Raw genomic sequence first — 72,089 nt, forward strand, 5'->3', positions numbered from 1 at the left:
AATACTTGCAAATCTTGTATCTGACCTAAAGATCTAGTGTCCAGAATGTATGAAGAACTCTTACAATGCAGCAAAAAGACAAACTTAAAAATGGACAAGGTATTTTCTCCAAGTAAAATACATAAATTAACATGAAAGACATGAGCAGATGCTCAACATCATTAGTCATTAGGGAAATGAAAATCAAAATTACAATGAGATACCACTTCACATCCACTAGGGCTGTTAAAATAAAAAAGACAACTTGGGGCGCCCGGGTAGCTCAGTTGGTTAAGCGACTGCCTTCAGCTCAGGTCATGATCCTGGAGTCCTGGGATCGAGTCCCGCATTGGGCTCCCTGCTCGGTGGGGAGTCTGCTTCTCCCTCTGACCCTCCTCCCTCTCTTGCTCTCTGTCTCTCATTCTCTCTGTCTCAAATAAATAAATAAAAAATCTTTGAAAAAAAAAATAAATAAAAAATAAATAAATAAAAAAAAGACAACAATAACAAGTTTTGCCAAGACCTGGAACCTTCACACATTGCTGGTGTGAATATAAAATGGCACAGCCTGGGGCACCTGGGGGGCTCAGTCAGTTAAACGGCTGCCTTTGGCTCAGGTCACGGTCTCAGGGTCCTGGGATTGAGCCCTGCATTGGGCTCTCTGCTCAGCAGGGGAACCTGCTTCTCCCTCTCCCTCTGCTGCTCCCCCCTGCTTGTGTCAAATATAAATAAATTAAATAAATAAATAAATAAAACAAATAAATAAATAAAATGGCACAGCCCCTTTGGATATCAGTTGGGCACTTCTTCAAAAAGTTAAATGGAGAGTTCCCATATGACCCAGCTCTTATACACCTGGGGACATACTCGGAAGAATGGAAACCTATATCCACACAAAAACTTGAGCATGAATGTTCATAGCCATTTTATTCCTAATAGAAAGTGGAAGCAACCCATGTGTCCATCAGCTGATGAATGGACAAACAGAACGTGATCTATTCCTACGATGGGATATTATTCGACCGTAAGAGGGAATGTAGCCTCTGTACTATTACTATATGCTACAGGCTCCAACATGAATGAACCTTGAGAACATTATGCTAAGTGAAAGAAGCCGGGCACAAAAGGCCACACATTGTATAGTATCATTTTTATGGAATATGAAGGCTGTGGGGATTTGGTGCAAGTATAGAGGTAATTATGGAGGTTAACCCAAGGTTTATTCAGGCAATTATTTTTCCAATGACTAAGTTTTTCATTATAGCTCCAATTTCCCCAATGTGATTGATTCTATGGAGGGACAGTGACTGTACATTCTGTAAGGTGTTGAGAATTTGGTCCTTAACTTGTTGGGAATATTTAAGGTACCCAAGAAAGTTTATCTCTAAGTTTTATTTTTATTCGCAAGGTCTTTATTCGGAAAAATGACTCCAAACTTGGAACTACAGGGGGAAAAAAAAAAAGATTGCATGACCTTTTAATGTTACTAACAACTTAGTATTCACAATTGATTAGGGCCCAAATAGTGTATAATTTTGTAAAAACTGTAAGAAAACTGATAACCTGTGATGAATCTCTTTTGACTAGTAGACTAGATTATCTTAAAGGTTATAGTTTATCACCCTGTATTTACCAGTTTTGTGTCTAATTTAGGAATAATATTTTAGCATTCTTTTTTCTCCCAATGACTATCTAAATTTCAGTTTTTGATCTTTTAAACCAGCTTCGTCATCTTATTGAGCTTCTCATTAATGAATTAAATAGAATGTTAACACATGAATTTGAGTTTTTAAAAATAAAAATATGAAGATTACTGTGGCATAAAGATAACACAAATAGGGAATCGAAGTGAAGGTTATTGGCGGTTTTTCAGGTAGTTGTTTTTTGAATGGGTTTGAATGGGTTTTTCCAATAATGACAATTTCCCCAACATCATCCAGTAGAGGGATGAGAATGAGGGATGAGAATCTTTACTTCCTGTGAGGTATTGATGAAGAATAACTGGAAGAAAGGCAGGCGGGGACGAGGAGGCCTCCTGACCTAAGAGGAAACCACCCTTTAAAGGATTTTACACAAAGGAGCCCTCCACCCTTTTGCATGTGATAGATAGATGACAAGACCCTGATTGGATGACAGGTACAGGGAGGGTTAATCAGGTTAAAACAGCCCTCCAACAAAGCCCATAAAAACCCCTAGACTTAGAAACCCCGATGGCAACCCTCTCGGGTCCTCTCTCTCCTCCTTTGTGCTATCACTTTGATATTGTTCAATAAGCCTGCCCACCACTCTGTCTGGTCTACCTCTTTCATTCTTCGAAGTGGCGTGACGCGGGCACCAACAGAGAAAAAAATCCTGCCAACAGTATCAAGTGTTTAGTCTTGGCTTTGGGGGCATGGTAACTGAAAAGGCTTCCTCCCAAGTTTTTTCCCTAAAGAAGTTTTGCAATGTCTCCTATATATCCAGGAGGGAAGCAATAAAAGATTTTGTCTTTCTTTTGAATCTCATCTTCCCACAAATGCTATAGTTCTATCTTGCTTGGATGAGAGTTTTCTAGGTTTTCTTAGGTGATTTGGGACTTGACCAAGGAGTCACCAATTGAAAACTATAATTTGGGATCATCTCTGCTGTGCTAGTTCTATCTCTTAGGGACCCTAAGAACTGAAAATGAACTGAGCGATAATGAGATATTTCCTTCCTGATCATTGGACTGGAAGGTACCCATAGAAAATCTGTGTAGCCTAAGAATAGATAGGGCACACTTTAAAAAAGAATCTTTTTTAAGAGGTTGGGAGATAGGTAACTTAGAGATAGGTAAATTCAGTCTGTGATCCCTTCCCGGGATGATAAAAGATTGTGAACTGACAATAGCTTAGAGATAGAGCTTTATTTTGGAATGTCTTAACAACGGAGGAGTATGAGGAGGAGAATGAGAAACTATGACATCCAGGGTCTTATATCATGTGTGTACTTAGCCCTTGCCCTACACTTCACCTTCAGGGTCCTTGGAGTCTTTATTGCTCCAGATACTGTAAACCAGGTTGAGTATTTGTGAGAAAAGGTCTACAGCCTCAGAATTTTTTGAAATACGGTCCTAAGTCTGAGCAAAGCATAATTGGGTCCTCTCCTCAGGTGTCATTAAGCTGAAATCAAGATGTCAGCCAGACTGCAATTTCATATAAGCCCCAGGGGCATCCATCTCCACAATTTGAGTAAATATAATTATTTTATAGATTCTATTTTTAATTCTAAAAATTAAGTGATTTTTACCGTCCTCATTTTATAGAATAGGAACTGGAGGTTTCGAACTTTATTAACATGCCTACAATCCCACAGAAATTGACAGTGTAGGGACACTAATCCTGGAGAAATGTTTAAGAGGTTTTTTTTTTTTTAACCCCAAGAGCTGTAAAGGATTGGATTCTGCCAGCACCAAGGAGTGCTGACAAGGATGAAGTTAGCAGGCTATTAAAAATAGTTCCATCTAGAAATAATTGTGGCTGGAACAGCCCACAGCTGCGGGAGGGGCAGCAAGGACCGCCAATTTGAATGGCAGGTAATTTCACAGCGGCCCAGAGATCCAATTTCTAACTAACTGAAGTTTTTCCCTTAAGACTGATGAGATTAGGGCGCCTGGGTGGCTCAGTTGGTTAAGCGACTGCCTTCGGCTCAGGCCATGATCCTGGAGTCCCGGGATCGAGTCCCGCGTCGGGCTCCCTGCTCGGCAGGGAGTCTGCTTCTCCCTCTGACCCTCTCCCCCTCATGCTCTCTCTCTCTATCTCATTCTCTCTCAAATAAATAAATAAAATCTTTAAAAAAATAAAAAATAAATAAAAGGGCACCTGGGTGGCTCAGTTGGTTAAGTGACTGCCTTCGGCTCATGATCCTGGAGTCCCGGGATCGAGTCCCGCGTCGGGCTCCCTGCTCGGCGGGGGGTCTGCTTCTCCCTCTGACCCTCCCCCCTCTCGTGTGCTCTCTCTCAAATAAATACATAAAATCTTTAAAAAAAAAAAAAAAAGACCGATGAGATTAGATACATCTAGGGTGCTGCTAGCACCTATTATCTTTCAGGCTGTTAAAAAAATAGAAGAGCTTTTCTTCTTACCTAATTTCTTTTTGTTGCAATTGTCCATGTCTGACTAGATTTACAACAAATGGAAAAGTAGTAAGAGCTCCCAGGGTATTAATTATCACGTTATTAAAACAAATTCTCGAGCGTCAAGCCCCTTCCGGGCTGTGCTGTGAGTGTGCGGTCCCGAGCCAGTGGGCGCCATTCTAAGTTGACCCAAGTTCCCAGAGCGAGGGAGAACACAGAAAGCAACAAGGATTCCGCACGCCGAACACCGCACGTCCACAACGCTCCGCAAGCTCGCGCACAGGCGCCCGCGGCGCGCGGTGAGCATTTTTAAACAGCCAGGGATCACGTGCTCACCGGCAAGCTCCGCTACTGGCCCTCGGACTCTCACACTTGGCTTTGGCGCCGAACCTTTCCCCCCTTGTGGACGCAACCATTCGCTCCGCTCTCGGAGGGAATACGAGCCAACCTCACGATCAAGGCTTTTCCGAAAGAAGCTTCCAGCGAATTCTCAGGAAAAGTTCAGCTACAAATAAAGCAATCAAATGAAACCCCCTTAGGGACGCCGTAGAAGGCTCCTCTGGTCAAAAGGAAAGAACAGACCTGACCCTGACTCCCCCTACGCTCTGTAGGGGCCGCGAGGATGGTTCCGTCTAAGGCGCGGACTCCGCCTCCACGGGCGCCGCCATTTTGTTTGGCTGGACGGGAGCGAGCGACGCTTTGGGGGAGGGGTCTTGTAGGCGCCTCACTGGACCCCGCGGCCGCGCTGTCGCTTCTCGGGGGGAGTCCTCCCCGGCGAGGGGCGCGGAACCATGTACATAAAACAGGTGAGGCCTGTGCGTGCCGCCCACCCCCTCACGGGCCTCTGAGGAACACTCCTGGAGGCTAGGGTGTCGCGACGCGACCCGGGGCCTCCCGCCTCCCGGCAGGGTGGACCCAGAGCTGGACGCGGGCGGCGGGGGAGGGGAGAGGCCCCGCCCCGCGAGCGCGGGGGGCAGCGGAGAATTGGGGCGCCTGCCCGCAGCGCGGGCCTCCTCGCAGGGCGTGCGTCTGACGGAGCAGTCTCTCCGAGAGCTTTGGAGGGCGCGGGCCTTCCCGGGTGGGCCGGGTGCGGGCTGAGGGCCCCGAGCTGGCTGGGGGCCGCGCCGGGGGCGGCGGCGGCGGGGCGGGAAGCTGTGTTGCCCTGCGCGGATGGCCCCGCGCGGGCCTTTTGCGTGGGGTGTATGGAGCGGTGGTCTCCCGGCCCGGAGGCGCCTCTGCGGGGCTCAGCTTGGGGTGTCAGCTTAGCCCGGGGTCTTTGTCCCCGAATTGCGGGAGACGTGAAAGGGACCCTCCTCCTGGCAGAATATGTAGCGCCGCCTCGTTCGCTTGTTTACTCCTGTCAAAGGGGTCTTCCCGCGCAAGAGTCCACCGCAAAGATGAGCCCGTTCACGCTCTTGGAGAGAAGTTTCCCCGTTGGGTGTGTTGGACTTGAAGCACCTTCTTCTCGGAACGGCTGCTTATTTTGGCGGGCGGGCGTGTCCGAAAGAAGCGCCCACCGCTCCTGGAGCAAGGGAAGCGGAGGCCAGCCTGCCTGCTTGACACGTTTTTATCAAAGCAATGTAATGTTTAGCATCCCAGCGAATCTTACACACAGTGTACTTGATTCTGAGAGTTCCTTAACAGGTTACTAATTACAATTCCTTAAAAAAAAGCCAGTGGTTAATAATAAACGGACTTTTTTTTTTTATTCTTATGTTAATCCCCATACATTACATCATTAGTTCTAGGTGAAGTGTTCCATGATTCACTTAAACGGACTTTTCTAAGAAGATTTTTAATCACCACTTTTCAGAATGACTTTCTCTTACAAGGAATAGAAAGTTCTCCATCTTGCATTACATGAGAAACCGGAAAGAGAAGAGCAAGGAAAAACGTTAGTTTAGGAGTTACTTCTTTTAGTATGTATTCTCTGAAAAGTATCTTTTTTATTTATTAGGTTATTATCCAGGGTTTCCGGAGTTACAGAGATCAAACAATTGTAGATCCCTTCAGCTCAAAACATAATGTTATCGGTAAGTGTTGGTGGTTTACAAAATCAGATTGATATGTATAGACCATTTAAATTCTGTCTAGGCTTAAGGAAAGAGGAATTGGGTTTGAATATTACATGAATTTATACATATTTTTTCTATATGAAATAGCATGTCTTTTATCTACACTGATGAATTGCTTATTTTATACATTTAAAATATTTGCATAAGACGATCATTAGTTACTCATTTTTATTTAGGTAGCCTTGTATGTGTGAAAGTGTGTCTGTGATTATAGCGAATGACACTAAATTTAACATTTGAGCTATTCTGTTCTTGAGATGTCATTTCCTAATTAAAATGCCCACTGTTGCCTTATGTCAAAGATGACCATTATTTATTCACAAATTAGATTGTTCCCAGATTTTTTTTTCTGTCATACTGTTTAAAGTTACACCATACAGCTTGTTGGGAAGAGCATAAACTTTGGAGCATAACAGAATGAGTTTCAGATCCCAGTTCTGATACATACTCTTTCAAACTTGACTCCAGGAGGGGCTTTAGTTTTCTCATTTGTAAAGTGGACCTAATGATACCCATCTTATAGGGCTGTTGGGAAAATTAAATGAGAAAGTATATGTGTGAGGATAAAAGAGTTACAATGATTACTGTTGTTTAAGCCACCCAGTCTATACTTAATGGTAGTCCTAGCAGTCTAATACACCAATAAACCACATAAGGGGGATAACGTATAGAAGTCTGTTTATAAGAGTTTCATCTAGCCTTTAAAAATTCAGCAGGATGTCAAAAAACACTTTTGCTGGCTGTATCAGCAAAAAATGGACACTCTAATCCGAAGAGTCTTTAGACTAAATACTGTATTCATTTCTTTTTTTTTTTTTTAAAGATTTTATTTATTTGACAGAGAGACACAGCAAGAGCAGGAACACAAGCAGGGGGAGTGGGAGAGGGAGAAGCAGGCTTCCCGCCGAGTAGGGAGCCTGACGCGGGGCTCGATCCCAGGACCCTGGGATCACGACCTGAGCTGAAGGCAGATACCTAACGACTGAGCCACCCAGGTGCCCCTAAATACTGTATTTCAGAACAGTAATTTATTTTCTGTTTTGGAAATTCAAGTCCATGATGAGGGTGCCAGCATAGTCACATTCTAGAAGTCACCATCTTCATCATCATGCTCACATGACCTCTTTGGTTCTCTCTCCCTCTTCCTTACTAGAACACTAATTCCATCATGAAGGCCCCACCCTCACAACCTGACCTGATCCTGATTTATCTCCCAAAGGCCCCCATCTCCAAATACCATCACATTTGGGATTAGGACTTCCAACATATGAATGGGGGGGAGGGGAATGACACAATTCAGTGTGTCGCACTCACCGAGATTAGTAAAGGGCAAACATTATTTAGGGGCGCCTGGGTGGCTCAGTCAGTTAAGCGTCTGCCTTTGGCTCAGGTCATGATCCCAGGGTCCTGGGATCGAGCCCTGCATCGGGCTCCCTGCTCGGTGGGGAGCCTGCTTCTCCCTCTCTCTCTGCCTGCCACTCTGCCTACTTGTGTTCTTTCTCTCTGTCAAATAAATAAATAAAATCTTAAAAATAAATAAATAAATAAATTTTAAAAATTGAGGGCAAGAATGTCAATATACTTCAGTTAAAAAAAAAATTGAGGGCAAGAAAAAAACCTACCCTCAGTACATCACTTGTAGCTTGTAGTTGGAAATAAATTATGAAAACATTTTCCTCCCTGCTGTACCTATTGAATAGTTAATAATTTGTGTGCCATAAGGATAGCTTGATCCAATATTTTACTTACATTTTGATTACAAGTGCCTTCTGATTGTCATCAATCAGGAAATCTTTAGAAATGGAAAAAGAATAATTACTAGATTTATATTCTTACAGGTTAAAAGTAGGTGGATATCTTAATTATATCAATGGTATAATTTTATAAATGAGCTATAATGATGACCATTATTACCTATGATGATTAGATTTTGTCTGTAGGATCTATCAAATATTTTTGTTTTAGCTATTATCAGATAGTTGTTTACTACTTTGTTTGCAACATTAGTGTTGTTAATAGTTACAGTTACAAAGGAAATTGTCTAAGTGTTCTTTCTTTTCTTTGTTTTAACAAACCTAATATGATTTTACTGCTTAAACATGTTTTAAAAACAGGTACCTTAATAATATAAGAAAGATCCAAAGTAGTATAGACTGAGATGGACATTAAAAATATCCTGTAAAAGCATACTACTTTGGTTATTTAATGATTTTGACCTTGAAAAAAAAAAGATTGGGAAGCAGGTATCTCTTGTGGTGATGTTTGATGTTGGAAACTCTTGTTTTAATAGTTAAATGATGCTTGAATGTACCAAGCATATACCTTTTTTTTTTTTAAGATTTTATTTATTTATTTGACAGAGAGAGATAGGGAGAGCAGAAACACAAGCAGTGGTAGTGGGAGAGGGAGAAGCAGGCTCCCCGCTGAGCAGGGAGCCTGATGCGGGATTCGATCCCAGGATCCTGGGATCATGACCTGAGATGAAGGCAGACGCTTAACCATCTGAGCCACCCAGGCACCCCCAAGCATATACCTTTTTAAGGTTACCTTTTCTGTAGCTTTTTAACAAAAGAAATATATGTTAATTATAGAACATTATGGAAGAGTTTAAACGCTAAAAGAAAAAAAAAACTATAAACTGTAATCCTGCCCAGAAATAGCCATTCTTTTTTTTTTTTTTAAAGATTTTATTTATTTATTTGAGAGAGAGAGAATGAGAGAGAGCACATGAGAGAGGGGAGGGTCAGAGGGAGAAGCAGACTCCCTGCCGAGCAGGGAGCCCAATGCGGGACTCGATCCCGGGACTCCAGGATCATGACCTGAGCCGAAGGCGGTCGCTTAACCAACTGAGCCACCCAGGCGCCCTAGCCATTCTTAATAGTAACAATCTATCCCTGTGTTAAACCTGGTTTCCTAGAAAACAGTGCAAGGCGCACTCAGCTACTAATAAGCTTTAATGGGAAGGTGCAGTCTGAGGGCAAGAGTGAGTGGGAAAGCTGGTCATAGCTTTATAAAGAAGGCGCAGCTAGTTTGTGGTCAAATTAGATAACTTCCAGAGGGACTTTGGGAACCCACCATGTGTGGGAAAGATCAGATGGGAAAGGAATAGTCTCTGTCTCTGATTGTTCAAAGTTTACCACACAGGGCATTAATTTCCCCCATGCTCTTGGATGGTGTTACTCTGGGGACTAACCCTCCCTTAAGTAGTCAGGGAACTATAGCCTCCTTTGGTTTTTCACAGATCTGACCTCAGTGCATACTTAAGGTAGGCTGAAACAACCTACGGTGATGGATACTGAGCCTCTCCATTGACAGGCAGCCAAGACTTGGGTTGGGGCAGGTGAATCTGGGGCACATATAAACTGGATCTACCTCGTGTACGTCTATATAAATAAGCCTTTTTTTTTTTTTTTTAAAGAATTTATTTATTTATTTGACAGAGAGACAGCTAGAGAGGGAACACAAGCAGGGGCAGAGGGAGAGGGAGAAGCAGGCTTCCCGCCGAGCAGGAGCCCGATGTGGGGCTCGATCCCAGGACCCTGGGATCATGACCTGAGCCGAAGGCAGACGCTTAACGACTGAGCCACCCAGGCGCCCCTATAAATAAGCCTTTTTAAATAAAAATGGGCTTGTGTAATCTGTTGGTAATCTTTTTTTTTTCTGTTTAAGTCTTGGGGCGCTTGGGTGGCTCAGTCGTTAAGTGTCTGCCTTCGGCTCGGGTCATGATCCCAGTGTTCTGGGATCGAGCCCCACATCGGGCTCCCTGCTCCGCGGGAAGCCTGCTTCTCCTTCTCCCACTCCCCGATTGTGTTCCCTCTCTCGCTGTGTCTCTCTCTGTCAAATAAATAAAATCTTAAAAAAAAAAAATAAGTCTTGAATATCTTTTTATAATCATTAAATATTCAACATCCTTAAAATTATAGTATTTCACTGTGTGGGTAAGAGTAATTCTTAAAGGGAAATTTAAAAATTTTAAGTTATTTATTCATGAGTAGATTATGGTTTGAACTATAATTCTTTTATGATAAATTATCTTTTTAAACTTTTATTTAGATATAATTTAAGATTTATAGAAAAGTTGTATAAATAGGAACAATACAAAGAATACTCGTACCTCCATTACCCTAATCTACCTGTTAACATTTTCTTCACTTGCTTTATCATTTGCACTCACTCTCACACTTTTTTTTTCCATAGAGTAAGTTATGTAGGTCATGGTCCTTTACCTTTGAATTCAATGTATACTTTCTAAGAATAGGGATGTTTTCTTACATAAAACACAGTACAGTTATCAACTTCAGTAAATTTGACATTAATAAAATGAACTCTTCATTTTCCGGTTATACTGATTGACCCAAAAACGTTCTTTATAGTGTTTTTTCCTCCTTTACTACAGGATCTAATTTAATTTAGCATTAGGTACTGCCACTAGTTGTCATGTCTCTTTAGTCTCCTTTGATCTGGATCAGTTCCACAGCCTTTCTTTGTCTTTTATAACATTGTTTTTAAAAAATACTACATAAATTACATGGTCTTCTGAGGATATTACATCTGGAGGTAAAGAATCATTCTTTCTACTTCTTTTTAAATGATGTTACTTTTGATCACCTAGTCTAGGTAGTTATCTGGTTTTTCTACTGTATAGTGTTTGTTCTCTTGCAAATAATAAATAGTATGAGGATGGGAAATACTTTGGACCATGCAAATATTGTGCTCCTTTTCAGAATTTCCCCCTAGATTTAGCATCCATTGATAATTCTTGCCTTTATTCTGATGGTTACAAAATGATGATTTTCCATTTCCAGCATTCCTTTCACATTTACTGTGTGGTATTCTGTGAGCAAGAGTTCTCCTTCCTTAGCTATTTGTCATTTTATTATCAGTTTGGAGTCATGGATTATTTCCCCCTTCCAGCACAAATTTATAATTCATCCAATTATTTTGGTGCTCAGATTGTCCTAGATTAAGCCAGTGGAAATCTTTTTCAAGCTGGCCTCTGTGTCATATACCTTTTTTATTTTTTTTTTTAAGAAATTTTTTTTTTTTAATTTAAGATTTTACTTATCCATTTGACAGAGAGAGAGAGAGCGAGAGCAGGAACACAAGCAGCAGGAGTGGGAGAGGGAGAAGCAGGCTTCCCCCCGAAAGGAGGGAGCCCGATGTGGGACTCGATTGCCAGGACCCTGGGATCATGACCTGAGCTGAAGGCAGACGCTTAACGACTGAGCCACCCAGGCGCCCAGTCATATGCCTTTTTTAAAAAGCGATTTATTACTTTCTGGCACAACAGAAATGATTTTTTTTTTTAGGCTTTACTTTGCACTAAAGATGATAACTGTAAGGACTAATTTGTTCAGGTATCTTGGTCAAGATGAGAGAGATTGGGAATTTTGCTGAAGAACAAAATTCAAATGAATTCATTAAATCTGAAACATTTGATATCTTTTTATGTATAGAATTGTTTATTTCTGAATTCAGGGAGTTAAAAAAAAAAGTGCCTTATACTTAACCTATACTTCTGTGATTCTGAGATTATACATGATATGTAGGGCTGATCATAAGTACTTTAATAAGCAAATAGTTTGAGAATTTAAAATGATTATTTAAGCATTAAAAATTTAACGTGAATCTTTAAATTATTAAAAGGATTTCCATTATATATAATTTATTTTTTTATTTTTTATTTTTTTCCATTATATATAATTTAAAAAGAATTATATGTCCATAGTAATGATTGTAAATTATGAAAACCTGGTAACGTTTGGTTATTCCTATTAATTTTAAACTATTAGAAAAGAGCAAAAGGGCGCCTGGATGGCTCAGTCGTTAAGCGTCTGCCTTCAGCTCAGGTCATGATCCCAGGGTCCTGGCATCGAGTCCCACATCGGGCTCCCTCCTTTCAGGGGGGAGCCTGCTTCTCCCTCTCCCACTCCTGCTGCTTGTGTTCCTGCTCTCGCTATCTCTGTCTCTGTCAAATAAATAAATAAAATCTTAAAAAAAAAAATAGAAAAGAGCAAAATAATCAATGAAATAAATATAAGAGAAAAAACCATCTGATGTCTATACAAAAATTGTACTCATTTGGTGATTGAAGCTATTTTGTTTATTGATTTCTTTTGTTTACTCTTTTGTATTTAACTTCAAATATTAAGATGTTAAGTTAGTAGAATATAAATTTTTTAATATTTTCAGTAAAGTTTTAATTTTATTGGTTTCTATGCAAAGTAACATGTACTTTTTGAAATTTTATAGTGGGAAGAAATGGATCTGGAAAAAGTAACTTTTTTTATGGTAAGTATTGTTTTTTAAATTCTAAATATGTTAAGACCTGGGTATCTTCAGGTAATTTATTTTAAAAATTGGTTTTCTAAAAAATACAAATAAAAAATAAAAATTGGTTTTCTGAGAGGCTCCTTCTGAGGGGTGCCTGGGTGGCTCAGTTGGTTAAGCATCTGACTCTTGATCTCAGCCCAGGTCTTAATCTCAGGGTTGTGAGTTCAAGCCCCTCATTGTGCTCCATGCTTGGTGTGGAGCCTACTTAGAAAAATTGGTTTTCTGAGGTTGTGTCTGCATGAAACTCAAAATACTTCTTCACACAGGGTTGTAGTTTAGTGTAGAGGATTTCAAGTATAATGATATAATGATCTGAGTTCTCTATACCTAGTGATTAATTAGGTGAAAAACTAGGCAAAACAATCTCTTAAGGTACTCTTTGCACTTTAAAAAGAGGTCTTTGAGGGCGCCTGGGTGGCTCAGTTGGTTAAGTGACTGCCTTCGGCTCAGGTCATGATCCTGGAGTTCTGGGATCAAGTCCCACATCGGGCTCCCGACTCAGCGGGGAGCCTGCTTCTCCCTCTGACCCTATCCCCTCTCATGCTGTTTCTCTCTCTCTCTCTCAAATAAATAAATAAAATCTTTAAAAAATAAAAAAAATAAAAAGAGGTCTTTGACCTGCCTACTTTGATGGGTTGTGAGAATCATGAGATAACACAAATGGAAGTGCTTTTTAAACTTGAGTGCAGTATCTAAATTTTGCAAATGCATATATATATATATGTATGTATATATATATAAAAATGCAGTAGAATAGCTAATACTGTTTTGGAGAATGGCTTATCTTCCTGTTTCTTTCATTCATTCATTCATTTATTTATTTATTTATAAAGATTATTTGAGAGAGCGAGAATGAGAGAGAGAGAGAGTACATGAGAGGGGGGAGGGTTAGAGAGAGAAGCAGGCTCCTCGCCAAGCAGGGAGTCTGCTTCTCCCTCTGACCCTCATGATCTCTCTATCTCATTCTCTCTCTCAAATAAATAAATAAAATATTAAAAAAAAAAGAAAATAGTTAAATAGCTTTGAAAATTAAGTGGGGCACCTGGTGGCTCAGTCAGTTAAGCATCCAACTCTTGGTTTCAGCTCAGGTCATGATCTTGGGGTTGTGGGATCAAGCCCCCCATTGGGCTCTGCACTTAGTGCAGAATCCGCTTGAGATCCTCTCTCCCTCTCTCTTTCTCTGCCTTTCCCCACCACACTCTCATTCTCTCTCTCTCAAATAAACAAATCTTTAAAAAATGCAATTAAGTACAATAATGCCTCTGTTAAATCCTTCGGAGAGAAAAAACATTTTAACAGTTTTGGACTATACAAGAAGCAAGTTGAAAAATATTGAACCTCTTAGTTGAGTAGTGCTTGAGGAATAGCGGGGGACTTAGTAAGTATCCCTTCTGTGCTCACAAATCCCTTCTGTGCTCACAAATCAATAGGCCTTCAGTGGTTGTAATTTGGTGATAAGAGAATGGGATTGGAGTAGAAGTACTTCATGATCTCCAGGGGATGAAGGCAATTTGAATCTATCCTCCCAAGGTGATTATAAAAGATAAACCACTCCACCCTTAGTGTACACATTCATACATGCACACTCGACTCTTAGAATGTCAAAGGTCTCTTGGGGGTGGACTGGAAACAGGACAGCTGAGTTTCATTTCTAGGACAGGGTGGTCTAGTTAGGTACCCTATATGGAAGCAGGAATAGTTTCTTACAGCAGATAAGGGCAGTGCAAGCATTGCAGTAGAAGGTGGGAATCTGAAATAATGTCCCTGTATTTCCCACTTAGTTCAATTTCTTTTGACAAAAAGTATCCAGTTAAGGATATTCTAGGAATATATTCTATTTTGTTAATAAATATTTTGATATATATTATTTATATCCAGTGGGTACAAAGTGTTAACCACTCAGTGTATACTTTGATCAAGAGGTAGACTTTAGTTTGCATGTCTCTTTTTGTTACCTCAGTGTTCTCTTTTTCTTCCCTTAAATGTTTCAGTGGAAACTTCTTCGTATTTTTCTTATCATTTCCAAGCTAATTAGTCTGAAATATATGCAAATCTTCTGCATATATGGAATAAATAATCTACTTGTTCATTACCTGGTAGAAAGTATGGGGAGTTATAAATAAGGCATAGATATTTTTTTGGACTGTACTAATAGTTACGTTTTTGTATTTTTAGCAATTCAGTTTGTTCTTAGTGATGAGTTCAGTCATCTTCGTCCGGAACAGCGATTGGCTTTGTTGCATGTGAGTGAAATTGCTTTGAGAGGTTACTGATACTTTGTATTTTTTAAACTACCCTGTTGATTCTGGTAAATAAAATCATTTGTTCAGGCTTCAGATCTTTTGTAAACATGATACAGTCTCTCTTAAGTGTATTAATTCTGCTGTGGAGTTTAGCCTCCTATATTATGCATGACAAAGGCCTAATTTTTATATAATGGTAAGAAAATTGTAGGATTTTTCTATAGATGGGTATGTCTTCCAAATAAATTCTTTATTAAGAGTATGATCTGGTAATGCTCAGAAGCAGGTTTGCTGAGGAGAAAAAAAGAGTTTGAGGTTGGGAATTAGGAATTTTGAGACTTAGAACCAGAAGTTAATTGGGAGTATAGGGAAGCAACAATTGTAAACTAAAAAACATACTTGTTTTATTTCTGGCCGTATTTGTAAGTCAAATGGTAACAGCATTTTCCAATATGAAAGGTAAGTGTATTTATAGTAAATAAAATTGTTAGAATTTTTCATGGAATAATTATGAATAATGAACTAAAGAAATTTAAGGATAAAAAATTATAAAAGGCTGTAATAAAATGATAAGATTTCTTTTTGGTTTGAATGTGGCTTATAATTAGTTTTAAGACCAGAAAGTGAAATTCCTTAGTATATCTCAATAGAGTATCTCACAGTTACTAGGGAGGTGTTTTGGTTATTTTTGTTTTTTTAACCATTATCTTTTATTTTGCTCTCTTAAACTTGAATTTTTAGCCCAGTAATCAGAACTGGTTACCTGTAGATGAACTTTTTTTTTAGGTTTCTAAGATTGGCATTGAAAGAATAGCCTCTTTAAGTATCATTCTTTATTGTGTTGAATCACTATGTAGTAACAGTTTCTAAACTCTGGAAATTTTCCGGACTTGGTATAGCAGTAGCTGGGTCATAAGTTGGTCTATATGTGACACATGTTAAATGTGTGTCTTGTCATAGCAGATTTAAGATTATGTAGCATATTGCAAATTGTTTAAAAAAGCTGAGTTCCAGTAATTATATAATTTGTTAGGGTTCCTTTCCAGCATTAAATGAGTCTATAAGAGAAAAGCCTCAAGTATTACAGGTATTAGCAAATAGGTAGAATTAGGTTTGCCTGGGGTCTTAGGTTCTAATAAAGTGATCTTCAGAATAAGACCTAAATACATCTGACTTTGATATCTCTTGAATAGTTCTCATGTTTTTAGTTAGAATCTAAAGCCATTTGGTTGAGAAGTATTGTTATCCTAAGCCAGTGTCTTTGCTCGTTTGACAAGAAGGATATATACTAGTCTGATAGAAATTTTTCTCCATTAAATTAGGTTTGTTACCATGTACTAAATTTTAAAGGTATTTAAAGGAAAAAAAAAAAAGATAAAGAATGTGAAAATACCAGTTAAATGATGTTTATTTTTTGCATGTTTTAGGAGGGTACTGGTCCTCGTGTCATTTCTGCTTTTGTGGAGATTATTTTTGATAATTCAGACAACCGGTTGCCAGTGAGTAATGGCTTTTTTCCCCAGTAATAATGTTGAGAATTTTATTGATGCAGCTGATTTTCTTCCAAGCTTTGAAACATTTACAACTGTACTTAAGGTCTTATAATTTAGTTTTTGCTAAAATAGCTATACAGTTTACATACTAATTTTGTCTTAAAATTATAATGAACATTCTAGTAAACAGATGGGGGTGTGTAAGCTGTTGTGAAAAAGTGTCTGTCTTAAGAATTGATATTCATAGCATATCTTTAGTGAGAATTGAAGTTTCAAAATAATTGTTATGGTTAGGGACTATAGAATGACCTTATTAACTAAAAAGTTTCCCACTTTTACTGTGAAATTAATTTTAGGCTTTTACATTTTTTCTTAGATTGATAAAGAAGAAGTTTCACTTAGAAGAGTTATTGGTGCCAAAAAGGATCAGTATTTCCTAGACAAGAAAATGGTCACGTAAGCATTTTCTTTACATTTTAATTTCTTTACAAAAGAGTGAAAGTACTTTACTTAGCTCATTATATGGGTTTTATATATACCTTGTGTTCAACAAACCAGTATTTAGAGCATTAACATAAGAAAAAGGATTCTTGGGGCACCTGGGTGGCTCTGTTGGTTCATCTGCCTTTGGCTCAGGTCATGATCCCAAGAGGCTGGGATCGAGCCACGCATTGGGCTCTGTGCTCAGTGGGGTGCCTGCTTCTCCCTCTTGCTCTGCCTGCTTGTGTGTGCGTGCTCTCTCTTCTCGCTCTCTCTCTGTCAAATAGCTAATATCTTTTTGGGGGAAAAAAAAATCAGGGTTCTCTGAGGCTGATATAATAGATGGTTTAATGACTATAGTCCCTCATGCTTAACCCAGGAGTCAGCCTTCATTTTTTTGCTTATTGGGTTATTTATCTGAAAAAATTTTTTCAATGTTTATTAACAGGAAAAATGATGTGATGAATCTCCTTGAAAGTGCTGGTTTTTCTCGAAGCAATCCTTATTATATTGTAAAACAAGGAAAGGTAAAAAAATTGTATGTCCTTTTTTTATAGAATTTGTTTTCTGAGTATATTCCCTTGAATGATGAACTTGGTTTATTGTTTTTAGTGGTTAAGTTGAAGCAAAAATGGACCTTACTGTCTTTTGTTTTCATTGATTTATTTTGTATTGATAGTATTACCTTTTATGTGGCCATAAAGTACAAAGTAGATCTATTGTGTAGTGGGATAGAATCATTTCTGCAGTTGGTGGATTTTGTCTTCTTGGTGGCCTGTATCACTTAATAAGATGTCCTGTACTGGAAGACGTTTTTGGTTTGTGAAAGTCACAACGATCGTATTTAAGAATAGTATAGAGGGGTGCCTGGGTGGCTCAGCTGGCTAAGCGTCCAACTCTTGATGTCAGCTCAGGTCTTGATCTCAGGGTTGTGAGTTCAAGCCCTGCGTTGGGCTCCACGCTGGGCATGAAGCCTAACTTAAAAAAAAAAAATACTATAGAAATTCTATAAAAATAACATTTGAAAAAAATTACTTCCTAGGGGCGCCTGGGTGGCTCAGTCATTAAGTGTCTGCCTTCGGCTCAGGTCGTGATCCCGGGGTCCTGGGATCAAGCCCCGCATCGGGCTCCCTGCTCCACGGGAAGCCTGCTTCTCCCTCTCTCACTCCCCCTGCTTGTGTTCCCTCTCTCACTGTGTCTCTCTCTGTCAAATAAATAAATAAAATCTTTAAAAAAAGAAAAAATTTACTTCCTAAAATTAATGCTTTGTTACTTAATATATCACACAGCTAAAATAGTTAGAAAGCTTACATTGTCAGAAATCTACCATAATGCCACATATTCTTTTTTCTTGTAGAGATTATATTTTCTATAGTTTTTAGTAGTTACATACTTTTACTGTTTCTTCATATACTTTAAACTATATCTAAGATAATTTCTTTTTTTAGAACATAGCCTGCAGTGTTCTCATAGTTTGTTGTAATGTTTTTTTTTGGACGAGGGGAAAGTTCTTTTTAAATGTCCACTTATTTCATATTGGAGGATTTTTAGATATATGTTGGAAAGGTAGCATCCAGGAGAAGTGATTAGGAAGAGTATGGTGTTTTGCATTTGGGAAATGCAGAACAAGTTTTTGAAAAGACCAGCTTTATAAGCAAGGAATTTCTTTAAAAGGAGGCTGATTATGAAAGACTATTTATCTGAGTCTTCCCTACACACATACAGCATAGGCCCTTATACTTCATTTCAGTTTCTACTTATATGTCATTTCATATAAGCCATTCAGGAAGTTACCTCAACTAAAAGAGCATTGCCTTTACTCCAGCCCTACATGTTTTCTCTATTCTCTGTTTTTCCTAACAGTTAGACTGTACTGGTATATATTTATTTCCTGTTGTCTTCCACTTAGAATGTAAGTTCCAGGAGGGAAGGACCTTTTCTGTTTGTTCATTGCTCCTTTCCCAGTGCCCAGCAGAGTGGCATAATGTTGTAGGCATTTGTTAAATATTTTTTAAGTGAATACGTTGAATGACCATATTTGGGGTAATCAGGGATAAGGATCTGATGGAGGGGGTGCATCTGGGTGGCTTAGTCGGTTGAGTAGCCGACTCTTAATTTCAGCTTGGGTCATGATCTCCAGATCCTGAGATCAGGCCCTGCGTCAGACTCCATGTTCGCTGGGAAGTCTGCTTGGGGATTCTCTCTCTACCTCTTCCTTGGCCCCTCCCCGCACTTGAGTGTGCGTGCACACTCTCTCATTCTCTCTCTCTCTCGAATGAATCTTTAAAAAAAAAAAAAGGATCTGAAGAGGGATTCTTTGATTTATATGCTTTTGATAGACCATACTGTCTTAGTTCAGAGCTGGTTCTCTTTTTATGTGAAAGTGAGAGTAACTCACTTCACTTTTTTAATGCAGTGAGAGCATTTTTTGCCTTTAATGATTAGTTTTATTTTTATGAATATGGTAAACTCATGCTTGTTTTTTAAAGTTGCATGACACTAGTTTGTACCACTTTCTGTGGTTTTTTGGCCATATATATTTTTTCAAGATTTTATTTATTTTAGAGAGTGTGTGAGCAGGGAAAAGGGCAGAGGGAGAGAGAGAATCTCAAGCAGACTCTGCCCAGCGTGGATCCTGATGTGGGGCTCCATCACCTGCTTTTGAGAGCACGACCTGAGCCAAAACCAAGAGTCGGACACTTAACTGACTGAGCCACCTGGGTGCCCTGCCATATATTTTTAAGATTTTAAAGATGCTTTTGCTTCTTTTATTTAATGGTCACTACCCCTGTTAGTTATTTTTATCTGTCTCTATTTAAAGCATACCATTTTTGGGGTACCTGGATGGCTCAGTCAGTAGAGCATGTGACTCTTGGGGTTGTAAGTTTAAGTCCCATATTGGGTGTAGAGTTTACTTAAAAAGTAATAATAATGCATACCATTTTTGTTATATTTATTTATTTATTTATTTATTTATTTATTTATTTATTTAGATTCTATTTTAGAGAGAGTGCACACAAGTGGGGGCAGGGACAGAGGGAGAGAATCTCAAGCGGACTCTGCACTGAGCACAGAGATGGACTCAGGGCTTGATCTCACAACCCTGAGATCATGACCTGAGCTAAAACCAAGGGTTGGACGCTCAAGCAACTGAGCCACCCAGGTGCCCCTGTTACATTTTTAATAGTATCATTATAGCTTTTTAAAAATATAGAGTTATAGTTTCTGCCTTGTAAAAATACTTTGCTCTTTCCAAGTGGAGTTCATCTTTTATACAACTTACAGTGTTGACTGAGAAAAAGTGTGGTGATGGGATGTTTGTTTTTAGAGTTTTATTCATAAATTAGATTGATGAATGTATCAATTCTATTTGGATTTTCATTTGATAAATTTCATTTAAATAAAGGACATATAGGTGTGTAGGTATATGCACTGCACAAATTACATTCTTGACGTGATACTCAAAACTTAGCATGTGAAAACTCTTTCAAGGTAGAGTTCTTAAAGAGCAATCTGTAGCTACATAATAATTATTTTTCTGAAATTTGTAGATCAACCAGATGGCCACAGCACCAGATTCTCAGAGACTAAAACTATTAAGAGAAGTAGCTGGTACTAGAGTATATGATGAACGAAAAGAAGAAAGCATATCTTTAATGAAAGAAACAGGTAAAGAAGTGTGATTCTGCCATATTTTATGAATTACTTTTTCATTGTGTTATTATAGTTGAAAGGGCTTCTGTCTTTTCTCACCAGTATACTGTTTGGTAATTGGCCTATGTACTGAATGGAGAGAAAATTAGTTTGTGACATTTTAAGTTTTGAGATTTCAAATTTCTCTCTTTAAATAAAGAATTGCTGTTAGATAATAATGCCTTTGTAGGTCAACTATTTTGTGCCTCCACTGTCCTCATTGTTAGTGAGGATAACAGAATTGGATGCAGTCCTCAAAATTGCTGGGAGTGTCAGCTGGCATTAGGTTTTAAGTTGTTCAGGAGCAAGTAAATGGAAAACTTTGAATCTTCTTTAGTACATGTATTTATGGAAACCCTACTTTGCTTTTCAAGTTCTGTGTTCTGTCATGTCTTAAGAGTCAGACAGTTTTGAGTTCAAAATCTGACTAATAACTAATAATTAACTGACACTGTGACTTGATCTCTCTGGTCTAAAACCTCTCCATCTGTAAAATTCTTTTTCATAGTTTATGGTGGTGAGTAGAGGAGCAGAGTAGCACCATGATTGGAATATAGTGGGTGTTCAGTATATGGAAGTTATAGATAATGCTATTACTATAAAAGTTGAAAATCAGTGACATCAATGATATTAGTAGGGTTTTTTAAAATATTGTGGAAAGGCACAGTTGCCTTTAAAGGAAGTTTAAACTGAGGCCCTTAACCACATGTAATAAAAGAATTAGTGAACACTGGTTCAAAAAGATACATGCACCCATACGTTTATTACAGTATTACTTAACAGTAGCCAAGAGGTAGAAGCAACCTAGGTGTCCATCAATAGACGAGTGGATAAAGAAGTGGTATATGCATACAATGGAGTACTACGTAGCCACTTTTTAAAAAATGAGATCTTGCCATTTGTGACAACATGGATGAACCTAGAGGGTATTATGCTGATGAAATAAGTCAGAGAAAAGCAAATACATGATTTCACTAATATTTGGAATCTAAAAAAACCAAGCAAACAAAACAGACTCATAAATACAGAGAACCACCTGGTGGTTGCCAGGGTGGTGGTGCAGGGGAAAGATGGGTAAAATAGGTAAAAGGGATTAAGAGGAAAAACTTTCAGGTATAAAGTAAGTCACAGAGATGAAAAGTACAGTATAGGGAATATAGCCCATGATATTGTAATAACATTGTGTGCTGAAAGATGGTAACTACACTTACAGTGAGCATTGTATAATGTATCGAATTATGGAATCACTGTACTGTGTACCTGAAACTGATATAACATTATATATGGACTAAAATAATAAAAACTTAAAAAGTGTCACCATGTGTAACGTTCTCTGATGCTTTTCATAATAAAGCATTTTGTCATTTTAGTATCTTAGATTTGGTTACCACATACTATTCTATAATGCTGTAGTTCTTAAGATTAATTTTAACTCATGGTATATTTGAGAATAGATACTATTTACATAAAAATTTTATTCAACTCCTTCACCCCTCTCTCATTTCTTTTTAAGAGGGCAAACGGGAAAAAATCAATGAGTTGTTAAAATATATTGAAGAGAGATTACATACCTTAGAGGAAGAAAAGGAAGAACTAGCTCAGTATCAAAAATGGGATAAAATGAGACGAGCCCTGGAATATACCATTTACAACCAGGAACTTAATGAGACTCGTGCTAAACTTGATGAGGTAAAAGAATTTTGTTATTTAAATTCAGAGTGATTTTATTTAATGACTAGGTTAAGCTCATTCTATATTTATACTTTTCAGGGATTCTTAAATAGAAACTTAAAAAAAATTTTAAACCTCTTGGGCGCCTGGGTGGCTCAGTCGTTAAGCGTCTGCCTTCGGCTCAGGTCATGATCCCAGGGTCCTGGGCTCGAGCCCCACATCGGGCTCCCTGCTCAGCGGGAAGCCTGCTTCTCCCTCGCCCACTCCGCCTGCTTGTTGTGTCCCTGCTCTTGCTATCTCTCTCTGTGTCAAATAAAAAAAAAAATTTAAACCTCTTAATGAAATCATTGGTCAGTAAATTTGTTCTTTCAATTTATTCCAAGGAAAATGCCTAGACCTGTATCGTCCTGCTATAGTTTTATCTGAAATGTCATCAGGTGGTGGTGCAAGGCAAACCAAAATGAGGGAAGCCACCTTTAAAAGCTTCATGAAGGGGTGCCTGGCTGGCTCAGTCAGTGGAGCATGGGACTCTTGATATCGGGGTTATGAGTTCAAGCCCCATGTTGGGGGTGGAGTTTACTTAATAATAAAAAACTTCATGAATTTTTTTCTTGGCTTTTTAGTAATACTTAAAACTAAAGGAGCTTTTTACTTTAAAACCACTAAAAATTAAAAAAAACTTCAGGTGAATGATTTTGTTTTAGCAGATATTTTACAGTTTTACTACATGTTATGAAGTATTAAACAAAATACAAAATGAGTTAGAAATTACAGCTTTTTGTTCCCCCCAGCTTTCTGCTAAGCGAGAGACTAGTGGAGAAAAATCCAGACAATTAAGAGATGCCCAGCAGGATGCAAGAGATAAGATGGAGGTAAGATTATAAACTAGGCTTGGGTTAACATACATTTTTTGAGCACAGTAAATCCTTTTGTACCAGAATTAGGGAATGGTAACTTCAAATGCATGTCATTGGGATTGAGTATTGGAAAGACAGAATAGTACTGAAAGTGTAAATGAAGGAAAAAGGGACAGAACTAATGGTGTAAAAACTCTGCTTTTATACTTCTAATTGTCTGACTCATTTCTATTTCATACTTTTTGACTAGGATATTGAGCGCCAAGTTAGAGAACTGAAAACAAAAATTTCAGCTATGAAAGAAGAAAAGGAGCAGCTCAGCGCTGAAAGACAAGAGCAAATTAAGCAGAGGACTAAGTTAGAGCTTAAAGCCAAGGATTTACAAGATGAATTGGCAGGCAATAGTGAACAAAGGGTAAGTTAAAATGCTAAAAATGAAAGACGTAAGTGTTCAGTTGAATAGGAATTACAGAAGACCATCCTTTCTGTGACAGGGGTGCATGCTTAAATTTTTGTAGAAGATCTGGCACATTAAAATAATTTTCACTTAAGTAGCAACTCAGTACTGTCTCCTTGTTTCTTTTATTTAAAAATTAGTTTTGTGTTGCAGGATCAGTTTTCTCATGAATTTTTTTGTCATGAGAAAATATTTTATGCTAAACTTAAACAAATTTTTAAGGTTGCATTTTTACTTATCCTGCTTTATTTACAGAAACGCTTATTAAAAGAGAGGCAGAAGCTGCTTGAAAAAATAGAAGAAAAGCAGAAAGAACTGGCAGAAACAGAACCTAAATTCAACAGTGTGAAAGAAAAAGAAGAGCGAGGAATTGCTAGGTCTGGGATTTCTTTCACCAATACTTCTACCTTCTACATAGTTCCTCTGTGAAAGCTAAATAGTTATGAGTTAAGACACAGTAAGGGCAAAAGTTAAATCCAATTTCAAAGTAATAGCCTGTGTTAAACAGCTACTGTGGGCCAAGCGTTATTGTATACATATCACGTACATTTTTTTCACTTAGAAGCCCTAAGAGATTCACAGTATCCTCACTGTAAGTTCATACTTGAGGCTCTGGGAGGTTAAATAACGTGCCTAAGATAAATAACTTGCCTAGATGTTGTTGGGCTTTTAAAAACATGGATGATGGTTTGTTTTTTTGTTTTTTACCCACATGACATCTTACTCTGTTTCATCCTATTTCCTTTTTTTATTGCTGTTTTAGCATCTAGACATTTTAGTATCTATATGTAGATTGAACATGCCAACTTTTGCTGATTTCATGGTTTAGTGCATTATTATGTTTTTATGCCACCAGTATTTTTTTTAGTGAATTCTTTATTTCCTTTGCCCCTTTTTTTCTTATTCTTTGATAAGGTTGTCTGTAACCTGTATTTGTTTTAGTATTCTGTGTATTGTAAATATTTTCTTTGTCTTTCTCTTGCCTTTTAACGTTGATGGTCTTTTATTATAAGGAATTAGAAATGTTTATATAGTTTTTGTTTTTTTTTTTTAAGATTTTTTATTTATTTATTTGACAGAGAGAGAGAGACAGCGAGAGAGGGAACACAAGCAGGGGGAGTGGGAGAGGGAGAAGCAGGCTCCCCGCCGAGCAGGGAGCCCGATGCGGTGCTCGATCCCAGGACCCTGGGATCATGACCTGAGCCAAAGGCAGCCGCTTAACAACTGAGCCACCCAGGCGCCCCAGAAATGTTTATATAGTTAAAGAGAGTTTGAAAATTCCTGAGATAGGATATTAGAATTGTCTCTAGCTTTACTGACTAACCCAGAACTGGAGTAAAGACATTGCCCAAAATCCTTAGGATATGGGCTGTTTCACATGACTTTAACTGTGACTTTTCAAAATGAAATTTATATAGTATTAGCCCAAGGAGCTCTATTAGATACCAGTTGCTTTCTATATTTTTTTATGGAATTTTGAAAATGACTTATCTCTGTGTTCTTGACATATCGATTGTAGTTAAACTTGCTTATTTTCTCCTTTTTAATCCATTCTTTTCTTCTGTCTTATATAGATTGGCCCAAGCTACCCAGGAAAGAACAGATCTTTATGCAAAGCAGGGTCGAGGAAGCCAGTTTACATCAAAGGAAGAAAGGGATAAATGGATTAAAAAGGAACTCAAGTCTTTAGATCAGGCTATTAATGACAAGAAAAGACAGATTGCTGCTATCCATAAGGATTTGGAGGACACTGAGGCAAATAAAGAGAAAAACCTGGAGCAGTATAACGTAAGAACTTTTATAGCTGCTTTGTGAAAATTTTTCAGAAGACATGTACATTTTACCTATTTAAGTTTTATTTTTGAACAGTACACTGCTACTCTTAAAATATATGAAACAGGTACTTATTTAGAAAAGACCAGCACAATTTAATATTTATATACATAATATTTACACGTATACATTAATATTTATATGGTAGTTTTCGTTTTCAAGGAAGATTTTTTCCATATCTGTGAGTGTTCATGTAGATTGAGTATATTTTAAAATATATTTTTATGAATTGGTAGAATGTTCCTGAACTACCCTTAATTTTAATGTGATAAACAAGTCTAAAATATAATTTCAGAGTAACTAATTTAATTTTTTTCCCATTTTTACAGTCTTTTACAATTCTCTGTCAATTTAATAACTTACTGCAGAATATATTTTTTGTTGGTTAAGGCAGTGGTGATTTTATAAGATTTTCTAAATGAATAAAACATTATGTACTGTGCATGTTTAGTAGCATTTTCTTAAAAATTGAAGTAGAAGATAAAATCACTTCCAGAATAAGAAAGATCTCATGTTATTTAAAATGAGAAAGGGGGAAAATGCTTTGTGAAGTGTTACGTGTGGCTGTATATAAGATGATAGAAGTGATGAGAAGGGATTATGTAGGACAAGTGTAGGGTGAGGAAGTTATATATGTACCTACACAGAGGAATCCTCTTACCTCATGAGATCTGTACCAGTTGGTTACTGGTTTATATCAAAGTCACTAAATGCATAAAATCTTCATATATGTATGTGTGTATATTAAATTTTATATGTAATAGTATTTGTGTTGATACACATGTAAACATACATATATTTATATATATTGTAAGTATTTTGCTTAAAAAGATAAATGTTTGCTCATGTACCAGTCTTTTTTTAAGACCATTTTTTAGAGTAGTTTTGGGTTCATAGCAAAATTGGGAGGAAGGTACAGAGGTTTCCCATATACCTCCTATCACCACAAATGCATAGGCTCCCCCATTATCAACATCCCCCCACCAGAGTACATACCAGTCTTTTCATGTAGAGCCCAAGATGTTTCTTTTGAGTATGAGTAGTGTTTGGGAGTTCTCAGGAGACTATTTTGTTAGGAGCCACATATATAAATACAGTTCTCCTTAAAGCTGGATGAAAACAGAATTCAGGATTCAATCTAGGATCATGTATTGCATTTAGTTGTCATATTTCTGTTATCTTGTAATCTGGACCAGTTTTCTAGTCTTTAACTTTGTGATTTGACATTTTGAATTATGATTTTTTATTATAAAATACATACTACTATATGTGTTTATGTATTATGTTATTTTTCGATCTTTTAGAGTTAATTTCCCCATTTAATCCAATTTTTAGTGTGTCACCATTGAGTGTATCCAGAACTAAATCAGGTTTTTAAAGAAACAGCTCTTTTTTTGTCTTCATATTCTGTTTAATATTTAATGTAATCACAGCATAAATGAAAACAGAGTGGGGAGCAAACCCACTGGCTCTGTAATCATAAATAACTGGTAGAAAAGTGACCAGGAGTAATAGACAGTAGCCTCATAGCCTCTAGAGTCCAGTGTGCTTTGGTCAGGATATTTTATGGAGGGAGTGGAAAACACAGGTTGATCCCAGGTAGTTATTTGGAAATTAATATAGTTTCAGCTGTGATAGCTACATGTCCTTTCCTAAAAGAAAGAAAATGTGTTTGTCATGAGTTCATGGAAACCTCAACAAATGCTCTTTTTGAAACAGCCTGGTGAAGAGCCAAGATTTTTCAGTAGTTTTTATTCATTCTTTCTCAAGCTTGAACTTCATTATATTTGCAGTATTTCAGCTACACCTTCCACTGGTGAAGTCTGTCCTTTATACTGGATAGAGATGATTTTATAGTGCTGACTGAATTATGTAGAATGGCCTTTTGCTGCTTAGTATAATTCTCTATCGTATGTGTGTGAGGGAGTGGTGTGAAAACTATTGAGCAGTATTTTGAGATTGGTGTGAATGTATTGTTTTCTTCTAAAATTCTAGTAGAAAGGTTTAGATTATTAGTGAGTAAATTCTATTTTAGCAGTATTTTATAGAGTAATTCATTTTATGGTTTATGTTTTCTCTTGATGTGTTCTTTTGCCTAAAGGCATTTTTAAAAAGTTAGAATTGAATTTTTTAATAGCTTTATTAAGGTACAGTTGACATAACGATAAATTGCATGTGTTTAAAATGTATCATTTGATAAGTTTTGACATATGAGTGCATCTGTGAAATCATGACCACGCTTAAGATAACAAGCCTGTTCATCACCCCAAAATGTTTCCCCTTCCTTCTTCCCCTAGCAACTACTGATCTTGCTCTTACTATGGACTAGTTTGCATGAAATTGTATTTTAAGTTTAAATTATTTTTATTTCCATAGAAACTGGATCAGGATCTTAATGAAGTCAAAGCTCGAGTAGAAGAACTGGACAGAAAATACTACGAAGTAAAAAATAAGAAAGATGAATTACAAAGTGAAAGAAAGTTAGTATAGACTAAAATATGCCTTAATTTTTTTTTTTTTTTTAAGATTTATTTATTTGACAGAGAGAGACACAGCGAGAGAGGGAACACAAGCAGGGGGAGTGGGAGAGGGAGAAGCAGGCTTCCCGTGGAGCAGGGAGCCCGATGCGGGGCTCAGTCCCGGGACCCTGGGATCATGACCTGAGCCAAAGGCAGATGCTTAATGACTGAGCCAGCAGTTGTCCCGATGCCTTAATTTTTTTTGAGTAACACTAATTACTAGCTGTTAAATGGTCTTTAAGTTATAAATGAGCTAGGGGTACCTGGCTGGCTCAGTTGGTGGAGCATATGCAACTCTTGATCTTGGGGTTGTGAGTTCAAGCCCCACTTTGGGTGTAGAAATTATTTGAAGAAAATGTTGGGGCTCCTGGGTGGCTCAGTCGGTTAAGCGTTTGCCTTTGGCTCAGGTCATGATCTCGGTGTCCTGGGACTGAGCCCCGAGCTGGGCTTCCTGCTCAGTGGGGAGGTCTGCTTCACCTCCCCCAGACGTGTGCATGCTTGCTCACTCTCTCAAATAAATCTTTTTAAAAATCTTAAGAAGTTGTAAATGAACTATTCAAATTTGATATTTTTTTCAGTATTTTATCTTAAACTATATACTGTTGGTGCATCTTAATGCTTTTAAAATTAAAGACAGTCTAATTTTTATTGATTAGTTACTTGTGGAGAGAGGAGAATGCAGAACAGCAAGCACTCGCTGCTAAAAGAGAAGATCTTGAAAAGAAACAGCAACTTCTTAGAGCAGCAACAGGAAAGGTGAGCAGGTTCTTTTCATTACTTCAGTTTACATTGAGCCAGTTATTACACAAGAATTTGTTAGTTTTCAAGCTGTAAGTCCTTGGTTTCAGGTGATAAATAAGAGTGTAAATCACTTGTCCTATAAATTTGAAATGATGGATCTTGTTTAAGCAGCGTTACTACAACCCATGCATTAATGATAACACTTTTGATTTTTAGATGAAGAGTCCCATTTTTAATGTTAGTGTCAGAACAGAACCCATAATAAAGTGTTTCATGTAATTGGCATTTTTCAAGGGGGTGATGTGGCATTGGGGAGGATGTTTAATCTCTGAAGTATTTTTTAATGTATAAAGTAATGGATTTGTTTCTTACCAGCAGGAGTGCCACTAGAAATATTATTTTAATATTTTTCATCTCTGACAATTTGACAGGCTATTTTAAATGGAATAGACAGCATAAACAAAGTACTGGACCACTTTCGTAGGAAAGGAATAAACCAGCATGTTCAAAATGGCTATCACGGCATCGTGATGAATAACTTCGAATGTGAGCCTGCTTTCTACACATGCGTGGAAGTCACTGCTGGCAACAGGTAAAGTTTTGTTTGGTATTTTGAATTTTTGAAGGAAAGAAGGAATAAGAATAAGCTTTTTGGAATTTTAGTATAATCTGTCTCCCACTACCTTCTTTTATCCTAGTTGCTTATTTAATTTTTTAAAGATGTACATGTTAAGTATTCCTAACTGTAGAAGCTAGAACTATCCCTTTTGGGGCTTCCTCTCCTTCTCCTCATTGGAATTTTCTAAGTAGTTTCCCTCCCACCCTACCTCAGTACAAATTGGGTTGCATAGAAAAAAAAGTGAATTGTTTGCCTAAATGTTTATAGCACTTTAAAGTCTAGCAATAAAGATGTGTCTTGTTTTGTTTACATGCAGGTTATTTTATCATATTGTTGATTCAGATGAAGTCAGCACAAAGATTTTGATGGAGTTTAATAAAATGAATCTTCCTGGAGAGGTCACTTTTCTTCCTCTTAACAAGTTAGATGTCAGGGATACTGCCTATCCTGAAACCAATGTGAGTTGGTGTGTGTGAAGGTCTATCTTTCTTTCAGTAGGTTATTTCTTCTTGTGGTTAGCACATACTAGTGCACGGCACTGTACGTTAGGATTCACTGGTCTGTGAGATAAACATGCTTCTGTTACAGCATAGTCACTACTGGGTAGGGATGGGAAGGGAGACAGGTCACAGGCGACACATGAAACAAATCACTGCAAATGTGTAAAGTGTTAAAATACATAAGTACAGGATACTTTGAGAGATTATCCCAGGGTGACAAAATTAAGGAGAAGAAATCCCTAAGGAACTGTCATTTGAAGTAAATTTTTTTTAAGTTTTTTGAATATACTTTTTAAATGGCTTATAAATTAAATAAAAATGTTTAGTAAGATAATAGGCCCTGAAAACAATGTTGCTTTTGTTACTTGCTGGTATATGTTTAAATGGATTAAGAATATTCCTCAGACAGTGTTCTTGAGAAAAATGTAATTGCTTTGAGGCGTTTGGTTTCAGAATGTTGATGGTATTAGCAACTATTTTACTATCCTAGTCTAAGGTTAGAGCTGAAACTCTATGATAATGGTAAGAATTTAAGTGGAACAGTGAGAATCTTTTTTTTTTTTTTTAAGATTTTATTTATTTATTAGCACGAGAGGGAGGAGGGGCAAAGGGAGAAGGAGACACAGACTCCCCCCCCCACCCCGAGCAGGGAACCCCACGCGGAGCTTGATCCCAGGACCTCTGGATCATGACCTGAGCCGAAGGCAGATCCTTAACCAACTGAGCCACCCAGGTGCTCCTGGTACAGTGAGAATCTTAAAAGCTGCTTTAAAGGGTCCACCTTTTTCTTCTTTTAAATCTATAAATTATCCTTGAAGTTTTGGGGAGGAAAATGTAATCACAGATGTGATGCTGTGAATGAAGCAAGACTCAAGAATGCATGTAGTGGGGCGCCTGGGTGGCTCAGTTGGTTAAGCGACTGCCTTCAGCTCAGGTCATGATCCTGGCTGGAGTCCCAGGATCGAGTCCCGCATCAGGCTCCCTGCTCAGCAGGGAGTCTGCTTCTCCCTCTGACCTTCTCCCCTCTCATGCTCTCTCTCTCTGAAATAAATAAATAAATAAATCTTTAAAAAAAAAAAAAGAATGCATATAGTATGGTTCCCTTTAAATACACAGACAGGGGCACCTGGGTGGCTCAGTTGGTTAAGCGTCTTACTCTTGATTTCAGCTCAGGTCATGATCCTCATAGTCCTGAGACCGAGCCCCACGTTGGCTGAGACTGGGCTCCACGCTTAGCGGGGTGTCTGCTTGAGATTCTCTCTCTCCTCCCTCTGCCCCTCCCCACTCTCCCAAAATAAGTAAATAAAAAAATCTTATAAATAAATAAAGACAAAACTAAATTTAGATGATAGAATTTGAAAGAAGTACGAGGAAATGGTTATCACAAAAGTTATGATAGTGGTCACCTCCAACAGGTAACCACTATGTGATTAGGAAAGGGGCACAGTTCTTAGTGTCAGCAGTGTTCGATTTCTTGTCCTCCATGGTAGTTACATTGGTGTTCTCTTTATAATTACTGATTTAAGCTTAACATATTTATTGCACTGTTTTAGGTTATATTTCCTAATTTGAAAATTAGAAAAATCCTTTCCTAATAGTTTAGAAGAATTAGAAGAATGTAAAAAGGGAAAATTTTATGTAAAAAATATTTTCCTGAATACCTAAGACATACATATAATAAAATGAAAACATTTTGAGGAAATAGTATTAGTTTACATTTTTTTTAGCATTTTTAAAATTTTTTAATGTTTTTATTTTTAGAAAGAGTGCAAGCCAGCAGGGGGAGCAGGAAGGTGGGAGGTGGGGGGAGAGAGAGGGAGGGGGAGAGAATCTTAAGCAGGCCCCATGCCCAGCCTGGAGCCCTACATGGGGCTTGATCTCACAACCCTGAGATCGTGACCTGATCCAAAATCAAAAGTCAGACGCTCAACTGACTGAGCCCCCCAGGCTCCCCTATTTAGCCCTTCTGTGTGACAGATGCTATCCTATGTGTTTCACATATTATTAGTTTGTCTGGTCTAGTCTAGTCTTAACAACTTTATCAGGAAAGTACTGCTACTGCAGTTCTGTAGATGAAGTAACTATTAAATGGAGAAGTTAAGCAACTTGTCCAGAGCATATATCTGATGAGTGTCAGAACTAGGATTTGAACTTGAGCTGTCTGACTCCACAGCTACTAAACTCTTTGTCATTTTTCTCTGCTCTTGAAAACTTGGATGATTACATGAACATAATTTCCATGATATTTCAGTAGAGTGATTTTTCTAACTTCTTCAGAATAAAATGAAAGCATTTGTGTTTATATTTCATAAAGATGTAATTCATAATTTTGCTAACATGTTTTAATTAACTGTGTTGTGATCTCTATCCTGACAAAATATTCATTTTTAGGATGCGATTCCTATGATAAGTAAATTGAGGTACAATCCCAGATTTGACAAAGCTTTCAAACATGTGTTTGGGAAAACACTTATTTGTCGTAGCATGGAAGTTTCAACTCAGCTAGCCCGTGCTTTTACTATGGACTGCATTACCCTGGAAGGTTTGTAATAGTAATTCTTAGCTTTGAACAGATAAATTCCATTTTAGTTTTAAAAGTATTTCAAAATTCATGTCCAGTTTTTTATCATTTTTAAATGGTTTGAGTCCAGACAGGATCCACACTTTATATTTAGTTGATGTCTCTTAAGTATAATCATTTGGTCTGTAGTAGGGATTCTTAACGTTTTTTGCACTGTGGACTCCTTTGGCTCTTTGGTAAAGCCTATGAGCCCTTTCTCAAAATATTTTTAAGAGCATAAAATAAAATGCTTTGGATCACAAAAGAAGCCAATCATATTGACATGGTAATCACAATATTTTTTCAAATATGACATAATAATTTATTCTTAAAGGTATTCAAAAACAAGATTTAGCAGTGGGTCTAATAAATAAAACTTTGAACTACTGATACACGTAAACAATATTTTGAGATTTGCAACAAATATAATCTGATAGAAAATAGCTGTTATTTCTCTTGGTAACAGTTACACAAGTACTGATAATACCACTGTGATTCTTATTTGTTAAAACAGAAGGATTTGCTAAATTTCATTTTGAAGTTAGTATAAAAATAAAGATGTAAATTTTTTTTCCTACCTAAGTCATGGATATCCTGAATTTTATCCATGGAGTCTAGGTTAAGAACCTTTGGTATATAAGTTCACCTACTCTCATTTTTCAATTTTTTCTTTTCTTTATAATTTATTTGTTGATGAAAGAAGGTAACACACCCCCCTAGCTTTATCTTTATAGATAATTTTTTTGCTGTTTTGAACTACCTCTGAGAATAAGTTATAAAAATTATGATGCTTTATTTCTAAAAGTTAAGCATGTATTGTTTGTTTTTTTTTTCTATTTATTTATTTATTTTTTATTCTTCTGTTAATCCCCATACATTACATTATTAGTTTTTACACCTAAGTAATTTAACATAACCCAGTAATACCATCATTTAAAAAGTACATTAAAATTTTCCCAGTTGTCCCAAAATATTTTTCTGTCCAGGATCTGATCAAGGATACATGCAATGTCGTCTCTTTGGATTCTTTCAATATAGGACAGCTCCTGTTCCTTCCCACCCTCAGGAAATTGACTTTCTCATAGAATGTCCCATTTTCTGGATTTGTCCTACTGCTTCCTCATCGTGAGATTCAGTTTAAACATTCTTGGCATGAGTGATGTATATTCTTACTGCATCACACAATGTGTCCCACTGTTAGTGGTGCTAAGTTTGACCAGTAGCAATCTCTCAGTTGTAAAGGTGTCCTTTCCTCTTCGTAATTAATAAGTGATATGTGGGACTATGCTTTAAGAAAACATGAATATCAGGTTCCCCAACAACTTTGGGGTTTTTTTTAAGATTTTTTACTCATTTGAGACAGAGAGCTAGAGGGAGCATGAGCAGGGGAGAGGCAGAGGGAGAGAGAGAAGCAGACTCCCCGCTGAGCCAGGAGCCCAATGTGGGGTTTGATCCCAGGACCCTGGGATCGTGATCTGAGATGAAGGCAGACACTTAACCATTTGAGCCACCCAAGCACCCCACCCCAACAATTTTTTTACCAGTGGTTTGACTCAATACACTGGGGGTTTCCAAATGGTGATTCTTAAATTCTTTCAAGGCTTCTGTTTTTTTTTTAAGAGAAAGAGAGCTAGCAGGGGTGGGGAGAGAGGAAGAGAGAGACTCTCAAGCAGGCTCCATGCTCAGTGCAGACCCTGACACAGTGCTCAGTCTTAACACCCTGAGATCATGACCTGAGCTTCAATCAAGAGTCGGATGCTTAACCAACGGAGCCACCCAGGCACCCCATCTCTGTGCTTTTAAAAGCATTCAAAAAACTTCTCAAGACTTGCCATTATTATCGTGGATGTTCACATTGTCCCAAATATGGCCAGTGGAATTCCAAACTCCCAAGTCCTGTGTCCTCTTGACCTGTCCCTGTTGGTCTTTAGCACTTCCTTCCTTTCTGGCAGATGTTCAGGTTCACCTAGAAGGCACCTTTTTTAATGCAAATTTTAACAGTTGGAAAGCAGAAGTTTCTCAGAGTGGCTTAAATCCTTTTAAATTCTCATTAAATAGGTAAAGCCTTTAAATTAGTTGTTTGATTATAAATCAGTTTATCACTGAATAAAGAAATTGTTATACAGAATTTCTACCTTCCTTGTGCTTTGTTTATAGGTGACCAAGTTAGTCATCGGGGTGCTCTAACCGGAGGTTATTATGACACAAGGAAGTCTAGACTTGAATTGCAAAAAGATGTTAGAAAAGCAGAAGAAGAACTAGGTGAGCTTGAAGCAAAGCTCAATGAAAACCTGCGCAGAAATATTGAAAATATCTTTTTGTCTTGTGCCACGATGGAGAACTGTTTGGGTTGAAATATGTAATCTTTTACATGTTAAGTGTGTTTTCTCATACAGTGGGGAAAAAATTCCACATTTGACTTTTATTTAAGCATGGGAGTTTATATTGTTGTCAAAAGTTAACTTCTGAAGACAAGGAAAAAACTCTTGTAATATTGATTCTTTCCTTAGCTGTTAATATTTAAAGCTGAGAGCAGTGAGTCAGTCTATTTCTGAGAGCAAAGAACCTGAGGTGCACTAAAATTTAAAGTTATAGAGGAAACTGAGGAGGATTGGTCAGCATTGTAGAAAGAAAATGAGGTTAGTGTTTCAAAGAAGGGTTGGGGCCTCTAATGCCACATTACTGCATAGAAGTTAAACACAGGGGTTGAAAAATGTGCATTAGATTTTTATTTCAAGGTCATTTGGTGCAGATGTATTAGTGGACGAAGGCTATCAAAATCCAAGTCTTAGTAAACATAGTACCTTCACTTCTTTCAGATAAAACTGGTGTTCCATGAAGAGTGGCTAGTTTAGCTCACAACAGAAACATTGTACCTCTGCATTTTCTTAAATTAACCCCAGTACTTTGGTATAAGGCAAAGGTGTTTTATGTGTACTTTGAATTACATCACACAATTTTAAAAATGTAGATACTTGAGGGGCACCTACTGTGCTCAGTCGGTAGAGCATCCAACTCTTGATTTCTGGGTCATGAGTTTAAGCCCCACATTGGGTGTGAAGATTACCTAATAGGTACTCAAGCATCAAGAAAAACCATTTTTACTGAGTCATTGGAATACTCTTAATGATTTCTTTCCTTTTTTTTGGAGATAGTGAGCTAGAGAGCAGGAACAGGGGAGGAGAGGGAGAGGGAAAAACAGGCTCCCTACTGAGCAGGGAGCCCGACGTGGGGCTTGATCCCAGGACCACGGGATTGTGACCTGAGCCGAAGGCAGACACTTAACCGACTGAGCCACCCAGGCACCCCTGGGATATTCTTAATTGAAAGTGGCAATTTTTTTTTTTAAGTGGGTTTATAGCTTCTGTTCCATCAGTGCAAGCCGCAGCACAGAGCAAAAGGTAGATAAACATGTTAGTTTTGACTTTGCAGGGGTCTGCAGAGCATATTTAGAACTGCCCAAATTTGGCAAGATGTTGGCGCAAAGAAAACATTGGGAAACATAAGAAAAAGGAGGATATTGACAACATACATCAACTACCTTCCTGTATTTGATAATCCAGCTAGGTGGTATTATTTTTCTACATTGGACAAGGCCTCCTCTTCATACATAACTACCTTCTATAGTGCTTTAAGGATAATAGATAACACAGTAAATATTTCTTGAAAAGATACAAAAAACATACACCTCATTCAGATTCTCTTAGGGTTTCCCAAGAATTTTTTTATATAGCTTTAAGTAAAATATATGTTATTTTGAGAGAATGGTGGGGTAAAATGTTTTAAGCTTCTTTATGATATAATACAGTGTAGTATTTAATTTAGCATTGTTATGGTCCATAAATTTGAGGAAATAACTTTTATTTGGAGGTAAAGAAAAGGGAGGGGATACACATGTTTTTAAAAGAACTAGAGAGAATTTTCCTTAGCCTTGTATATGGATTAATAATGAAATTGATCAGTTGATGAACCAAATGCAGCAGATAGAGACCCAGCAAAGGAAATTTAAAGCATCTCGAGATAGCATATTATCAGAAATGAAGATGTTAAAAGAGAAGAGGCAGCAGTCAGAGAAAACCTTTATGCCAAAGGTTCGTAAGTATGTCCCTTTTGTTACAGATCTATTTTAATTATTTAGAATTGGGATGGACCATATATTACATAGGTTATTATCTGGAGTTTATATGTTCCATTTTTTGTAGACCTGTACTTTTGGACTTCCCCTATCTATACTGCACTTACACCCATGGGTACCCAAAGTCTCATTTTGTAGTCCGCATTCAGATTGTCCAGCTTCAGTGAACAAGTAGGCATTTTGAGCTATAGCATAATAGTATTTTCTGATGATCGTTAATTTGTTAGTAATCATTTTTGTCTGTTAAGCACTATTTATGGAGTTGTTTGAATATTTTATCCAAATTCTACTAAACAGGGTAGAAGCCAAACTATTACTGCTAAATTAAAAGTAATAACACGTTAGTCTCATAAGCTTTGACAAAAACTGTTTAGTTCATCAGTAGTACTAAAATAATAGTTTTTAATTGTCCAACTGTACCACCCTAACACATTCTAGCAGTTTTTTCTTTTTGTTCTTATTAATATTTAATATGTAAGAAGATTTTTATATGATTCAGTCATGGAATATGATTGGTCCCATATACCCTGATAGTATTGTATCATAAGTATTTTTCTTACTGCTATTTAGTTATAATTATCAAATTAAGTGGATACCTAATAGTTACTTGAGTTGATATGATTCAGTTCACTTTAATATCAAATATAGATTGTTCTCAATTTTTCACTATTAATAAGTAATGCAGTGACTAATACCTTTATTAATAAATGGATGATCTGTCACATAGCAACGTAGCTTACAAAGTTTGGAGGCAAGTTTGCATGCTATGGAGTCCACCAGAGAATCGTTGAAAGCAGAACTGGGAACTGATTTGCTTTCACAACTTAGTCTGGAAGATCAGAAGAGAGTAGATGCACTGAATGATGAAATTCGTCAACTTCAGCAGGCAAGTACAATTTATATAAGTATAATTGGCTGTTGTAAAAAGTTTATAATTGGCTGTTGTAAAAGTATAATTGGCTGTTGTAAAAAGTTTCTTGCTACTAAGGGAATGCAAAAGAAGGGAACTTTGAGAAAATAGAAAAATGAGACTTGAACTTCTCATACCTGTAAGAGTAAGTAAGTTTTTCTAAACCATTCTGGGTATGTTAGGATTATACAAGAAGTCTTTATTTTCTTCATCTTATTTAATGCACTTTTATTAGTAGTAAGATTGAGCTTGAGCTTGTTAGCTTTGCTGTCTCTTTTGATCTGACTGCCTTTATATAATTAACACTGTTTTTGATTAAACTTTTTTTTAAAGATTTTGTTTATTAGAGCACGAGTGGGAGGAGGAGTCAGGGGGAGAGGGTCAAGCAGACTCCATGCTGAGCATAGAGCCTGACCTGTGTCTCAATCCCAGGACCCTGAGATCATGACATGAGCCAAAATCAAGAGTTGGATGCTAAACGGACTGAGCCACCCAGACACCCCTTGGTTAAACATTTGATTTTTGTATTACAGAGACGTAAATACTAAGTCCAAAAAATGAAAAGTAGATAAATATTTTGGCAGGATGTCTTATAAAAAGAACCAAGCACACAAACTGAGCATTCTGAATAGGTAAGACAGAAAATGAAGAAAATATAGGGCTTTCTATTACAGGTCCTTTGAACACAAGTAATGGAGAGGACAGCAGATTAACAGCATTCCTGTGTGTGAAATGTGCGTGCCTATGTAGACAAATAATTTTCTTTTCTTCTAGGAAAACAGACAGTTGCTGAATGAAAGAATTAAATTAGAAGGTATCATTACTCGAGTAGAGACATACCTAAATGAGAATTTGAGGAAACGCTTGGACCAAGTAGAACAGGTATGTTCTTTTTTGGGGGTTTGTTGATGACCATAACCTTTTGAAAGAACTTAAACACGAGTGGCTTTGATAGCATGGGCTTTGGGGACAGAAAGCACATACTCTGAGTTGGAGTTCTGGCACTGCCATCTAGTGTACGATCTTTTGCAAGTAATGTATTATTCCTAAGCCTCAGTGGCCTCTTGTGAAAAATGAGCATAACAGTAAAACCTGTTTTGTATGATTATCCTGGCCCATTCTAGGTACTCAGTAAGTGTTAGTAACTAATGTTTTCTCAGTATAGTCAGTCGCTGAGAAATTTTCTAGTTACTATATCGTTACCTTTTTTTCCCCCTTTAATGGATACTTTAACTATTTGCAATTATACAGAGTGTACTTTCTATCTCTCTTGAATGCTTATTCAAAATAACAGCTATTGGGGAAAGTAATCTTTAGCAATAGAAAGCAGAATGATAGTTTTCTGGGGCCATGAGTAGAGGGAACTGATTATAGAGGGTACAGGGGAGCTTCTTGGTTTAATGAAAAACTGTATCTTCATTGTAGTGGTACTTATGTGGGTATATACATTATCACAGCTCACTGAGCTCTGCACTTAAAATTGGCTCATTTTATTGGATGTAAATTATACTTCATTGAGGTTGATTAAAAAGACAAGAATATTCATAGCATTATTTATAATAGTCAAAAACTAAAAACCGTACAAATGTATATCAACAATTGGATGATTAAATTTTTATATATTAATGCAAAAAAAGTAACAGTTATTGGAAACTGTTGATGTAATTATTTTGAAACTAACAAAATTCATATTCTGTGGTTTAATGATCTTAAGTTTCTTTTATCTTGCAGGAACTTAATGAACTGAGAGAGACAGAAGGGGGTACTGTTCTCACTGCTACAACCTCAGAACTTGAAGCAATCAATAAAAGAGTAAAAGATACTATGGCACGATCAGAAGGTGAATTTTTGTTTAGTAAAAATTTTTTTTTGTATTTTGTTAAAAGTTAGCTTATTTATTTGATAAAATTGTTTACTACAAAATGAAATACCCAAATAGGCAAAAGCATGCACTAATGATTTTGTGTGTTTTCCATCACCATAAATAATTTATGGTGAATGGAGTTTAGTGGGTTGATTATAAATAGTAACCTTTGTTTTGTTGAAATGTTTGTGACAATTTTATGAGAGACCATAATTATTAATTTTGTTTCCAAAAATGTGAAATAGCTGAAGTTTATCACCTAGTTGCTGAGAAGAAAATTTTTTAAATTTTTTATAAACATTTAATGAGAAATATATACTTGACTAATGTACACTCTTATTTTTGTCCTGAATTAAATGTTTCATGGATTTACACAGTACAATTTAAACAAAGAGAAAAAACCTAAAACCTATTTATTTTGATCGATTTGGCCATTAAAATCTTCAATCAAATAGTACTCTAGCTTTAAAATAGGCATTATGGCTTAATTTGTTTTTTTCCCCCTATTTTAGATTTGGACAATTCCATTGATAAGACAGAAGCTGGAATTAAGGAGCTTCAGAAGAGTATGGAACGCTGGAAAAATATGGAAAAAGAACACATGGATGCTATAAATCATGATACTAAAGAACTAGAAAAGATGACAAATCGACAAGGCATGCTACTGAAGAAGAAAGAAGAGTGTATGAAGAAAATTCGAGAACTTGGATCACTTCCCCAGGAAGCATTTGAAAAGTACCAGACACTGAGCCTCAAACAGGTATATTGTGTAGTTTTAAATTTGAAATCTTATTGCAAATTTCTCTTCATGTGAATTTATTTATACATTTATTTTTCTCTTTGTAGTTGTTTCGAAAACTTGAGCAGTGCAACACAGAATTGAAGAAGTACAGCCATGTTAACAAAAAAGCTTTAGATCAGTTTGTAAATTTCTCTGAGCAGAAAGAAAAGTTAATAAAACGACAAGAAGAGTTGGATAGGGGGTACAAATCAATCATGGAACTGATGAATGTACTTGAACTTCGAAAATATGAAGCTATTCAGTTAACTTTCAAGCAGGTATGTTTCTGTTTGTATTTACTGCATACACAAGATAAAAGCTTCAGCTGTTATTCAGTTTATTACTCAATTTGTAAAGGTTTTTAAGTTTTTTCCCCCACTGATAGTTGGATCTAATACAAGTGAACAAATCCAGCATATAGTTTTCTAACACACTAATTAGAATATCCTACACAGCTCTTAAAAGGATTCAGTCTGTTGCTCTGGTTAAAATGTTTGTGATTGCTTTTAAATATTTGTCTTTGCCTTAAGAAATAATACGTGCAGTGCCACCTAAGCAGAATTTATATTTGAATCACCACGTAGTTTATTCATTTGTTCGTTCATTCATTCTTTTTAAAGGTATCCAAGAACTTCAGTGAAGTATTCCAGAAGTTGGTACCTGGTGGCAAAGCTACTTTGGTGATGAAGAAAGGAGATGTGGAGGGCAGTCAGTCTCAGGATGAAGGAGAAGGAAGTGGTGAAAGTGAGAGGGGTTCTGGGTCACAAAGCAGTGTCCCATCAGTTGACCAGTTCACTGGAGTTGGAATTAGGGTAAAATACCTTTATATCCAATTTTCCCCAGTATTACCGTAGTGGCATTTGTAGAATATTTTACAAATTAAATTGGTGCACTGTATGTGATTTAAGAGGTGATGGTGATTCTACCCCTTTTGGGTATTAACTCAGTTAAATGTTCTCTTAGGTGTCATTTACAGGAAAACAGGGTGAAATGAGAGAAATGCAACAGCTTTCTGGTGGACAGAAATCCTTGGTAGCTCTTGCTCTGATTTTTGCTATTCAGAAATGTGACCCAGCTCCTTTTTACCTGTTTGATGAAATTGACCAGGCTCTGGATGCCCAGCACAGAAAGGCTGTGTCAGGTAGTTTGGGTTTGTACTTAACGATGAGAACTTGCTTAAAAACGATAACTTGCCTCTTTGGTAGTGAATTCTTGTTGCCTAAGATATTTGGGGGAACTAGACAGGGTGTATATTCTATAATTAAAATTTCTTTTAGTAAGTTTTTTAGAATTTAGTATTAGACTACAAAGCTTAATTCTGTGAGAGGTCGATGTGTTTGTCAATTGAAAATCCTTCAGTTAAACTTTTACACAGAAGTCTCTCTTTTTAAAACTTGCTTTTCTCAATATTTGAATAACCCCTGACATTAAATGTTGATTCTGTATTTAAAGAATCTATATTTGGGGATGTCTGGGTGGCTCAGTCAGTTAAGCATCTGCCTTCGGCTCAGGTCATGATCCCAGAGTCCTGGGATCAAGCCCTGAGTGGGGTTCCCTGCTCAGCAGGGAGCCTGCTTCTCCCTCTGCCTCTCCCCCACTACTCATGCTCTCTCTCTAAAGATAAATAAAATCTTTAAAAATAAATAAAGAATCTATATTTGATCTTTAGTAAATTCAAAAGATCTTTGGGGACGTGGGTAGCAGGAGTAGGTTGTTCTTGTTTTGTGTGTGAGAAAAGTTGTTTTGCTCTGACAATTTTAATGCTGTGTTATGAGTTGAGTAGCCACTACTTCATATTCTGTAACTTTAAGATACTGGGTAAAAGATCTATCCCTAATGTAAGAGAGTAAGTTGGTAATTTTGCATATATGCATGAAAAATAAAGTCACAGGCTGTTTTGAATTTTAGGTAAGAGTGAAGATAGTTGCTTTTTAAATGTTCAGATCTACTCAGAAAATGGTTTTATTAACTATTTCTTTTTATAGATATGATTATGGAACTTGCTGTACATGCACAATTTATTACAACTACTTTTAGGCCTGAACTGCTTGAGTCAGCTGACAAATTCTATGGTGTAAAGTTTAGAAATAAGGTAAAAAAAAATTTTTTTTACATTGAGTTTAAGTTTGTATTGTATTTGTCAAATTCTTGTTTTATGTTACTTAAATCATAAAGGAAAACTTAGAAATTTGTTGCTTATCTTACGAGTTTGTAAAAAAAAAAAAAAACTTTTCTTTCAAATACCTGTGAAGTTTAGTTTTTGTGGCATTCGTTGCATTGGTTTTATTTTCATTGGCATTAAGAGACAATATCCTGTAGTGCACAGTCTTTAAGTTATATACGGTCATTTCTATTTGGCTGGGCCACACATCTCTTCCTGATGTCTTCAGCCTTAAGATTCTTTGAAATAGCAAAATAATAAAAACTGAAAAAACATGATTTGATAATTAGACGTTAGTACTTACCCAGATCTTCAGAGTTCTAAAATGCAGAAAATTTTTCAACTCATGCTTTCGACAAACAACATTATAAAGGTCTTATCCATCAGTGTTTTAGACTCATTTGACTTGATATGTAAAATTTATAGGTGAGAGGCCATATTTTTAAAATATTACTCTGAACAGTGAGAACACTGATATTTTTTTAAGGTTTAACACAGTTTTTAACATTTTTTCTTCAGGTTAGTCATATTGACGTGATCACAGCAGAGATGGCCAAAGACTTTGTAGAAGATGATACTACTCATGGTTAAACGGAAAATATTGTCCACTGGTTTGGAAGTTGTGTATAGTAATATGAATCTCATACCCAGGAACTGTACATTTAAATATGTAGTCACTACTAATAGTTTTCAGACTTAGAGCATACATAGTCCTTTTATATTTCTGTCATTGTATTTTATAAGATACTCTGTAATGTTACATTTCTACTTATAGTTTAAGAATTTTATTTCCCACACAACTTTTTGTAAAGTGTCCTGCTCCTGTTTTAAATCTTTTGAAACATGCTAAATATTCTTTCCTAATTATTTTATCAATTATATTGCCTCTTTTTTATAGCTTCAATTAAATAATTGGTTTATGACTACTTTAGTATTTTATGTGGCTTTTTATTTATAGTTGTATGATTAGAAACAAATTTTTCTTAAATATCTGCTTTTTGTTTTGCCTAAGAAAGGTCTGCCTTTACCTAAAAAGATTCTTTAAACGTGGCTTCACATTCTTTTGAAATACATCCGCGATTCCCAGTCCTGGCTGCATGCTTAAATCCATGTTGGGGGAGCTTTAAACTGCTGGTGTATTTCCCTAGACCAGTTGAATCAAAATCTTTATGGAGTGGGGTTCTGGTTGTTGCTAGTTCTTAAGTTCCCCCAGGTGATTATGACCCTTGGTGAGGATTAGAACCCTGGCTTTAACTCATTGTAATGGTTCTTTAAAAATAGTTTTTAATTTAAGAGAGCAGTGTATTTATTAGAATTTAGGAAGATAGTTTTAAGAGTAGCTAAGAACACTAAGCCAAAAAATTGAGTCATAAAGTTTCCTTGTTTTTCTGATTAAAAGTTTAGAAAACTTAATTGTTGAAACTTTTTTTTCCCCCTCAGATGAGGTCTTTGTTTTTTGTTTATTATGTTTATTAAATCACTTTATTGAGATTTAATTCATAGACGATAATATCCACATATTAAAATTACGCAATTCAGTACTTTTTTAGTATATACACAGAATTGTGAAACCATCTCTACAGTCTAATTTTAGAACATTTTCATTACCCCAAAAAGAAACCCCTGTACCTGTTAGCATTCACTCTGTATCTCCCGCCTCCCTCATCCCTTGGCAGCCATAAATCTAGTTTGTGTCTCATACTGTGGATTTGCCTGTTCTGGACATTTCATATAAATAGAATCTTACAGTGTGGGGCCTTTTGTGACTGACTTGTCTCAGCATGTTTTTAAGGCTCATCCATGTTGTAGCACATACCATAATTCATTCTTTTTTATTGCTGAGTGATATCCCGTTGTCGGAATATATACTGTGGTTTGTTTATCCAACCATTAGTTGGACACTTGGCTTGTTCTCACTTTTGAGTATTATAAATAACACTGCTATGAACATTCATGAACAAGTTTTTGTGTGGATATGTGTTGTCATTTTTCTTGGATTGGAATTGTTGATCATATGGTAACTTTTTCACATTTTCAGGACTGCCAAACTTTTTAAAAAAAATTTTTTTTTTAAGTTTATTTAAGTAATCTCTACACCCAACATGGGGCTCAAACTCATGACTGCAAGGTCAAGAGTCTCTCATGCTCTTGTGACTGAGCCAGCCAGGCACCCCAGGAACTGCCAAAATTTCCCAAAGGAGTTGCACCATTTTAGATCTCCACCAGTAATATATGAGGGTTATGGTTTTTCCATATCCTCATCAACACTTGTTATTCTTTTTTATTATAGTCAGCCATTCTTGTGAATGTGAATTGGTATCTCATGATCTTAGTTTGCATTTGCCTGTTAACTAATGATGTTAAGCATCTTTTTATGTACTTATTGGTCATTTGTATATCTTCTTTGGTGAGATGCTTATTCATATTTTTTGCACATTTTAAAATTCTGTTACTTATTATAGAATATAAATAACAGGGGTGCCTGGGTGGCTCAGTTGGTTAAGTGCCATGTCAGGCTCTCCACTCTGTCTGCCTGCCGCTCCGCCTGCTTGTGCATTCTCTCTCTCTGTGTCAAAATCTTAAAAAAAAAAAAAAAAAAGAATATAAATAACAATTTGTAAGAGTTCTTAAATATTCTGGATACAAGTCCCTTACCAGGTATAACTTGCAAATACTTCTCCCAGCCTGTGAATTGTCTTTTTGCTTTCCAAATGGTGTCTTTTGAAAGATAACATTTTTATTTTTATTTATTTATTTTTTTAAAGATTTTATTTATTTGACAGAGACACAGCGAGAGAGGGAACAACACAAGCAGGGGGAGAGGGAGAAGCAGGCCTCCCGTGGAGCAGGGAGCCCGACGCAGGGCTCAGTCCTGGGACCCTGGGATCATGACCTGAGCTGAAGGCAGATGTGCAACAACTGAGCCACCCAGGTGCCCCTGAAAGATAACATTTAAAAAAAAATAAAGTTAGGGGCGCCTGGGTAGCTCAGTCGTTAAGCGTCTGCCTTCGGCTCAGGTCATGATCCCAGGGTCTTGGGATCGAGACCCGCATTGGGCTCCCTGCTCCCCAGGAGGCCTGCTTCTTGTCTCCCACTCCCCCTGCTTGTGTTCCCTCTCTCGTTGTGTCTCTCTCAAATCTTTTAAAAAATAAAGTTATAGGTTCAAATTTCTTCCTCACATAAGGACATCAGTCAGATTGGATTAAGGCCCACTCTTAATCATCTATTTTTTTTTAAAGATTTTATTTATTTATTTGACAGAGAGACACAGAGGGAACACAAGCAGGGGGAGTGGGAGAGGGAGAAGCAGGCTTCCCGCAGAGCAGGGAGCCCGATGTGGGGCTCAATCCTAGGACCCTGGGACCATGACCTGAGCCTAAGGCAGACGCTTAATGACTGAGCCACCCAGGCGCCCCTTAATCACCTCTTTAAAGGCCTTTTCCAAATACTGTCACATACGGCAGTACTGAGAATTGGGACTTGAACATACAAATTTTGGGGAGGGTTGGGGGAGACAGTTCAGCCCAAAACAATTACCGTGGTACATTTGTCACTCAACATGTATACATTTAGTTTATCAACTAAGCTCCAGATTGTATTCAGATTGCACAGTTTTTCCACTAATGCCCTTTTTTTCTCAGATCCCTCAAGGGGATTTCCAGTACATTTAATTGTCATAGCTCCTCTGGTCTGTGATAGTTTCTCAGTCTGTTTTTCCTATCTTGACAGTTTGGAGGAGTACTTTTCATGTGTTTTGTAGAATACCTCTCATTTTGGGTTTCCCTGATTATTTTTTTCATACATAGACTGGCATGAAATAATAGCACCAGGGGTAAAGTGTTTGCATCATATCAGTGGCACCTGTTATTAACATGTCTTACCTTGATGTTTACTTAATCACCTGCCCAAGATCATTTGCCAGTGTCTTTCCTGTAAAGTTACATTTTTTTTTCTTTGACTCTTCTTTGGAAGCGAGTCACTAAGTACATCCACGCTGGGATGCTCCTATGACCTTGGAAATCGCATTTATTCTAGTAGGGCCTTTTGGAGAGTCTTTGGACAAATCGTGTTCTCCATAAATACTTTTTTATTTTTATTATTTTTTTAAAGATTTTTATTTATTTGACAGAGACACAGTGAGAGAGGGAACACAAGCAGGGGGAGGGTCAGAGGGAGAAGCCGGCTTCCCGCTGAGCAGGGAGCCTGATGCGGGGCTCGATCCCAGGACCCTGGGATCATGACCTGAGCTAAAGGCAGACGTTTAACCGACTGAGCCACCCAGGAATCCCTTTATTTTATATTTTTAAAAGATTATTTGAGAGAGACAAAAAAAGCACAAGTGGGGGAGGGGGAGGAGCAGAGGAAGAGGGAAAAGCCAACTTCGAGGTGAGCAGGAGCCCAACATGGGCCTCGATCCCAGGACCCTGAGATCATGACCTGAGCCGAAGGCAGATGCTCAACTAACTGAGCCATCCAGGTGCCCCATAGAGACCATTTTATTTCTTCCTTTTCAAAATATATATACCTTTTTTTTCCTTGCTGATTTCTCTCCCTAGAGTTTATAGTTGTTTAGGTAACAGGAGGGTTGGTTTGTTAGGAGCTACTTTGTTAGGAGCTACTCCATTAGTGGAAGCCAGAAATGCCTAAAGAGGCATTTTTAAAATAAGGAAAGTTCTGTGAATTTAAATTAAAAATGTATATTCACTTTCATTTTGACTAGTTAAATCTGTAGAGTTTAAATGTTAAGTACATTGTTTATACTCTAGTTTTGCTATAATATGATCTTCCCAGGGCCCCCTGGGTAGTTTAGTCAGTTAAGCGTATGACTTTTTTTTTTAAGATTTTATTTATTTATTTGACATTGAGAGAGACAGCGAAAGAGGGAACACAAGCAGGGGGAGTGGGAGAGGGAGAAGCAGGCTTCCCATGGAGCAGGGAGCCCGATGCGGGGCTCGATCCCAGTACACCGGGATCATGACCTGAGCCGAAGGCAGACACCCAACAACTGAGCCACCCAGGTGCCTCTAAGCGTATGACTCTTGATTTTGGCTCAGGTCATGATCTCAGGGTCATGAGATGGAGCCCTGCGTCATGCTGCACGCTCAGCAGAGAGTCCACTTGAGATGCTCTCTCTCCCTCTCCCTCTGCTTCTCTCCCCCGCACATGTGTACACTCTCAAATAAATCTTTAAAAATATATGTATATATTTACAAATACATATAAATATATATATAATTGATCTTCCCTGACAGACTTTGGTATAAGAAATATTGTATGTAGGTCCCCATCCAGAGGGTTCTGTAAGCATAATATCTTTCTAATATTCCTAAAATATTTCTTAAGCATCTCCCCAAAAATACTCATTATCGGTCACTACGTATAGAGGTTGAAATGTCTGGTGTATAGTTTATGATAGATAGCTTTGCTTTGATATGACCAACCTCCATAATACAGATTTGGGCAAGGGATGTTACATGCATAGAATCATTCTAGAACTTAATAATGTTCTTAAGCATCTCATGAATATCCATATAATGAAACTCCAGTGAGTTTGTAGCAATAAGCACCTAAATAATGAAACATAGAATGTAAATGTTTTTAAAACCCATATTCTTGGGGTGCTTGGGTGGCTCAGTCGGTTAAGCGCCTGACTCTTGATCTCAGCTCAGGTCTTGATCTCAGGGTTGTGAGTTCAAGCCCCTCACTGAGCTCCATGCTGGGTGTGGAGCCTACTTAAAAAAAAAAACCCATATTTTTTGCTATATCATAGTGATGACATAAGATTATTCTAATGAATAGAAATTGTTAATTATAATGAATAGAAAAATGGAAAAGTACCAATTTTTGAAAATGATGCAATTTGGGGCGCCTGGGTGGCTCAGTCAGTTGGGCGTCTGCCTTCAGCTCAGGTCATGACCCTGGGGTCCTGGGATCGAGTCCCGTGTCGGGCTCCCTGCTTGGTGAGGAGTCTGCTTCTCCCTCTCCCTCTGCTGCTCTCTCTATCAAATGAATAAATAAAATCTTAAAAAAAAATGATGCAATTTATAGAAACAGTTTACTCTGAATAGTGTCTTGTAACAGAAGTATATAAAAGGTGAAAGATGAGTTTTGGAGGATTTCTTTTTTTCTTTGTTTTTTAAACGAGGCAATAGCAACTCTGTTTTTAAAAGCATTTGGTTAATTCTTCTAGTATTACACTATATGTTAACTAACTGGAATTTAAGTAAAAACTTGAAACAAAAACAGTAACAAACATTTGGTTAATTCTTAAAGGAGTTTCCCTCCTAACTCTGGATAGAGGACTAGCACTTTCATTTAGCTTCCCACAAACGGAAAATACCAGTGTTGAGGAAAAGAGAACAGTATTAGGATTCTGCTGTCACCCAGCAGATGGTCTCCTTAAACAAGGAGCAGCATTGCATTGCTGGGATCTTGCCACAGAGGTGCAGAAAGTATGTTCTGTCTTAAGGATTCTAACAGTTTTAGGAATAGTATTCATTCTTTCTCTTTACCTTTTACTCAGGCCTAAGTCCTTATCCTGAAACACTAACCCAAGTTTGCGTATTTATGTTGTATCTGCTATGTTAAGCAGGGGAAGAGTAAGTAGAAAACAGATGCATATTAATGTTGTTAAAATTGGTGACCGCACAGTGTTAACCCAATACCTAGAAAATAGGGAGGTTTTTTCCCTCCCTACTTGAGGATTTTTCCTTTGTTTTTAATTATATGTAATTAGGTGGAAATTCTCTTCTGTGTGAAGATTAAGCAGTAGTGAAAGCCTTGTTCCCTAGGTTTCATACTTCTTTTGGGAGAAACAGGTAGCTCTTTCTTTTCCTCTGCGATAAACAATGGAATCTATTTCCAGAAATTTCTAGGAATATGTTATGGCCTTTGTTTTGGTCACATTAAGTAATTTTAAACAAAGTAGATTAATTCAGTTACATTTCTAGGAAGAATATTAAGTATAGCAAGAGCTCAAGATTTTGTAAAGCATTTGCTCTTAAATACAGCTTTTTTTGGTCAACACTTTCTCTAAATTAAAAATATCAGGAGGGGCGCCTGGGTGGCTCAGTTGGTTAAGCGACTGCCTTCGGCTCAGGTCATGATCCTGGAGTCCCGGGATCGAGTCCCGCATCGGGCTCCCTGCTCAGCAGGGAGTCTGCTTCTCCCTCTCCCACTCCCCGTTTGTGTTCCCTCTCTCGCTGTGTCTTTCTCTGTCAAATAAATAAATAAAATCTTGGGCGCCTGGGTGGCTCAGATGGTTAAGCGTCTGCCTTCGGCTCAGGTCATGATCCCAGGGTCCTGGGATCGAGTCCCGCATCGGGCTCCCTGCTCCTTGGGAGCCTGCTTCTCCCTCTGCCTCTCTCTCTCTCTCTGTCTCTGTCTCTCATGAATAAATAAATAAAATCTTTTAAAAATAAATAAATAAATAAAATCTTTAAAATAAATAAATAAATAAAAATATAAAAATATCAGGACCCTGCACATAGGATATATTTAGATCTGAAGATACAAGATTTTTAAATTTTTAGTCTAATACTTTTGTAGACGAGGAAGTTTGAAGCCCAGGTTAACAGCCGGGTAAGTAGAACCCAAATGACTTGAGCTGAGCACACACAGCTGACCTTCCTAACTAGAGCCAGTTTTCTAATCCCTGAGTACTTTGTTCCCCCTACTTAACTATGGAAATGAAGATGTGTCATATTTGTACAGTGCTGATAGATCCTCTGTGTTACACAGCGTTAACAGATTTTAAGGGTGAGTCACTACCTTCTTTTGTTTTCTTCAGCCTTTCCCTCCATACCCTCCTCCCTTTTTCTTCAGACGTCACGTATTTAGGTGGAGTCTGATCATTTGTCTCACTTCATGTCCTCGGGGGACTGGATTACTCCTGGCTGCCAGTCTTGCTCCATAAATCTTCCACCGCGTGGCACTGCGTCTCCCCTTCCTAGAGACGGAGAGTCTCCTGGGTGTAAGAGCCCTCGTGGCTGCCAGCAGCTGCACAGGGATACGAGGCAGCACCGAGATTAGGTTTGCTAAGAGAACACGGGTATGTTTACTCTCAAATCATCGCATTGGCTGGTTGAAGGTCTACTGCAAAGGGAACACTAGCATTTGAGTGTTCTCCTGTATGGATTCCGTGTGGTTTCAGACCAGCGCCTGGTGTGCTGATTATATAATACACAAACGTTCAAGTGTGCAGTGATACCAGGTCCAGCGTTAGCCTCATAATTTTAGTCTGAAATTATTCAGCCATTAAAAATGCTGGTTTTAAGAACTGGTGGCATGGAAGTGTACATACAGGTGAAGGGAGAAAAGAAAGAGAACTGAACTTGAAGGACATGGGTTGAAGGCCAAATCATTTGGGACTCAGGTCTCAGAGACCGTCTGTAAAGGACCAGGCCATGTCTAAGGCAGAAGCCTTTGCTGGGAGAGGTTGCAATATCCTAAATCCCGAGTTACTGCATTTATTTCCAGGACCGCTAGAGGGGGCTCTTGATACATGGCAACCCCTCAGCTTTTCTCAGTCCAGTTTTCAAACTCCTTTCCTCTCTGATTCCTCTTTAGTGGAGTTCCAGCAGCAATGAGAAGGTCGAGGTGTGATATTCTTGAGATTTCTCTGCTACAGGAGTTTATGAGCTAAGTGATAACTGCTTGCAGCTCAGTCACAAACTGGATGTTTTAGCCGAGGGACCTAGTGCTGGCAACAGGTGTATTGCTCTTTCGAAAGCTGTGCATCAGCCCGTTAATGGGACCTTATTAACAAAACGGCAGCCCTTTTTTTCAGTTGTCCTACTTGTTTCTCAGAGCAGTACTGTTTTCTGCCTGTGCCTTCTGAATCTCATACACACCCGAAGGGACTGCCTTCGTGTTCCTTATGTACTATTTCTGATTCTAACCTGGCCTCCCTTAATTGAAATAGCGTCACCCTATTATGTTGCTTTTCATTTGACCATTTCAAAGTCATCTCCCCAGCAAGACTGAGTCCGAATTAGGGTCTGTTAATTTGCTCACAGAATGACGGGAATACTTGCTGATTTGTTTTCTTATTCGAGACCTTATTAGAACCCCAGTAGCCTTGGAGAAAATCCTATCTTTAGGATTGTTCCAGAAGTCCAGTTTCTATACTACTTACGAACCGCGTTCATCCGCTTGTTGAGCAGGTGTGCATCCAGCCCCGCCTTCTGTTCCTCAGCTGGGGTTGCACGTGGCCTCAGTCTTACCCCGCGTGATGCTAAGTCTGACACAGCTGTGAGTGCTGGCACGGAGCACGGGTGGCCTCACGATGGACAGGAGTTCAAGGGACAAGTAGATAAATACGCAACATGGTGTTTCAGTTCTGAGAAGGAGAGTGTCTCTTTCATCTCACGGGTACAACTAAAGCTGAGAGGAACCTCCTAGAAAGTGAAACTACTGAAGTGGTTGCCAAAGAGATCTTTCCTGTGACCCTTTGTTTTCTTTTTCCTGTGGACATGCTCCTGGGGTGTCTGTCTAACCTCTGCCTTTAGCTGAGTAGAAGAAAGAGACCTTTGATTTCAGGTGGTTATCCTGATCCCTTGGGGCAGAGGCGTGAGGATTAGCCACAGAGACTGTGTCTTTCCTGTGTATCGATCTATATGGTTAACCTTGTGTATGAGACTTAATAGTTATGAATTACCTACTAAGTACCAGACAGGCCCTTTGATCTTCTCACTTAAGGACAGAGGTGGGTGGTGTTAACCCCAACCTCCAGAAGAGGAAATTGAACTTCCATGAGGGTGAAGTAATTTGCCTAAAAATTCCAGTTAGAAAGGGTGGAGCTGAGAATAGAATCTTGGTCTCTCCAAGGTCCACCAGATCTCTCTGGCTTCCTTTTTAAAACTCAAAATGCCTGACTGGCTCAGTCGGCAGAGCATGTGACTCCTGATCTCAGGGTCATGAGTTCAAGCCCCACCCCCATGTTGGGCGCGGAGCCTACTTTAAAACAACCCAGAGCGAAGATGGGGTCAATACCTGCAGCTCCAGCAGCCATAATACAGAGTGGGAGGCGCCTCTGAACCAGCTGGCTTCAGAGCTGTCTACATATCTGAGGAGTATTTGTGGAGCTTTGTTCTTTCCTGCAGCCTCCCCACTCCCATCCCACTCTGTCACCCCCCCCCGCCCCCCCGCAGAGATGCCAGGCCACAAAAGCAGAGGTTTTGTTGTAACAAGATCCTGGGCTATGCAGGCTCTTTCAGACGGTACCCAAGAAGGAGTTGCAAATCCCAAACCAGGAGCCCCCTTCTTCCTCTCACTCTGCATGACTCACATGCACCTTTGCAGAGTGGGGAGCTGGTTGAGGGCTTTTGATTCTGGGATTCTCTAGTGTTAACCTTCAGCTCCTCTCACCTCCCCTAACCCTATCCTCTGCAGCAGTTTTAAAAAGGTTGAGCCCCTGCCACTACCCCACCCCCTTCCCTGACCATGCGGCTTAGAGCTCAGCCTTCCTGGAGGGGAGCCTGGGTTCAGTTCAGTTCTCATTCATCTTCCAGTTCAGAAGAGCAGGCCTGTGATACTGACCCTCCACCCAGTGCCACACCGTCCCTTTTCTCTTTTGGTCCTCAAATCCATTTAATTATTCCCCACTGGGGCGTCTGGGTGGCTCAGTTGGTTAAGCGTCTGCCTCCGGCTCAGGTCATGATCTCTAGGTCCTAGGATGGAGCCTTGCATTGAGCTGGGCTCCCTGCTCAATCGGGAGTCTGCTTCTCCCTCTCCCTCTGCCTCTCCCCTCTGCTTGTGCTCTGTCTCTTTCTCTCAAATGAATAGATAAAATCTTTAAAAAAAAATTATTCCTCACTTTGTAGTTCGCACATGTAGGAAGGTTTTTAAGCAGAAACTGGAGACATTGGAGGTAGAGAAGGATATGGAAGTTGATAGAACTAAGAATAGTTCCAGGTCACCAAACTGTTAAACATAGTGGTGCAGAGGCAGGTGGAGTGGGTGGCAATTTTATTTGTTCCATGAGGCTGACGGCTCTGGGGTCTCAGGAAGTCACATCCCCTTTTTGGGACCTCCACAGTCTATTCTTGCTCCAACAGACTGAATCTAAAGCAGGGGCAAGGACAGAGCTCTTGTCTTCCGAATCAAACTGGTCCTCTAGCCCCATACTTTCCCCCCCCTCCCCATCACTTTAAAAACAAAACCTTTGTCTTCTTTTATTTACCTTCATTCAAGTGAAATCTCTTTAAGAGCCTTTACCCTGTAAGCGCCATGAGGCCTGGGACCATGTCTGTCTGTTTTTTGTTTTGTTGTTTGCTTTTGTCATTCTTACCCAGTGAGTGTTTGTTGAATGAATGATTGATAACGCTGCTGGTGCCTACCGAGCACTTACTATACGCCAGGTTCCGTGCTGAGTGATTTATATTCGCTATGGCAGATGAGCCTCAAAATCTTGAGAGAGAAACTATTGTCCCTGTTTTGCAAAGAAAGTGACTGAGCCTCAAAGAGGCCTTTACCCACCCACGGCCTTGCAGCTCTCAGTGGTGGCAGCGGGCCCCAGCAGGCCAGTCCTCCTCTCAGGTCCAGAGCGTCACGGTACCTCCCCGTCAGTAAGCCTTCCACCTGCCAGTGGGCCGTTTCCTGTCCCACCCGGTGCCCCTCAGTGACTTCTCCCACAGACTCTATTTCTATCTTCACCACGGTTCTCTCTGAAGAGGTTCTCCCCATAGAGGAGAAGTGGGTGTTCGAGAGAAGCTATGCTCTGTGGGGTCTACTTTGCCCCACCCGAGGGATAAACCTGGTGGCTAGGGAAGGATCTAGAATAATCTTCGTCTAGACGTGTGTGTGGGACCCCATATACCCGCTCATTAGTGCACTGGAGCGGTTCTAGTCTAAACTGTTAGCTCACCGGCAGCTGCACTTGGGGTGGTTGTTGGAGGTGCGGGTTCTCCAGGCTTCGCCCCCGGTGGTTCGGATTCAACGGGTCTGTGGCAGGGCCCAGGGGGGCCGCGGGCCAGGCCTGCTACCCAGGGAGCTCAGCTGGCCTCGGAGGTCGGGCCTGTTGAAACCTTTGGCCTGAACCTGAGGCCTGAACCCGGGAGACGTCCTTCCTGAGGTATCTATGCAAAGGAAAGCGCCACATTTTTTTTTTTTTTTTGGTTTTATTTTTATCCAAACGGGAACTGAAACTTAGATCTGTACTAAGGTAAACCGTGTGCAGCCTCCAGTTGTGGGAGCTGGGGGTCCCTGAAACGGGCAGAACTTCACACAGAAAGGCCTCCAATCTAGAGGGCTGGGGCACAGAGACAATAAGCCAGAGTCGTCCCCATCCTGAGCCGCCATGGTGGGTGCCACCTCCCCCATTTTACTTGGGGGCCTGAAGCGAATTCCCGTCTTGGAGGGAGAGTCGGTTTAAACTCACCAGCTTGACTCATCAGCTTCCTTAATAGAAGGGACCTGGAAGCTCCCAGCTGAGGGCCGATGCCTGCTGGCAGTTTGGGGTGGGACTTGGGGGATAATCGCAGCCCCGGAGTTACAGTACGTGCACTGGAAGACCTCACGGTTCCCCGCCATCCTGATACCTCCCGTGTACACCAGAGGTTCTGAGGGAGCTTCCTTTTACGTGCTGACGATTTCCTCTGAGATCTCTCAGCCTTGAAACCCTTTTGATGGAGACCACATCTTCTCCCCTACCTCTTCTCTCAGGTTTAGGAAGAGGGACCACTGAAGTCCTGGCCTCAGCACTGTTGCTCAGCAGTCGATTACTCCTCGGACTCAGGACACGTGTGCACTCCGCCTTTAGCTCAGCCTTGCTCGTCTCTCCATCCTGCGGCCGGTCGTCATCCCCAGTGGCTTTGACCTTCTTCCCGGGGTCCACCCTCACAGGTCTTCCCACTCCAACTCTGGCCTCATCCCAACGCATGAGATCTGTATTGAAGCATGAATTTTGAAAAGTTGGACACATGATTCTCATACACACTATAGAAGCGTGTAGTCGAGATTTATTTGTCTCCTCTCATAGTGAGGGAACCAGCAGGACGACCAGACTTCTGTAGGTGAATCCAACCATAAGCTTTGGGGTATCTTTCTAGGCCGCGGAGGCATTTCCAACTTCCTAGTGCTCTATTTCTTTGTAAGCTAACATTTAATTTTACAAAGTCTGGGCCCTAACAGTAGAAAATAGTGGGTGACCACCCCTTAGAGAGTCAGATGACCCTCAGGGAGCTGTGGGACAGCACTCTAGTGTGGCTTTGAAAGGTTTGTTGCCTTATTTCCAAGTATCAGACACATTTTCTAAACACCCAAAGCTTCTCTAAATACCCACTCCCTAGGGGTGCCTGGGTGGCTCAGTCGTTAAGCGTCTGCCTTCAGCTCAGGTCATGGTCCCAGGGTCCTGGGATCGAGCCCCGCATCGGGCTCCCCACTCTGCGGGAAGCCTGCTTCTCCCTCTCCTGCTCCCCCTGCTTGTGTTCCCTTTCTCGCTGTGTGTCTCTCTGTCAAATAAATAAATAAAATCTTAAAAAAAAAAATTAAAATAAATACCTACTCCCATCAGAAGCGTGACCTTGAGGAAGGGGGCTCACAGACTTCGGGTTACCAGAGAGGAGTAACACAAAGTAGCTGTGGTCAAGCCCAGTTGCCTCTGTGTTGGGGAGCTGGGAAGGGCGGGGAGGGGGGAGGAGAGTGGGAGTCAGGACTTGCACCAGAGGGAATGAATGGATAGATTCGGGGGATGACGGGCTTTACTGAACAAGCATTTGGCAAGGACCTGGTAACCTATAAGCTGGGTGCTATGAAGAAACGTTTCACAGATGAGGAAACAGAAGCCTCGGTTAGGAACCAGCCCCGAGTCACCAGGTTAGGAACTGCTGAAGCCCTGAGTTAATCCATGCCTGGGTCTCCTGAGCCATAAGCGTGTGGGAGGTAGAGGTGACTTCCTCTGTGCGTGTGCATGGGCACGTGTACGCGTACCGGGTGGGAGGTGGGAGGTGACTTCCCTTAGCAGCAGGTGCAGAGCCCAGGCCTGGCGGCCCTTACACGTCTAAACAAAGCCAGGTGCAGGATTCCACACGGCCCCACTGCAGGGCCCCCATTCCTGTCCCTCTTCAGTACCAGCCGCCTGAGACCTCTGGGAACGAGTTCAGAGGGCGGGGGCCGCAGGCATGACTGCCGCGGACACTGCCTTTGACAGACTCATCCTCCGCCTTCAGCGTTGTTCCCTGGCAGGATGGGTCTCTGCCATCGCCCGCGCGCAGTGGCAGGAGGAGGGGCAGCCGGGGGGCTCTGGGTCTGTAATCGGATCGGAGGCTGTGACGGTGACAGCTGCGGTGGTGGAGGCCTGAGGAGGGGGCTTGGGCAGATGGAGAAAGGCTAGGCACGGGGTGTGTGCTCAGTCGTCATCCTGGAGGCAGCTCTCCTGGGGCGCTGGGACCCTCACTCCAGCATCGAGGCCCCAGCCCCCGGTGCCACCAACACCGCCTGTCCAGGCATGTGGTCTCATATGTGGGGAGGGTCCCGGGGACCTCCAGCCAGCCAGGCAATACCGGCAGGCTCTGGAAGAAAGGCGGGTTTGTGAATCCCAGCCCCTCGCTAGCTGTGCGGTCGTGCGGTCGCAGGCAGGTTTGCTAACTTCTGTCTCTTCGTCCTCTCTAGCAGAATGCAAACGCCGCATGACACTCTGAGAAAGGGGAGTGTGTCCCCGCTTTAGAAAGGACTCAATAGCCAGCTGCACTGTTCTCTGGTATGTCCGAAACGCAACGTCATTGTACGGGCATCTATTACCATGTAATAAATGACACCCAAACTCAGTAGACTGAAACCACCACCATTTTATTCTGCCTCACGATTCGCTGGGTCAGGAATTCGGGCAGGCCTCAGCTAGGTGAGTCTTCGCTCCACGGGGTAGCAATGGCAGCCGCCTAAGTGAGAAGAGCCTGGCAGATGGGCTGACCTGGAGGCTACAAGGTGGCTTCCCTCCTGTGTCTGGTGTGATGCTGGGGGAAACCGGCCATGAGTGGACATCACTTCCACATTAGTCAATTTGTCAAGCAAGTCAGAAGCCCAGCCCAGTTCCAAGGTGAGGGGAACTGGCCCGCACCTCTCTATGGGAGGAATGGGCACGATTTTGCAGATCTTTAATCTCCCACAGACACCCTCAAATAGGACCTTATGAAGTATTTCTTTGTTTAAAACTTTTCCAGTGCCCTCTTGGGGGAGTGGAAAGGGTCTAGGGCTGGCCACCAGGAAACGTGGGTTTGAGTCTTGCCCGCCATCCTTTGAGCCCCTGTTACTCTCAAGGCCTGAGATCTGATGTCAGGAACCCAGAGACAGGGAGAGAGTATTCCTGGGTTTTAGGCTTCAGCCTGACCTGCTCCTCAAGCGGGTGACGTCAAGCAAGTCCTTCCCTTCCCAGAATCCCACTTTCCTGGTCAGTGGAGTGGGAAGGAGGTTGCACTGGGTGCCATGGAATCTTTCCCAGGGACCAACCCCCTGAGGGGTTAACTGACACTGCTGGGGAAACTGAGACCTGCCTGGCTTCATGCCGGCTTCCAGAGGTGTCTGTGTGCCTCACACCTTCAGCAAAGCCACAGAAAAACAGCTTTACAGAGCTCAACAGGGAGGAGGTGGCTGGTCTGTTTAGAAATGGATTCATAAAAGTGGATTCCCAAAGCGTAAGAACAGGGATGCGTATACAAACACGGGGATTCCCGGACGCTTCTCAGAAAAGCTGAGGCCTGACGTGCACCCACCCACTCTGTGAGCTCCAGTGTGGAGGGACTTGGGATTTGCACCCCTGGCTGAGCCAGGCTGTGCATCCTTTTACTCACTGATTCTTTTTTTTTTTTTTTTTTTTTAAGATTTTATTTATTTGTGAGAGAGGGAACGAGAGACAGAGAGCATGAGAGGGAGGAGGGTCAGAGGGAGAAGCAGACTCCCTTCCGAGCAGGGAGCCCGATGCGGGACTCGATCCCGGGATTCCAGGATCATGACCTGAGCCGAAGGCGGTCGCTTAACCAACTGAGTCACTCAGGCGCCCTTACTCACTGATTCTAGATCAATCTCCTTACCTAGAAAGGTCCCCAGAGTGGGCAAGCAGCCCAGAGGGGGTTGGTCTCCAAAAGCCCAGCAGAAACCAGGGGCTTCTGGGTTCTCCCTTCTGAGGGAGAAGGGGCCCAGCCTCTGCCCCAGACCCTTCAGGACCATCCTGGAGCCCTTGATGCTCTCTCTGTGGCTACCCAGGGCCTGGGCATCCATGGGCCGGGCCATCCTTGGGAAAGAGGCAGCAGGGCTCCGGCCATCAGTGGAGGCTGTTAGGGAGGGTGGGCAAGGAGAGTTCTGGCCCAGGGCCAGGGCTATGGGATTTACAGTCATCCTGGGGCCTTGGAGCAACTTTTTATTTTGCGGCCATGAGTAATTGAGCCAACTGTGTGCGATCCCACAGCCGGCCCTGCCTCTTCCCACGCACACACACACATATTTACACCTGTCTCACACACACACACAACACACCTGTACATACATCGTTTGGAGAGACAGAAGAAGCATCTTGCATGGAAGGCTTGTGCTAGGCCTCCGCCAGGTGCTTTTCCTATGCCATCTCACGAAATTCTGACAACTCTTTAAGCTGGGCCTCATTATCCCCAGTTTGCAGCTGAGGAAACTCACCGAGCCAAGGTGAGATGAGATAACTTGCCCCAGGATCCACAGCTAAGAAGCAGCAGAGAAAGGGCTTGAACCCTGTCTCCTCCTCACCAGCTCAGGCCCTTCCCACGCTCAGTCCAACACCGCTAGACCTTGTCTGAAATCATCTTTTTCTGGTATCTAGAGGGGAAATTGGACTTAAAAATGACTCTGCATCATAAAAGGAAAGATTGATAAACTCAACTGCATTAAAAATAATAATAAAAGCCTGCATGGCCAAAAAATACACCATGGGCAAAGCCAAAGAAATGACGAGCTAGGGGAAACATTGCTATTGATATTAAGGCAAAAGGCTAATCTTCATAATGTATAAAAATTTCCTAGGCATTTATAGGAAAAGGACCAAAATCCAATTTTATTTTATTTTATTTTATTTTTTATTTTATTTTTAAAGATTTTTGAGAGAGAGAGCATGAGCGGGAGCGGCAGAGGGAGAGGGAGAGCAGGCTCCCTGCTGAGCGTGGAGCCTGATGCAGGGCTCGATCTCACAGCCCTGAGTGAGATCATGACCTGAGTGGAAATCAAGGGTTGGATGCTTAACCGCTGAACCCCCCGGGGGCCCCATGTGGTTGTACCATTTTATATTCCCACCAGCAGGGTATGAGAGTTCCAGTTCCTCTGCATCCTCAGCAACATTAGATATAATCAGTCTTTTAAATTTATGCTGTTCTTGTGAGTGTGTAATGCGATCTCATTGTGGTTTATATGTGTGTATCCCTCGTAACACATGATGTTGAACAGATTTTCGTTACTTATTGGCTATCAGCATATTTTCTTTCATGTTCAAATCTATTGTCCATTAAAAAAGTTGAGTAATTTTCTTTCTCATTACTGAGTTATAAGAGTTCTCAATACATTCTGGATGTGAGTCGTGTTAGATTTATATATTGTGAACATTTTCTTCCATTCTGTGTCTTGCTTTTTCATTTTCTTAATGGTTTATTTTATTTATGTATTTATGTATATATGTATGTATGTATTTATATTTTAAGTAGGCTCTACACTCAATGTGGGGCTCGAATTCACAACTCCAAGATCAAGAGTCACATACTCCATTGACTGAGCCAGCTAGGTGCCCCTCATAATGGCTTCTTTTGAAGCAAAGCTGAGGTTTTAATTTTGATGAAGTCTAATTTACCAATTTTTAATATTTGTACAGATTTTTCCTGTGTTCTCCTTTTTTTTTTTTAAAGTGGAGAAGGAGCAGAGGGAGAAGGAGAGAGAATCTTAAGCAGGTTCCACACCCAGCATGGAGCCCACTGCAGGGCTCAGTCTCACAATCCTGAGATCATGACCTGAGCCGAAATCAAGAGTTGAACCCTTAACTGACTAAGCCACCCAGCTGCCCCTCTGTGTTTTCCATTTGAAGTTTTGTAGTCAGCAGTTACATTTAGGTATGTGACTCATTTTGAGTTAATTTTTGTGTAGGGTATGAAGTGAAAGTCAAGGTTTATTTTTTTCATACAGTTGTCCTGTTGATCCAACGCCATTTGTCAAAAATACTGTTTTTTCCCTGCTTTGAATTATCCTGGCGCCACTGAAATCAATTGACCATAGATGTACGGACCTATTTCTCACTGTATTCTCATCCATTGATCTATATAGCTACCCTTACACCAACACCTCATTGTCATGATTAATATCACTAAACAGTAGCTCTTGAAATCTATAGTGTTGGTTTTCCAAATTTGTTCCTTTGTCAAAATTGTTTTTGTCTATTCTGAGCCTTTTTAATTTCCATATACAATTTACAATCAGAATATCAATTTCTACAAAAAAAATCTGCTAGAAATTTCACTGGAATTGCATTGAATCTGTGGATCAGTTTGGGGATAATTGACATCTTCAGAACATTGAGTCTTCTGATCCATGAATTTTTTATATCTCTCCATTTATTCAGATTTTTAATTTTTCTCAGTAATGTTTATAAGTAATCTGTGTACCAGTCTTGCACATATTATGTTAAATTTATCACTAAGTATTTTATGTTTTCAGTGTTACTGCAAATGTTATTTTTAGAATATTATTTTCTAATTTTTTTGCTGGCCTATATAAATACAATTGATTTTTTAAAATATTTTATTTTTTTGTCAGAGAGGCAGGCTCCCTCCTGAGCAAGGAACCTCATGTGGCACTTGATCCCACGACCCTGGGATCGTGACCTGAGCTGAAGGCAGACACTTAATGACTGAGCCACCCAGGCACCCCTTGAGTTAGTAATTTCTGTCTTTAATAGAATTTATCTGTTTTCATCGATGTTGTCATTTTACTGTCATAAATTGTTACATTGTTTATGATTTTTTTAGTTTATTGAAGTACAGTTGACATATAATATTGTATTAATTTCAGATGTACACGTAGTGACTCCACAATTCCATGCATTACTCAGGGCTCTCCGTGATAACTGTAGTCACCATCTGCCCCCCAGTGATTTTTTTTTTTTTAAGATTTTATTTATTTATTTGACAGAGAGAGAGACACAGCGAGAGAGGGAACACAAGCAGGGGGAGTGGGAGAGGGAGAAGCAGACCTCCTGCTGAGCAGGGAGCCCGATGCAGGGCTCGATCCCAGGACCCTGGGATCACAACCTGAGCTGAAGGCAGACGCTTAACGACTGAGCCACCCAGGCGCCCCCCCAGTGACGGTTTTTTATTTTCCTGTCAGTGTCTCTAGCATCTGTTCTGTTAGCTTCTCTTTCATTTCTAACACTGATGATTTATATCCTCTCTCTTTATTATTCTAGCTAGAGTTTTATCAATTTTATTGATCCTTTCAAAGTAGTAGCTTTGGGTTTATTTGAATTTTATCCATTTGATTTTTGGTCTTGTCTTTATTACTTCCCTCCTTCTGTTTATTTACCTTGAATTTAATTTGCTCTTCTCTTAGTAGGTTCTTAAGATGGAAGCTTAAATAACTGACTTTAGATCTTTCTTTCTAATATGAACATTTAAAGTTATAAATACCCTTCTAAGTACTACTTTAACTGCATCCCACAAATTTTGATATGCGGCACTTTTATTTTCACTCAATTCCAAATATATTCTAATTTCCCTTGTGATTTCTACCTTGACCCATGGATTATTTAGAACTGTGTTTTTTTTATTTCCTAAATACTCTGTATATTCTTAATGTTTTCCTACCACATGAATATATTACCTATTCAAAAATAAATTAAGGATAGGGCGCCTGGGTGGCTCAGTTGGTTAAGCGACTGCCTTCAGCTCAGGTCATGATTCTGGAGTCCCAGGATCGAGTCCCACATCGGGCTCCCTGCTCAGCAGGGAGTCTGCTTCTCCCTCTGACCCTCCCCTCTCTCATGTGCTCTCTCTCCCCCTCCCTTCTCTCTCTCAAATAAATAAAATCTTAAAAAAAAATTAATTAAGGATAAATTTAAAATAAGAATAATGACTTTTGGGGCACCTGGGTGGCTCGGTTGAGCAGCCAACTCTTGATTTTGGCTCAGCTCATGATCTCAGGGTCCTGGGATCGAGCCCTGTGTCCGGCTCCTTGCTCAGCCAGGAGTCTGCTTGAGATTCTCTCTCTCCTTCTCCCTCTGCCCCTCCCCCCACTCACACACACTCTCTCTAAATGAACAAACAAAAAAACAAATAAATCTTAAAAAAAAAAAAGAATAATGACTCTCAAGTTGGAAATGAGAACCTACACACAAAGTGAGTGCTCTCTCCTATTTACCATACTCACCTCCATCATCCTGCTGCCCCCTTGACCAGAATATTTATCATGATGAGCTTCTTCCTCTCTCTCATTCCTCATATCCAAGCAACTACCAGGGCTTGGATATGGCTTTTCTGTCCTGAATTTTATGAAATACGCCCCCTCCTCTGCTATTTTGCCATTATCCCAATGGAAGCCACCATCGACTCTCATTTGCACGAATGCAGTAGGCATCACAATGGCTTCCCTACAAAATTCTTAGTTACCAGGGGAAGAGAGTGATATAACGTAGGGAAGACTGGAGGATGCCATCTTAATCATGTGATCAAAATGAAGATCACTGTGAATGAGACAAGTGGAAACCATGTACCACATGATAAGATACAATGAGAAAAATGCCACCTAAATATGTCATTTAAAAATTTATGCCAGACAATCCTATTATTTTAATTTACTCTGTACTAAATTTTCCTCCCTATTGTTTGATTTCATTAGCTTTCTTTCTTAGGGTTAGATTTTTTCATGGGCTTAAAAATGTTGATTTTCAGACTCATTTTGAGTGGTCCATGGAGATGTTCATTGTGCTTTTGAGCAAAGATTAATTTTTTAAAATATTTTATCTATTGGGACACCTGGGTGGCTCAGTCGGTTAAGCATCTGCCTTCGGCTCAGGTCATGATCCCAGGGTCCTGGGATCGAGCCCCGCCTCAGGTTTCCTGCTCAGCGGGGAGTCTGCTTCTCCCTCTCCCTCTGCCACTCCCCCTGCTTGTGCTCGTTTTCTCTCTCTCTCAAAAATAAAATCTTTAAAAAACATTTTTATCTCTTATTCTTATGTGTTTAGAGGAGCAATAGTGCCTTAGAAGTATTGAATTTACAAAGCAATCATTTAAAAGCCAACATTCTGGGGGCACCTGGCTGGCTCAGTCAGTGGATCATGAGTTCAAGCCCCATGTTGGGCATAGAGGTTACTTAAAAAAAAAAGAAAGCCCAACAGTCTGTGTCTAAATTCCAGTGTAGTAGAAAGAGCCAGGCTCTTAGGAGGCCAGAGTCCCAGTCTTTAATCCTAGCTCTGCTGTGTGATCTTGTTCAGGTTTCTGAATTTTTCGGAGACCTAGTTCTCTTGTTTAAAAAAACAGGCATAGGGGCGCCTGGGTGGCTCAGTCGTTAAGCGTCTGCCTTCGGCTCAGGTCATGATCCCAGGGTCCTGGGATCCAGCCCCGCATGGGGCTTGCCGCTCAGCAGTAAGCCTGCTTCTCCCCCTCCCACTCCCCCTGCTTGTGTTCTCTCTCTCCTTGTGTCTCTCTCTGTCAAATAAATAAAATCTTAAAAAAAAAATAAAAACAGGCATAATAACACCTTCCTTGCAGAGTTTTTGTGAGGATTAAGTGAAAGTGCCTGTCAGGGCTTCCCAAGTGTTGCTGGCTTTGTAACTGAAGCTATGATTGACTCTCCCATGCGGTGTGAAAGAAGCGAAGAAAGCTGATAATCTGCCAAATGTGTGTAGGAGGCTGCTGGCCTTTGCAAACAAAAGGACTCCAAATACCCGTGACTGTTTCCATTCAGTAGGAGTGGTCCCTTCATCCAGTTTCTGTCTGTGTGTTCTCAGAGGGAGTAAGGGGAACACACAGAAGCCAGAACATGTGTGTTGTTCTGGAGTCAGAAAGTGACACATTCAGTGGCAGGAATCAAGCTCCCGAGCTGACGTAGTAATAATAGCCTGGGGGCCATCGGAGGCTTAGGGAGGTAGGGGAGGTTTTGTTTTTTTTTTAAAGATTTTATTTATTTATTTCACAGAGAGAGACACAGCGAGAGATGGAACACAAGCAGGCAGAGTGCGAGAGGGAGAAGTAGGCTTCCCGCGGAGCAGGGACCCCGATGTGGGGCTCGATGTGGGGCTCGATGTGGGGCTCGATGTGGGGCTCGATCCCAGGATCCTGGGATCATGACCTGAGCCAAAGGCAGATGCTCAATGACTGAGCCACCCAGGCGCCCCATGTAGGAGAGGTTTTTAAGCAAACAATGCTGGGGAAAACGCCACAGGTGAGTCCCAGTGAGGATCAGAGGCTGCTCCCCTCCAGCATTTCTTTTGAACATTTCTGAGTCATTGATGTCATTTTCTGAAGCCCTTCCAAACCCAGGACCCAGCACCGTGGTTTTGTCTCCATTTGGCTGTCATTCCAAGCTGCGCTCTCTGGGCCCCTCTGCCCCGGAGTGGCTCACGAGCTCCCCTCCAGCTCTGGCCACCGTGACCCCCATGTCCTGGCCAGCCCCACATGGATTTTCACTTGAATTAAATTTCATGACTCTCCCTTTTTGTTCAGGGTCTCCCTCGTGGCCAGTACACCCTTCACAAGGACACCAGAGGGGGACGTGAAGGGAAGAGAGAAAGAACTGGAAAAGGTAGGGGACTACACTCAAGGCATTTGCACATTTGGAAATTCATTTAATTCATTGAAGCCCTCTAAAGCAAATAAGACATAATATCTATTTTTACTTTATTAATGAGGCTCAGGGGGCTGCTAATAAACCCAAGTCATTGTTACTTTAATCACAAAGTTTTTGAAATTATAGAAAAAATATTTAGTTACATTAAAAGAACTGGTTGAAATCTGTTGTTTTATTAGTTTTTTTTTTAAGATTTTATTTATTTATTTGACAGAGAGAGACAAAGCGAGAGAAGGAACACAAGCAGGGGGAGTGGGAGAGGGAGAAGCAGGCTTCCCGCCGAGCAGGGAGCCCGATGCGGGGCTCGATCCCCGGACCCTGGGATCATGACCTGAGCCGAAGGCAGATGCTTAACAACTGAGCCACGCAGGCGCCCCTGTTTTTAATCTAATATAATTTTTTAGGTGGAGGAGGGGCAGAGGGAGAAAGAATCTTATTTTTGTTTATTTATTTATTTATTTTTAAAGATTTTATTTATTTGACAGACAGCGAGAGAGGGAACACAAGCAAGGGAAGTGGGAGAGGGAGAAGCAGGCTTCCCGCGGAGCAGGGAGCCCGATGCGGGGCTCGATCCCAGGACGCTGGGATCATGACCTGAGCCAAAGGCAGACGCTTAACCTACTGAGCCACCCAGACTCCCCTTATTTTTTTTTTTTTTTAAGGTTTTATTTATTTATTTGACAGAGCGTGTGCACAAGCAGGGGGGAGGGGCAGAGGGAGCGAGAACAGCAGGCCGGACCCTGGGATCATGGCCCAAGTAGAAGTCAGACGCTCAATTGAATGAGCCACCCAGGCGCCCCGAGAAAGAGAATCTTAAGCAGGCTTCACGCCCAGCACGGATGGAGCCTGACACGGGGCTCAATTTCACAACCCTGAGAAATTAAGAGTCGGATGCTTAACCCACTGAGCCACCCAGGTGCCTCTGTTGTTATATTAGTTATAATTAGCCTAAAATAATTATTTTCATTCTGTTTTTTTTACTTCCTATTTTCGTAAATGATAACAACAAAAACACTACCGTTTATCAAATATATGCTCATGGAAGGCACTCTGCTAAACATTTTGCCTCTTCTGTCTCATTTAAGTGTCAGAACAAACCGATATAAGAGATGTTAATTGCCTCATTTTCCAGGTGAGGCCCAAAGGAATTTACCTTGTCTATCACTTAATGTTCTCACATAATTATTTTCCTAAGTTCCCACATACTGTTCATGATTGTTGTTTTTAATTGCTACATGCCCATAATGTCTCCTAATTTACTTAATTCCGTTTCCCTTGTTAGGTATGATGATGAAAAGAGCTGGGGGAAGCATTACTCATTCGTTTACTGAACAAATATTTAATTGGCACCTCCTGTGTTGTCAGGTGTTCTGCTAGCTCTAGGGGCTACAACGGTGAGCAAGACTTCGCCTCCACAGAGCAGCTCACAACCTCCTAGCTGATGTCAGCAGCAAGAGGCAACCGCAAGACAGGGTGGGGATGGGGGAGGTCCCGGATGCTGTGGGAGCACAGAGCAGGGAGCCTTGACACCCCCCCAAACTGTCAGAAGAGCAGCTGCCAATGAAGGCCAAGGACCACCACTCCAGGAAGACTAGGATAAGCCTAATGGCCACCATTTTATCATCGGCACAATTGGTGATGGCCGCCACACATGGACCACTCGTGGCCCTCTAATGGAACCTGGGAATTCAGGGGCTCCAGGGGTTCCAATACTTTAGGATTTAGAGCCCCAAACTATGTTCATCCCCTGGTGACTTTATCAAAAGCTTGTTTGCCATTCCCTAAGCCAAAGGGGCCCTAAAACAGCAACGTTCATGCTCCATTCAGTGTTTATGTCTCCGTTGTCCTTGTGGTAATGACGTCGGTGGTGACCAGGATGATGGTGCTGGGGCTGATGCTGGTTTTGAGAGCTTTCATCCCCTGAGCATCTCCATGCATCAGGGACTTCGTAAATGTTATTTCATTGATCTTCACAATAGCCCTAAGAGGTGGTGGTGTTATCTTCGTGTTTTTTGGGTCAGTAACTACATCAGAGAGGTTAGGTAATTTGCTCAAATTCAGCCCGCTAGTAAACACAGAAGGAGCCAATTCTTTAACTACAAGAGTTATTGCTTAGTGTGTTAAGAGCAGTCAGAGTGTGCTGGTTTTACCCTAAAGGGGCTAATTGTGGGTTATTGACTTTAATTTATGTAAACTCTGCCCCTTTTAATAGAAGGCTCAAGGTGGCTTACAATAAAAGCCTTCCAATATGGCTTAAAAATAGGTACTGTTGGAGGCGCCTGGGTGGCTCAGTCGTTAGCGTCTGCCTTCAGCTCGGGTCATGATCCTGGGGTCCTGGGATGGAGCCCCGCATCGGGCTCCCTGCTCAGCGGGAGGCCTGCTTCCCCCTCTCCCACTCCCCCTGCTTGTGTTCCCTCTCTTGCTGTCTCTCTCTCTGTGTCAAATAAATAAATAAAATCTTTAAAAAAATAAATAAAATGCTTAAAAAAAATAGGTACTATTGGGGACTCCTGGGTGGATCCGTCAGTTGAGCATCTGACTCTTGGTTTTGGCTCAGGTCATGATCTCAGGGTTGTGAGATCAAGCCCAATGTCAAGTTCCACCCTCAGCGGGGAGTCTGCTGGAGAGTCTCTCCCTCTGCCCCTCCCCCCACTTGCACCTGCTCTCTCTCTCTCAAATGAAAAATAAAAATAAACAGGTACTATTGGATGGGAATTCAAGCCAATGTAGAGTGGTTGCTGTGATTGCTCAGTGAGGGCTCTGAGCTTCCTGGCAGCCGTGGTAAAAATAGAGGTATTGTAGGGGCCCCTGGGTGGCAGAGTCAGGTTAGCATCAGACTCTTGGCTTTGGTTCAGGTCGTGATCTCAGGGTCGTGAGATGGAGCCCCACAGCCGGCTCTGCGCTCGGCAAGAGTCTGCTTGAGATTTTCTCTCTCCCTCTCCCTCTTCCCCTTCCCCCTGTGCTCTCTCTCTTTCTCTTAAAATAAAAAAATAAATCTTAAAAAAAAGAGGTATCGTAAATTGCAAAGCTATTATTTTGGAGATACAGTGCATGTTCTTCCTGGCACTAATTTAGAAATTCTATACAGATTCTATGAAAACCAAAGGCAGGTATCTTTGCTCAGGTTTCTCAAAAAGCAGACTCTGAGACGGAGATGTGTGTGCAGGAGGTTTACTGGGGAGGACTATCTGTAAGGAGGGAGGGAAGCAGGATTGTGCAGAGGGAAAGTGGAACTCCAGTGCACTTGCCGTGGGGCCTCGTCCTCCTGGTTCTGTCAGGAGCTCTGGAGCTTGAGTGGCTCTTCAGAGATGTCCCACCTTAAGTCAAGGGGCTAAGACCTTATACTCCACAACTGTAGCGACTATTTATTGGATGTGGGCTTCCCCAGGGGAGGACACTGCCTTCAGTTTAGGGAAATTCTGGAAAGGGACTCAGTTGGGAGCCATCGGAAGCCAGTGCCTCTGGCCGCGGAGGGAACGCATGCTGTGGGGTCCTGAAAGGGAGACGTAGGTGGTACCACATCAACGACGACAGTCCACTCCTTGCCTCTGCCAGTTCCACCAGCTTTGTATAATCTACTTGTCCCATCTTGGAGCAGCTCCCTCAGGACTCTGGTAGTTTCTTTTGGGAAGAAGACTTGCAAGAGAAAGGTTAGTAAGACAAACTACAGACCCCACCGCTGAAGTTGGTTTTAAAGCTGCAACTGACACCCATCGGTTGTGGTAGGCAGATAATGGCCCACAAAGTAGTTTGCCTACCCGGAGTGCCTACTGTCTCAGGGGCTCAGCTTTGGTCTCTGCGGTAGGCACATTGGATACCTAGCTGTGCAGTAGCTAGCTCAGTCTCCAGGACTGAGAGGTTGTGCTGTTGGTTTCATAAATGACCTCTATCCCTGGGACTCTGGATACTTCGCTGACGCACTCAGTGGACGGTGCTGGGGGGGCTGATGACAGAAGCTGACTGAGAGCAACCCCTGCCCCCCGTCATTCTGGGTACTTGGCCGTTCAGTGCCTCCTCCATGGGGAATGTTTCCTGGGGGGCGCTTTCATATGAGGCAATGATCTTCACACTTAATAACCACATCCATAGGTTCGTCCACACGTCTCTACCCTAGACCTCCTTGTGCCTGATATTCCATTCTTTCCCTTTCCAGGACCCTGACACATCAGCCACCTCCCTCACCATTGCCCAGGAATCCATGCACATTCTTATCTTGGGCTACTTCTGTATGGACACAGGGTGGGTGACCACATGTACCCCCCGCAGCTCTCCCCACTGGGGGGATTTCCTCTCGCCACTCTCACACTGCCACTCCTGAGTGGAGCGCATACAGCAGCAGTTCATTTTGGGCTCCATGTACCAAATGCCCCACCTGGGAGGCCTCTTCCTCCTTGTCCGCTGGTCCTAAAGGACCTTTTCCTGGGACCACAGATACAAGAGCTGAGGGAGACGCACTGACACAGCAGTGACGGATGACAGCTATTCTTTGAATTGCTTGTTTCATTTGATATAAGAATGAAAGCCTAAGTGTTCCTGTTTCTGAAGATAGCCCTAAATGTGCACTTGGACTTCTTACTGGAACAACGTTAGTTACCTGGAATATAGGCTATATTTAGGTAATGTTTAGAATGACACGTTAATAAAGTAATCTGTTAAAACGGGGGAAAAACAGCAGTTCTCAATTTTTGTTTGGTCTCAGGACACTTTGACACTTTTAGAATTTTTGAAGACATCCCAAGAGCTTTTGTTTATGTGTTTATTGATTGATTGATTGTAATCTCTGTACCCAACGAGGGGCTCATACACATGACCCTGAGATTAAGAGTCACATGCTCTTCTGGCTGAGCCAGCCAGGTGTTCCTGTGGGTTATATTTATTGATATTTACCATATTAGATATTAAAAGTGAGAACATTAAAATAATATTTATTTATTTTAAAAAACAAATAAGCCCATTATATGTTAACACAAACAACTATATTTTCTGCACACAAAAAATTAGAAGAAAGGTTATTGTTTTATATTTTTCAGATCTTTTTAATGTTTGGCTTAATAGAACACAGCTGAATTCTCATGTCTGCTTCTGCATTCCATCTCTTGCTAGATGTTGTTTGGTTTGAAGAATGTAAAGAAAATTTAATCTCATGCAGATATTTAGTTGTAAAGAAGGACTTTGCAGTCACCATTAAAGGTTACAGAGACCCCTGGGGGTCCTCTGGCCACTTATTTGAGAACCAATTTTATAGAACAGGAAAAGCTATCAAAGATCTATTTTACATGTATATAGCAAGCTTTAGGATCACATGATTTCCCAGGGGAATTCTTGCAATCCTTCAGAGACCGATAATCCTAATGTTAGAAAAAGAAAGAAAATTCCCTCTTTTTATGAAGTAAGTATAACATTGATACTTAAATACAATACGAAAAAAAAAAAAACCCCAGAGATGCCTGGCTGGCTCAGTCAGTAGAGTGTGTGATTCTTGATCTCAGAGTTCAAGCCCCATGTTGGGAGTAGAGATTACTTAAACAAAATAAAACAAAAACAAAAAACAAACAAACAAAAAGCATAGATCATTCTTTTCTTTTAAGGTTTTTTTTTTTAGTTTATTTAAGTAATTTCTACACCCAATGTGGGGCTCAAACTCATGACCCTGAAATCAGGAGTTTGCATACTCTCTGATTAAGCCAGCCAGGCGCCCCTAGGTCATTCTTACTTACAAATATTTATGCAAAAAATCCAAGTATTAGCAAATAAACTCTAAGAGGACATTAAAAGCAATATACCATAATCAAGTGGGATTTATTGCAGAACACAAGAATGGTCTGATATTATTCATTAATGTAATTCACCATAATAATAAATTTATGGGGGCGCCTGGGTGGCTCAGTTGGTTAAGTGTCTGCCTTCGGCTCAGGTCATGATCCCAGGGTCCTGGGATCGAGCCCCGCATCGGGCTCCCTGCTCAACGGGGAGCCTGCTTCTCCCTCTGCTGCTTCCCCTGCTTGTGCTCTCTCACTCTCTCTCTGTCAAACAAATTTAAAAAATCTTAAAACACTACTACTACTAATAATAAATTTATGAAAAAATATGTATCTATAGATATTGTAAACTTTTGGACTAAAGTAAATATCCATTCATGTTCAAAACATTAAATAAAAACAGGAATTAATGAATTCATTTTAATATAAATGTATATATTCAGAATGTATACTTCATTCCTTATTTAAAGGATAAGCACATGAGGTCAGGAACAAGGCAAGGATGCCCAGCATGTCCACTGCTATTGAACATAATATCAGAGATATTAACCAATGCAACCAGATAAGAGAAAACTATCAGAGGCATAAGATTTAAAATTAAAAAATAAAACTATCCTGGGGTGCCTGGGTGGCTCAGTCGGTTAAGCATGGGACTGTGGATTTCAGCTCAGGTCATGATCTCAGGGTTGTGAGATGGAGCCCCTTGACGGGCTCTGTGCTGGGCGTGAGTCTGCTTAAGATTCTTTCTCTCATCTCCCTCCTCTGTCCCTCCACAACCCCTGCTCATATGTGCTCTTTCTCTCAAAACAAAAACCAAAAAAACTTGTGAGTTTTCCAACTCTCCTATCATATATATAAATATAGTTTTATTTATTTATTTATTTATTTATTTATTTATTTATTTATTTATTTATTTATGGGGGGGCAGAGAGAGAATCTTTTTTTTAATTATTGCAATCTCCTAATACATTTTATTTGTAATCCAACATCCCCTGCAACATTCAAATTCTTCTGCTCACACCACCATTCATTGTACAGTCACATACTGAGCACCAGCAACGTGCTGGACAGTACGGTGTGTCCTTGCAGATACAAGTATGTATATTTTAAACTTTTTTTTTTAAGATTTTATTTATTTATTTGACAGAGAGAGACATAGTGAGAGCAGGAACACAATCAGGGGGAGTGGGAGAGGGAGAAGCAGGCTTCCCGTGGAGCAGGGAGCCTGATGCGGGGCTCGATCCCAGGACCCTGGGATCATGACCTGAGCCGAAGGCAGACGCTTAACAACTGAGCCACCCAGGTGCCCCACAAGTATGTATATTTTAGCATTCGTGCTTCGGAGATTACATTTTAGAGAGAATAACCAGGTCTGATCCTGGCAAACTTGAGACAGAGAATCTTAAGCAGACTCACGCCCAGCGCACAGCCCGTCAAGGGGCTCCATCTCACAACCCTGAGATCATGACCTGAGCTGAAATCCACAGTCCCATGCTTAACCGACTGAGCCACCCAGGCACCCCAAGAAAACTCAAAAGTTTTGATGATAAAACT

The 72,089-nt window shown here is 40.2% G+C and overlaps 1 protein-coding gene across 2 annotated transcripts; it reads left to right on the forward strand.

Moving 5' to 3' along the window:
• The first annotated feature begins 4,744 nt into the window (after positions 1 to 4,744).
• Positions 4,745 to 42,923, forward strand: SMC3 (structural maintenance of chromosomes 3). Of its 2 annotated transcripts, XM_035028840.1 has the most exons (29): positions 4,745 to 4,878; positions 6,030 to 6,105; positions 12,400 to 12,438; positions 14,656 to 14,723; positions 16,151 to 16,222; positions 16,593 to 16,672; positions 17,145 to 17,223; positions 20,248 to 20,365; positions 21,903 to 22,078; positions 22,852 to 22,932; positions 23,168 to 23,332; positions 23,630 to 23,751; positions 24,949 to 25,162; positions 27,584 to 27,687; positions 28,383 to 28,482; positions 28,899 to 29,059; positions 29,403 to 29,544; positions 31,978 to 32,128; positions 34,304 to 34,456; positions 36,086 to 36,237; positions 37,009 to 37,167; positions 37,966 to 38,073; positions 38,923 to 39,031; positions 39,568 to 39,815; positions 39,902 to 40,114; positions 40,457 to 40,648; positions 40,800 to 40,977; positions 41,822 to 41,928; positions 42,517 to 42,923. In XM_035028840.1, the coding sequence occupies exons 1-29, from the start codon at positions 4,864 to 4,866 to the stop codon at positions 42,586 to 42,588; spliced, it is 3,654 nt and encodes a 1,217-aa protein (XP_034884731.1). In that variant the 5' UTR covers positions 4,745 to 4,863; the 3' UTR covers positions 42,589 to 42,923. The 2 variants fall into 2 exon arrangements, with proteins under 2 accessions (XP_034884731.1, XP_034884733.1); XM_035028842.1 differs by lacking the exons at positions 4,745 to 4,878; positions 14,656 to 14,723.
• The last annotated feature ends 29,166 nt before the right edge of the window (positions 42,924 to 72,089 follow it).

This window comes from Mirounga leonina, unplaced genomic scaffold, assembly GCF_011800145.1.
Source record: "Mirounga leonina isolate KUSES-001 unplaced genomic scaffold, KU_Mleo_1.0 Mir_114, whole genome shotgun sequence".
Lineage (NCBI taxonomy): Eukaryota > Metazoa > Chordata > Mammalia > Carnivora > Phocidae > Mirounga > Mirounga leonina.

Bases quoted from the DNA above. Each gene is read 5' to 3' on its own strand.
- SMC3 (XM_035028840.1), top strand. The intron at 39,032-39,567 runs GTGAATTTTTGT...CCCCTATTTTAG, and splicing joins TACTATGGCACGATCAGAAG to ATTTGGACAATTCCATTGAT. The intron at 39,816-39,901 runs GTATATTGTGTA...TTCTCTTTGTAG, and splicing joins AGACACTGAGCCTCAAACAG to TTGTTTCGAAAACTTGAGCA.